We start from the raw sequence: 72089 nt of genomic DNA on the forward strand, positions 1-72089 counted from the left end.
TTCTTACCGATAGTCTTATTAACTTTAGGAGCATTTTTGTTCTTTGTATAGCTGCTCTTTGTACCAGAGGATTCACCTTTTTTAGTTGTATGAAAACCAAGTCCAGAGATATCACCCTTCATTCTCTGTGATTGAATTTGTTCTTCCAACATGGTAGAACTTTTAACGAACTTCTCCAATTTCTCATTGGCTTCAGTAATCTTTTTGACAAGATCTTAATTATGCTTAGACAGGTTCTCTTTTAGAGATGATGCCAACTCAAGATCTAGATTTAGGTTCTCCTTTTCTTCTGTTTCAGCAATCAAGTTCTCATGCATAGTGTCTTTTTCCCATTTGATCTTTATAATCTCTTGATCTATTTCCTTGATAAGATCTTCAACAACTCTTCTAGCTTCCAGTTCCTAACTCATGTGGATAGTGAGACCTTATAGCTCTCTCCTTAGATTCAGTTTCTCACCGTTCAACTTTTCAACTTCTCCTACTAAAGCTTCAATATTGGCTTTATCTGAAGAAGTATTATCAGATATTTCTAGCAGTTTTTTAGATAGCTCTCTCCTTTTGACTTGAGAAGCTTTCAGTTTGCCCCTAAGGGATTCAACTTCATTTCTGTTAGCTTCTAGCTCTCTAGCCATCTCGAAGTAGCTCCTGTCCCCCATGGTAGTTTCAAGACTCCCTTCTAAGTGGTTAGGCTTCAAAGAAGTTAGGGTCAGATACCAATTGATGGACTTGAAAAGCACTGAGAAGGGGGGGTGAATCAACGACATCAAATAAAACACTACTTCAAACACTAACCGGTAGATGAACTTAACCAAGCATTTAAACAAAATACATGCTATCCAAAAAGATATAACATCATCCACAAAAAGTAAAGCATCCACCATAACCCAAGTGTTTTATACATGGAAAACCCAAATAGGTAAAAACCATGGTGAGATGGAACTCAGAAGTTAACTATCTGCAGTGATAGATAACTAACCGGTTAAGGTCTACAAAGTGCTCTACTAGGAGCAAATCTTGTTAGAGATCCCAAAGCTTTATTAGAAGCTTATACCCTGTTAAGAGTACGACCCTGTTAGGAGTAACCTTGTTGGAGGATTTGAGAATCCAAACTAATGGATCACCTTGTTAGAGGATTTGTTCAATGAATCTTGTTAGAGCTTACCCGGTTAGGGGATTTGATTCTGTTGTAATGATTAAAAAACAATAAGAATGGTTTGATCTATTCAGAATAGAACAATACTTGCTTGATCAGATCCTTCTAAGTACATTCAACACTGCTCTTCATCTTAACACTTATCTCTCTTCAACAAAAGCTTTCACTCTTGATGCATATCAATATTCGCATAACATCCTGTTCAAATGATTCACTAAGATGTTTTTTAATAGAGAATCAAATATTATGTCGGCCTAAGGAAATCAAAACACAATTTCCTAGGTGCAGTATATCTAGACAAGTAATCAAAACTCATCACAAAAATGACCATCAACAAATCAGTGCTGGTAACTCATCACAAAATCAGATACCGGTTAGAACAGTCAATACGAGTTCGAACAAAACATGTGAACCATTGTCCTGGAATCTTTCACTTGATCTCCATCTTCATCTTTATCTTCATTTTGATGCTGGCTTAGTGTAGCCACAGGTTATCTCTTAATCACATATCGGTTGACACAAAGTATCAGTTAGAGATAAACCTTAAACATACCAGTTGACAGTGTAAACCAATTGAAGTTACATCGATAGTCAATGTAATCATATGTGTGTGTGAGAGTGTTTCATCAATGACAACAAGTAATGAATACATTACAATCATCATCAAGACAACAATGAATTCATCTTGTGATCATCTTTTTCCTAATAAGTTTGAGGTGAGCTTATTGAGTTCATTCTCCTTCTAAGTGTGATTGTTGTGAAATAGGTTTAAGTCCTAGTTTGCATGCATAAACTAGTGAATCCTATTTTTAATACATTACATTTTGATGAACCCAACTCTTCTTACAATTGCATATATTTTGATTTTAAATATAATTTTGTACAAATTCATTTCATACATTTGTTGAACATTGTTCTAGTTTGTTAATTAATATGGCATATGAGTTTCTTGTTTGATCATAAGTGCATATGGAATTGCTATCTTCTTTTGTTAGTTCAATTTAAATTTTTATTCAAGATCTTCATGATGTTCCCTTTCATGCACATGATGATAAATTAGCCTTTCCTTACATCAATAGCTATAGAAGAGATTATCAACACTTCATTCAAAGATCTCATTCCTAAAGATGAAGCTTTGAAGAATGAAATTGATCCTTCTCCTAAAATGTATCTACCCAATGAGGATCTTTTGGAAGAAGAGGATGATATCATAAACACATTCCTTAATGTCATGTTACCTTCCCTACACAATATCTCTCTCAGAGATGAAGCATTGGTAGATATAGTTAATCCCTCTCCCAAATTTTGTTCTACTCATGATGATTCCTTAGAGAAAGACCTAATGATGGTATTAAAAATTTACTTGATGCTCTCTTTTTGTCTCTTAAAAATGAATCTTTAGTGGATAAGAACCTAACCAAGATCAAGTCAATGCCATTCATATTGATGATTATTAGAAGCCTAGAATTGTTGTCCAACTTTGTCAAGATGTCCCTCAAGCTCAAAATAAACCAGTCATTATTGTTAAAGGGAGAGTGAAACATCAAACCAAATACCATATAGTAGCTCACACATATAACACTTGAAACAACAAGAAATATTCTAATGTTATTCTCCCTTCTCAACCTTTTATTCCTCCACTCCCTTGTATTTTACAACATATTGGTAAGGAATATGATCCTCTTTAATAACTTCATGCCACCCCAACTAAGATATCCCTTTGGGACTTAACTCAAACCTCACCCACATACCGGATCAGTGCAAGAAGATGAGTCCACTTTTTGGCCAAAAAGTGGAAGTGTTTTCCCTAATTTTCAAATTTTGTCTCATTTGAGCTTAAATTTTGAAACACTTAGAGATTGAATCTTGGAAAAAGTCATTAATATAAAAGATATCCCTCTGAGTGTACTTTCCAAATATGTAATTTATTTTAATACCCACATAATAAAAAATAACTTTTTGAATGGAGTTCTGAAAACTATGTTTTAAAAATGTCTGTTTCTGGACCATACCATGCATGTGTACGACCCACACTTTTTGACACAATTAAAATTATTTTCTCAAACTATTTTGGGAAATGGTTTGTAACACACTGAATATTGATGAGCATATTTTCTATATTTTTTTTCTAATATTTTTTTTTAATTAATTTTTTAATGGCCGTAATTATCTTTTTAAAAATTTGATGTGTACGACCCACATAATTTGATGTAAACTTAACATTTTTTGATTTTTTTTTTTTAAATACAAAAGAATTTTGTGTAGATTGATGACATATAATTTTTTTTCCAAAATTCTTTAAAATAAAAAAGTTATTAAATTAACAAAATTAGTTAATATTTCAAATTTATGGACTCGATTTCGTATAAATTAAATGAAAAATAGTTAAAATAATAAAATTTTAAATAAATTTACATATTTAGAATCTAGACAGTATAATTTGAAATGGGTTTTAATTTCGTATAAAAATTGTCTAATTAGAGGCACGTAAACTATTTCAGAAGTTCATATTTGTGCTTTCATTCATGGAGATTTGAATTTGCAGGTCCATGTCTCAGGTGTGGCCATCCCAGGCCTATCCCAGGCCTAATCCCGAGCCAAGTGGCAGGTTGTGGAATCAACTTCCACAAAACGGGCCCCCATTTTCAAACAAGAGCGGCTTGTGGAAAAAAAAAGGATAAATGCGATTTAGAAACGAGCCCCCGTTTTTTTTAAAAAGTGGGCCCTTGTTTTAGAAAAAAATGGGGGCCCGGTTTTTTTTGCTTCAGACCCTCGTTACCTTTCGGCTCGGGAGCTCTAAGCATAAACGGGCCCCCATTTTTTGAAAACGAGCCCCCATTTATAAGAGCACGTTTTCCAACACGCGAACTTTCACGAATTTGTGACTCATTACCTTGCACTTGCCCTACCATGGAATTCTACAAGAAGCTTTAAAGAATATATATATTCAACCTTCTACGAGATCTAATAATGTGACTTCTCTGTTGGAATGTATGCATGCAACTAAAGTTGATATTAAGTTTTCTCGACATGAGTTACCTTCTTTAGAAGTTCAAAATTAGTGTGACAATTGTCCTTATCAATGATAATGTTATAAGACTATCCTTTATGGAAAACAGGTCTAGTATTAATGTTTGTAGCATTGGCATATTGCATAAAATCAATGTGGGTACTTCTCTTATTCAAACCAATTCTCTTTCTATTTGTGGCTTTGATAATGTTGGTAAGAAGATGTTAGGTGTAATTTGTTAAGCACACCATAGGGTTGAGAGTGGGGGCGAATCAGTCTAGACCTCAAAACACTTTTTTCTAATTAATTAAACTTTAAACAACAATTAACTTATTATTTAAATTATGAAAAATGAAAGCACAAAGAACACCATACACATGAAAACTAGATTTATATAGATAACCCTAAATAGGGAAAACAACAATGAGAATCAGACTCACAAAATGAATAATTGATTACAATGTTTAGGCTGAAGGCCAAGGAGCTCACTACCCCTAAAAGGACTTGCAGGATTGAGGTCCACTACCTCAGGGAAAGATACAAATGAATCACATGTGTTGAGACTTGCTATCTCAGAGAAAGATATAAATGTGTACAAACTACCAAAAGGAACACACCTTCTTCTGGAAGGTGTAGAGGATCAAATGAACTAAAATGAACAAGATCTCTAGAGATCATGAAATTATCCTTGAACCATTGTGTCAAGTAACCAATATCATGGCAAACCCATTTGGCTTTAAACTCCAACTTAATGCTCTTCACAACTATATTTCACACTTTTTCTATACCAAATCTACTTGTGCATTATTTAAATGCACTTCACATCAATTCAAATACATCCCATGTTCAAATCATACATCTGCACTCCTATATATACAAGATATACATTGAAACCCTAAACTAGATTGACAACAAACAAAATATACAAAATTACATAAATTTGGCCACCTGGACCTATAACACCTATTCCAGTCCACTCTAGGAGATAGAGGGGACCCAGAAACATCACAACACATTCTTTCCATATAATTACAATGAACCACACACAATAATACATCCTCCAAGGTCGGCACCAAATGAAACATGTAGATAAATAGTATAGCACGCCAACTAGTCAACCCCAAAACCATCTTCCCATACATAAAACTTAATGTGTATCTACACACACCATGGTGATACCCATGTCAATATCCACACACAACCACTAAAGCATACATGGACCAAAAATACATGATCTATATAGGATACATCACCATAGTGAACCAAAAACAAAAGTAGTTGATAGCACATAACTCAAAACACCATAACTTCACTTGTCGATTAAACCATCACCAAAAAAATAAACTAGAACATTGCACAAACCATATTAACATGTCCTCAAAGCTACAACACTTGATTCCACAAATCAGAGAACCACTAAGCATTCTTCAGATCATTTTTGACAAACCACCACTATCAAAAACAACAACTATTTCCACCATCTGAGCAACAAAGGACTTGTAAACTTGATTGTATAACATAGGCCATGAACATTATATCCAGAAATGTACTCCAGAATCTTCACATACTGAAGGATTGCAAAGAATTATTCCATCGTGACATTAAAAACTCTTTCTTCAATAAGTATTGTTTCTTGCATATTGAAATTTCCACTACACCAACCTTTCAAAAATACCTCAACATTACTCAATGACACTACCAAACCACACAAAAAAATCAAAACATATACTTATGAACCATCTAAAACACATAGTGACATCAATGATAACACATGAGAGGTTTGTTGGATATTGTTGTTCATTACTACTGCTAGGATATGTTGTTGTGATTGATGTCAACATATTCCTATGATTTATTCCGGTGAGTTTGGGAAGATCATCTGATCCGGTTTTGTAGTTTGGTTTTGCTGATCACTGTTTTATAGAATGTGGTATTTCCTCCAATATATTTTGATGTGATAATATCTTGTGTTGAGGTTTTGGGATATTGTTTGGGATGATCTTGTGTATCTTCATTTCAGATGGTTTGTGATTTGGTGCCCTGCAAGTTATCTTTCTTCATGACAGTTGTTGATTGGTTGTGTTCTTGAGCTTTCTGATGTTGATCAATGAAGATTTGATAAGTGGTGTTGGTGTAGTTGTTAGTGATGATTCTAACGTGCTTGCTAGTATTTTCTAGTCATGTCCTATTTATTTTGGTGATCTGTATTGATCGTTGTGCGAGTTTTTGGTGGTTTTCATCAACCGGTGATGATTTTTGTGTTATGTGGTATTTCTGATGGTGTAGCATGTTGTGGTTGATCTTGTCATGATTTCCAGTGGATGTGATCATTTGGAAATTTGAATTAGGTCCATGCTATGTAATTTAAATCATTATATTGGTCCAGTGATTGATCTTTGTACCGTGTAATGTAATTTTGTGAGTTGAGGGTTTGACCGACCTTATTATCAAGGTTGATGAATTGTATATATAGGTGAGTTATTCACTTAGTTTTGGTGTCGATGTTGTGGCTGCATTATCAAAGGGAGATTTGTGTGAGAAAAAGTGATTTATCATTTAGTGTTGAGTTTGAGGTGAGATTGGTATTGCAGGGCAAACAATTGTGCTTAACCAGAACTGCCATAAGGTATTTGTAGATGCTATCATTGTAGTTCATTTCTTCTGGATTGTAGTCTAAATCATATTGTAAGTTAGTGAGACTTCTCTGAGGGTTGTATCCTTCCGGGAAAATATTTTTTGAGCAGTGAGCTCTAGGCTGTGTGCCTGAATGCATGTGCATTCCCCATTGTAATATTTTTCACATACTACGAAAAAGTATCATCTTACTGTGGGTAGGTTCCCACCATGGTTTTTCCCTTAACCGGGTTTTCCATGTCAAAAATCTTGGTGTTGTGTGTTGTTCTATTAATTTACTTATCTGTTTATAGTTGTTGTTTATCAATATTTGTTTTGGAGTTTAATTTTCTAGATCTAGTGAAGACTAATTCACCCCCCCCCCTCTTAGTCTTCCTTCTTGATTGCTGCTAACAATTAGTATCAAATCTAGATCCTCCGGTAGAAGCTTAATCGCTCGAGAAGATCCAAGATGGCAGCTCAAGGTATTATTTTCAAAAAGGATAGTCTGAGGTTTGATGGAAGTAACTACACTATATGGAAGAGCTAGATGGAGGTGCACTTGAAATGTCTTAGAGAGGATTACTGAAATATTACTAAGAATGTTTATGTTGTTCCTCAAAATGGACCATCTACTCTTGATGAGGTTAAGGAAGGAGAATATAACATCAGAGCGAAGGAAGCATTTCTTAGCCCCGACTAATTCTAAAATGACAAGTGCTATGGGACTTCAGACCACACATGAGATCTGGGAGAAGCTTGAGATCCTGTATGAAGGTGATAGTCAAGTGAAAGTTGCTAAGTTGTAGAGTTTAAAAGGAAAGTATCAGACATTGAAAATGGGAGATGATGAGAACATACTTTCATACATGGCTAAGGTGAATGAACTTGTCCTTGATATTCGATGTGCCAGTGGAAAGATTGAGGAAGATGAGATTTTTGCTAAAGTGCTGAGATCTTTGCCTCCTACTTATAAACATAAGGTTGCCACTATTGATGAGATCTAGAGTGCAACTACAGTAAAAAGAGATGCGTTGGTTGGAAAACTTGCTACATTCGAGCTGAGAAAATTTGGTGAATCACATGAAAAGTCTGAGACCGCATTTAGAGAATCAACATCTGTATCTGGTAAGCATAAATATGATCCTAATGAGTGCACGATATCCAAATATGAAAGAGAAAAAAGAGAGATAAAAGAGAAAGAAAGAGAGCTTGGTGAGCTTGAAGCATTGATTGCCTGAATATTTCCTAAAGGTGTCGGTAAGTATGATAGAAAGTTTCCCTTGAAATGTTTTTCTTGTAATAATATAGGAAATCCTTCTTCTAGATGCCTGAAGAGAATAACTAAGTATGACATACATGATAAATTTGATAAGCATGATAGGAATGATAGATGTGAGAAGCACGAAAAATATGATAAGCCTTATAAGTCTATGTGTGGGGGAAAAAGTGACACTAAGCAAACATGCCCTAATCTCCCTTTCAACCACACACTTGTGGAATACGAAAGAGCCTAGAGGTATCACACAATTGGCTACTTCTTCTTGTGGAAGAGAGAGCCACGGGCTACCTATTAGGATTTCTATTCCTTTGTTGCAAATGATAGATAAAATGATGCAAGTTCAACTACTAGCCCTAGAGTGCAAGTATGAACTAATAACAAGATTGCAAAATTGAACTTAAACAATGGAAAGCTATAAACACAAGGACAAGACAAGAATGTAAATGCGTACCCGGAGTTAAAATCTGACTGAAAATGTTCGGGACGGGGGCGCGGGCGCCACTGTCCTGATTCTGCCCCTGAAACTGCTCCAGAAACTGTTGTTTTGCAAAGTTGTCAAAAATGCTGAAAACTGCTATAAGAAGGACCAGGGCGCCCAGCGCCCCTGTCCTGGCAGGACCAAGGTGCCCCACGCCCCTGTCCTGGTCTTCTGCTATGAGATTTGGTGTGAAGTTCGGTCTCCGTCTGCTTCTTCCGGATCTGTAACTTGCGGCGTCGTCCGAATTTCGAAACCTGCACTTATATCTGAAAAGGTGTGGTGGGCGGCTATATAGGGTTTTGCCTTAGTCAAACCCCCGCTTCGGTGATTTCCACCTCCACGAATAGCCAAGTTGTATTGTAAAATGTATTGTGTGTGCAAACCTAGTGTGTGTGCAAGGTCCTTAAATGCAAGAAAGCAAACTAGAGCAACCTAGAAAGTAAACCCTAATTGCTTGTAAATGATAATGTAAATGCTCTAAATCAAGATGCAAAGTGATCTAAAGCATGAATAAAGGATATATTGAAGCTTATGCAAAGACATGAAAACAACATGAAATCATACCCAACCCTTAAGGGAGGAGTACAAGCCAATCTTCAGTCGGTAATCTCCTATTGTTCTTCAATGTCTCCCAAGCCCTAAATGAATGAAATTGATGAATGCTTGATGGATGGATGTTGAATGTTATTGAAGTCTTCAAAGATCTGCTCTTTCGCTGCATAGAAGGTCCTCGAAAGCCAAAATTCGGATCCTTTCAAATGAAGAAAGAGAGCTCTTATATATGAAACCCTAGGTCTTAATTCCAACTTTTGGCCGACCTAGAGATTGAATCTCCCGCCAATTTCTTGGGGTTAAGCTTTATTTTATGATTGGGTCGTGCTCCTAAAATTTCGGGAAAAATGTCCGGGACCATGTGCACGCCGGGCGCCATGGTCTCGACAACTTTTCACCAAATTTTTAGGGCCGTCGGATATGATGATTTTAGAGAGAATCCCGAAGTTACAGCTGATTTCGAGATGTTTTGACCCCCGAAATCAAGCCCCCAAGTTCAAAATAGGACCTAATTAGGGTTTTTGTTTAAATGATGTATTGGAAGAATAAAATGAAAGGGGCACACTTTAATGAAAAGGGCCCAACTTTATGATATAGGAGATGATAAAATAGAACCTTAGACCTAATTAATTTAATTAATTAAGTGCTAAAGGGGAAATGCAATGCAAAATGCAAAATGCGCCAAGGCGTGTGCTAAACTAGGTGTGAAATTGTACCACCCTAGCAAGTGCATACAATTTACGACGCTACATTTAGCCCCCACTTTAGCGGTCATATGAACACTATGTGCATATGCAAGCTAAAGTACAGAAAAGTAAACATTATTTGAAAAAGGATATATCCATAAGTCGTCGGACGAAGCCCCCAGCGGTATCTGCAGTACACAGTTAGGAACCGCACCCTGCAAAACACACGTTAGATCACAAAATCACCTAATGCTTACTAAGGAAGGTGATGAAAATTCGAGGGTAGCTATATGCCCCCCCCTATTTCGGCTTGCTAATTTTAGTGAGTTGAAACAGGGTATCATGTTTACCACTTCGAATTGTTAAAGAATATTGATGACAAATGCTCACAAGAAGATTTGATATGAGATCAAAAACTAATGGAGAATCATTTGGTAAGAAAGAGGACTAAATCTCAATTCCAACACAACAAAGAGTGTGAGGATTTGAGAGTTCTCTAACACAAGATGAAGGATGTAAATGGAAACAAAATGCAAAGAGAAGAAAAGAAAGGAAAAAAGCATGAATACACACATTGGTGATCCATGAGAAGAATAGTGATAGAGAAAAACATGGACTTCTCGCCCCTAGATCTTGTCTAGGTGATCCATGTGAAAAAGGACATGGAAAACTAGCCCCTAGAGTCTGTCTAGGTGATCCATGTAAGGGAGGAGAGTGAGAAAGTCTAGCCTTATGCCGCTAGTTCCACTCAACCTCGTGCATGTGTGTGTAAGGGAGGTTAGAAGCACCTCATAGGAGTCTATGCCCGAGTATGCTACAACCTGTATATGTATAGTACAAAAGCGTGACATCTCGCTCTAAGAGTCTGTGCTCTAGTTCCGAGAATGACCCATTGCTCAAAAAGTGTAAGTTTTATGTCATAAGAAAAGTAGAACAAGGATACCTACCTTCATCACACAAGAAGATACCCCAAAAATGCAACAATGTCATAGATCCAAGCAAGAGAGTTCTACACTCCTTAAGCAAGGATAAGATAGTTGAAAAGGGATATCTTGTAGTATGTGTAAAGGAGATCCTTAGAGGAGAAGAGATATTTGTACAAAAGACACCTATCCTTGAGAGAAATTGTCTTAGACAAATATAACATCTTCTAGAATAAGACAAAGAAGAGAATAAGAATGCAATACTTCCTTCTTTTGCGAGGTGAAAGTGATTCTTAATGAAGGATGACGCTCTTTTTAACCCAATTAGGAGAGTGAATTCGCTATGGATGTATTTTACCAAGTGCAAAAGAGGTTGTAGTCAAGGACTTACACCTCTTGTAAGAGAGAACCCTTGAACAAACAACAACAAATGCATACAAGGCATAACATCAAGTAATAAAGTCCACACCATCCACAAAATAGGAAAAAGTGGATCCTTAGATAAAAATAAGGAAAGATCATTGCCTCCCAAGGATAAGGACAATGAGAAGGACTTACACAATCTTCTAGGGAGAGATTTGGACATAAGCAAAAGAAGAGATGTATGAAATCATTCTTGTCCCCATAGGAACAAGAAAATTAGGCTATTATGTTGCTTCAAAAAATATGATTGCACTTGAAATTGTACCATCATGAATGATAATGAGCCCCCAGTAAATGAGCTACCAATGTCACATAATGATGAGCAACATAATAGCCATTAATGTTATTTAAAGACATGATAGACTAAATGAGGTATTTGAATATGACATGTTAAATGCTCAACTATAAGTGAGATCAAGAACATGTATAAAATGATAAAGATTGAAGAAGAAAAGTCACATGAAATCTTAGAAGAGGGATGAGTGTAATTTATTAGAGCCTTATCCCTAGAGGAAAGGACTTTATGATGAATAGGAGATAAAGATTCATAAGTGGATTTAGAAATTTGAGGGGATTCATAAAGAGATTTGTTCATTGCCAAGATTTCCTTATGAGGGGAATGAGAGTTGATACAAGTAGAAGATGATTTAGTTGAAGTGAGATCATCATCACTACTAAATATAGCATTCACATTGAGAGATGGTCTTTTAGATGCTTTGGTACGTTTGCAGGGATTATAGCCGAGTCCAAAGGCATAATTGTGAAAATTAGTCTCTAGAGGAACTTTTATCCCTTGTTCATGAGCGCCACAACCATTTCCATGATACCCATGCTTAGCAAAAATGCGAAAACCACGACCATAACGATCAACCATTTCAGGAAGAGAAGGTGGTTTTTCATAAGACAAAGAATCAAACTCTTCATAATTAGAGGTGTGAGGAGAAGAAGTTTGAGAAGCGACCACAAAATTATTGCTCATAGGTTCAGGTAAGATTGATTGATTTTTAGTTTCTTCCTTCTTTTTAACTTTAAACTCTCTAGGAGGAACCCTATACTCACCTACAAAGGTGGGATTAAAGTCAAGAGATCCCCAATCGTCATCTGCGAGAACCTTCTCAGGATCAAAAGCCTTTTTATGAGTATATTCAAGTCGAGAAGGATCTTCTTCAGGAGCTTTAGACTCATCCAAAGAATTTTGATTATCAGAGGGTAAGGATTCATCCATAGGTATCTTGTTCAAAGAGTCATTACTAGAAGAGGAAGGCTTAGATGTTTGCAAACAAGCTTGAAAATTAGTATCACCTATCAAGGTATATGTCTTATTGTTATAAATGAATTTAACTTGTCTATGCAATGTAGAGGGGACAGCTTGCATACCGTGAATCCAAGGTCTCCCTAATAACAAGTTGTATGTTAGATTTCCTGACATAACATGGATAGGAGTAGGCAAAGTAACGGGTCCCACTGTGATGGGTAAGGTGATAATACCTAATGAAGACTTAGCCACATTATCAAAGCCTCGAATGGGATGAGAGTCAGGCTCAATAAGGGATGTATCCACATTCATCTTATGCAATAGATTAATGCTACACACATTAAGGCCAGAGCCATTATCTACCAGTGTTCATCTTATAGTAGTGTCATTTATGATAACCACAATCATCAAGGGATCATATTGATGTTGAATTTCACTAGTAGGCAACTCATCTTGAGTAAACACAATTTGAGCTTTAAGATTCATCATAGAGTTAACCAAAGACACTATATTACTAGATGTATTAGGTGGAGGAACATTCAAATCTTTCAAGGCATCTTGTAACATTCCATGATGAGCGGAAGAAGTTTGGATCAAATCCCAAAGGGATATCTTAGTAGGGGTAGCTTTAAGTTGTTCTATGAGATCATATTCCTTACCAAGAAGTTGTGAAATACGTGGAGCTTGGGGAAGAATAGGTTGGGAAGGAGGAAGTGAAGTTGGGATAACTGGAGGAGGATTAGGTTGCCTATTGTTTCTAGTATTATAAGTATGGGCAACCGCATGATAACTCTCTCTAGTCAATTGCTTAGCATACTCATAAGGGCTCTTAGAGGAATAACCTCCTTGCACAGTAATAACCGGTTTCTTAGGAGTGCAAAAAGAATCATTAGCATAACCACCTTGAACCACTAAGATAGGCTTATTTAAAGGTTGAGAATTTTGAGAAGGACAAGCACCTTGGACAGTGAAGAGAGGTTTGTTAGGTGTTTCATTCACATGTATCAAATTAATTGAGGATGGTTTAGAGGAATGAACAAAAGTGTTGGAAGAATTATTGATAGTCTTCTCTTGCACTAAAATCTTATCACAGATTAAATCAATTTTAGGAGAGAGACAAGGGGTAGGCATTGATGTTCTAGTAGGAAGAGTAATACTAGGAAAGGTCATATCATCCTCTATCATCAAAGGATCAACATTACTCTCTAAAGTTTCACTTTTGAGAGGGAGATCTTTGAAAGAGATGTTAACCATCTTGCTTTGAACTAGGGTTTCCTTATGAGTAGAACCAAGTTGAGGAGAGGGAGATGCTTTATTTTTAGAGGGAGAATAATTGAGATTCAAGGAAGGGGAGAAACTATCAAGGGAGTTTCCAATCTTGATTTCATCCCCTTTGGCTAGGGGTAGAGAATAATCTATACCTTCTTCTAATGGTTCATCCCAAATAGTGAGGTTGTTGAAAGGAATGTTTGAAGTGTTATCAATTTCGGGAGAGGAGATAACATTGTTTATTAATTCTGCATCCTTAGGAGGGAGAGCATCAATAGATGTGTTAAACTCATCCTCTTTCCTCAAAATATGTTCAATAGGGGAGAGAGAATTAAGGAAATTGCTTATTATTTCATCTTCTTTCTCTAAGGGATGCTAATGGGTAAGACCAACTTTAGGAGAAGGGTAAGCATTTACCATTAATTCATCATCTCTAGTGGGAATTTTGTTGGAAAAGGAAAGGCCATCACTAGGAAATGTAGGGATAATGTCATCTTCTTGCACAAAAGGATCCTCATGAAGGGAGTGTTTTTCAGGGGACACAAAGGCATCAAGGGCATCATTCAACAAAGCATGATCATATCTATTAAAAGGTTTATCTTTTGATTCAAAAGGAGATATCTCTTCATAGAGGGGATCATTGAAAACAACCATGTTACTAGATTTAGTGGAAGAGCTGATAGGAATGTACCCTTGAGAAGAATCATTCGACTCATCTTTCTCATCACAACGAAATGGCATAGTAACAATGTTTATGAGTTTTTGGTAAAATGAAGGTTTGGTATATTTAGGTTTCAAAAATTCATCTAAAGCTTCATCTAACTCATAATCATCACAAACATGAACATCTTGCAAATAAAAATCTGACATTTTGAAATTGCATAAAATTTTAAACACACAATGCAAAGAAACACACTTTTTTTTTTCTTTTTTTCTTTTTAATGAAAATGAAATGAAAACACACTAAATCTAGATCTAGATCTAACAAATGCAATGCAAGAGGTAGCAATGATAGATTCACGTCGGGTTCACCAAAATGTTTGGGGGAAAAAGTGACACTAAGCAAACATGCCCTAATCTCCCTTTCAACCACACACTTGTGGAATATGAAAGAGCCTAGAGGTATCACACAATTGGCTACTTCTTCTTGTGGAAGAGAGAGCCACGGGCTACCTATTAGGATTTCTATTCCTTTGTTGCAAATGATAGATAAAATGATGCAAGTTCAACTACTAGCCCTAGAGTGCAAGTATGAACTAATAACAAGATTGCAGAATTGAACTTAAACAATGGAAAGCTATAAACACAAGGACAAGACAAGAATGTAAATGCATACCCAGAGTTAAAATCTGACTGAAAATGTTCGGGATGGGGGCGCGGGCGCCACTGTCCTGATTCTGCCCCTGAAACTGCTCCAGAACCTGCTATTTTGTAAAGTTGTCAAAAATGCTGAAAACTGCTGTCAAAAGGACCAGGGCGCCCAGCGCCCCTGTCCTGGCAGGACCAGGGCACCCCACGCCCCTGTCCTAGTCTTTTTCTCTGAGATTTGGTGTGAAGTTCGGTCTCCATCTGCTTCTTCTAGATCTGTAACTTGCGGCGTCGTCCGAATTCCGAAACCTGCACTTATATCTGAAAAGGTGTGGTGGGCGGCTATATAGGGTTTTGCCTTAGTCAAACCCCCACTTTGGTGATTTCCACCTCCACGAATAGCCAAGTTGTATTGTAAAATGTATTGTGTGTGCAAACCTAGTGTGTGTGCAAGGTCCTTAAATGCAAGAAAGCAAACTAGAGCAACCTAGAAAGTAAACCCTAATTGCTTGTAAATGATAATGTAAATGCTCTAAATCAAGATGCAAAGTGATCTAAAGCATGAATAAAGGATATATTGAAGCTTATGCAAAGACATGAAAACAACATGAAATCATACCCAACCCTTAAGGGAGGAGTACAAGCCAATCTTCAGTCGGTAATCTCCTATTGTTCTTCAATGTCTCCCAAGCCCTAAATGAATGAAATTGATGAATGCTTGATGGATGGATGTTGAATGTTATTGAAGTCTTCAAAGATCTGCTCTTTCGCTGCATAGAAGGTCCTCGAAAGCCAAAATTCGGATCCTTTCAAATGAAGAAAGAGAGCTCTTATATATGAAACCCTAGGTCTTAATTCCAACTTTTGGCCGACCTAGAGATTGAATCTCCCGCCAATTTCTTGGGGTTAAGCTTTATTTTATGATTGGGTCGTGCTCCTAAAATTTCGGGAAAAATGTCCGGGACCATGTGCACGCCGGGCGCCATGGTCCCGACAACTTTTCACCAAATTTTCAGGGCCATCGGACATGATGATTTTAGAGAGAATCCCGAAGTTACAGTTGATTTCGAGATGTTTTGATCCCCGAAATCAAGCCCCTAAGTTCAAAATAGGACCTAATTAGGGTTTTTGTTTAAATGATGTATTGGAAGAATAAAATGAAAGGGGCACACTTTAATGAAAAGGGCCCAACTTTATGATATAGGAGATGATAGAATAGAACCTTAGACCTAATTAATTTAATTAATTAAGTGCTAAAGGGGAAATGCAATGCAAAATGCAAAATGCGCCAAGGCGGGTGCTAAACTAGGTGTGAAATTGTACCACCCTAGCAAGTGCGTACAATTTACGACGCTACAGTCTAATTGGAAGTTTAGGAACCAGAAGAACTATTATTATGTTATAGATGAAGGTGTTATAGATGATGAATCAGAAGGAGATAAAGTTGTGTTTATTGCCATTAAAGAAGATAGACCTGTACCTATTTATTCCACTAGTTATTTTGTTGAGGAGAAAAGTTTGGCTGCTAAGGTAGAAGAGAAAGGTGAATGGGTGATTGACAGCAGTTGTTCACATCATATGACCAACGATAAAAGAAAATTTGTGAGCATGGAAAGGTATGATGGTGGAATAGTTAGATTTGGAGATGACAAAGCCTGTGTGATCCGTGGGAGAGCTTCTATTTTCTTCTGATGGTAACCACAATACTGATGATGTCTTGTATGTTGAAAGTTTGAAGCATAATCTTTTAAGTGTTGGACAGATGGTTGATAAGGGTTATGATCTACAATTCAAGGTTGGTAAATGCAAGATCTCAAATGCCTCTAGTATAGAGATTGCATCCGGGACTAAGACTGAAGGTAACATTTTTCATTTGAATTCTGGTGAGAAAATTTGTTTGATTGCTAAGATATATGAGTGTTGGTTGTGGCATAGAAGAATGTGTCATGTAAATTTTGATTCAATGATTAAGATCAATTCTACACAAGCTGTTAGAGATCTGACTAAGATTGTTAAACCTGTTAATCTGATATGTAAGGATTGTTAGTTGGGTAAGCTAACAAGGATTTATTTCAAGAGTAAATAATATACATCTGATGGAATACTAGATCTTGTGCATACTAACCTATGTGGACCTAATAATGTTAGAAGTGTGTAGGCTGATAGATACTTTATGCTGCTAATTGACGATTATTCCAGGATGATGTGGGTTATCTTTTTGAAGGAAAAATTGGAATCATTTGACAAATTTAAAATATTCAAAGCTAAAGTTGAAACTGAGTCTGGATTGAAGCTGAAGTGTCTGAGATTTGATAGAGGTGGAGAATTCTATTCCGATGAGTTCAATTCATTATGTGAGATGCATGGAATCATAAGACAACTATCTGCTCATACAATCTCATATTGAAATGGAGTTGTTGAGAGAAAGAACCATATTGTCTTGGATGCTGCAAGAACTATGTTGATTGAAGGAAATGTTTCGAAGGTCTACTGAAGAGAAGCTATTAGCACTATTGTTTACACGTTCAATAGAGTTCATATCAAAGGTGATACCAGTAAGACCCCTTATGAGCTCTAGTTTGTTCATGTTTCTACTATGAAATATTTCAAAGTTTTTGGTAGAAAATGTTATATCAAGAGAGATGCGGATATTGGAAAGTTTGCTGCTAGAAGTGATGAAGGTATCTTTTTGGGATATTCTACAAAGAGCAAAGCCTACCAGTGCTATAATAAGAGACTTAGAAAGATAGTTGAGAGTGCAAATGTGAAAGTAGATGAGAACATTGGGAAGGAGATCAAAGCTTATGATGATGGTCAACATATTGTTTTAGCTCCTATTCATCTTGAAGAGCCTAAGCAAAATGATTTGGTAGAGACTATTAATCAGGATGTTGTTGTTGGTGAAGATGTTTAGGAACCTGATGATCAGAACAAATAGAAGACTCTGAGGTATGTTAAATTGAATCATTCAGAGAATCAAATGATTGGTGATAAGTATAAAGGTGTGATGACTAGAAGAAGGTTAGCTGCAGAAGAAGTATGTTTGATTTTTAAAGTTGAACCTAAAGATGTTGTTGATGCCTATAAAGATGATAATTGGATAAGAGCCATGAAAGAAGAGTTAGATCAAATTGAAAAGAATAACACTTGGGAACTTGTGCCTAGACCTAAGGATAAAAATGTTATTGGTACTAAGTGGGTTTTTAGGAACAAACTGAATGAAGCCGGTTAAGTAGTCAGAAATAAAGCTAGATTCGCCTACAAAGGATATTCACAGCAAGAAGGAATTGATTATGAAGAAACTTTTTCTCTGGTTGCCAGAATTGAAGTTGTTAGAGTGTTACTTGCTTATGTTGCTTATAAATATTTCAAGGTATATCATATGGATGTCAAATTGGTATTTTTGAATGGTGATCTAGAGGAAGAAGTTCACATTGAGTAGCCTAATGGATTTTTATTGTCAGATGATGGAGACATGGTATGTAAGTTGAAGAAAGCAGTTAATGGATTATAACAAGATCCGAGAGCCTGGTATGCTAGATTAGACAAATACTTGTTGAAATTAGGATTTACTAAAGGTGTTGCTGACAATAATTTCTACTTTAAGATTGAAAATGATAACATTCTGATTGTTGAAGTCTTTGTTGATGAAATTATTTTTGGTGGTGATGATGATATGAGTATGAAGTTTGCGGATGATATGTAGAAAGAATTTGAGATATCTATGATAGGTGAGATGAAGTTTTTCTTAGGTTTGCAGATTGCACAGACATGAAAAGGCATCTTTATATCTCAAACTAAGTATGTGAAGGAGCTATTGAAGAAGTTTGGATTAGATGATTCAAAACTGGTTGGAACTCCCATGGTGACTGGTTGTAAATTGTCAAAAAATGATGAATCTCCAAAAGCTAATCAGAGTTTGTACATATCTATGGTTGGTGGACTGCTATATCTTACTCAGAACAGACCTGACATTATGCATGTTGTGTGTATGGTTGCTAGATATCAAGTTGATCCAAAGGAGATTCATGTCACTGCTATTAAGAGGATATTCAGATATTTAAAGGAAACTATGGATTATGGTTTATGGTATCCAAAGAATGATGATTTCATGTTGTGTGCCTACACTGATGCAGATTGGGTTGGTGATGTTGATGATTAGAAGAGTACTACCAATGGAGCATTCTTTTTAGGTAATAAGTTGGTTTCATGGGCTAGCAAGAAACAAGATTCAATATCCTTATCTACTGTTGAAGCTGAGTACATTGTTGCTACTAGTAATTGCACTCAGATAGTTTGGATGAAGCAAATGTTGAAAGATATCAAAGTTATTCATGATGAGCCTACTGTTATATACTATGATAATTCCAGTACTATAAACATGTCCAAGAATCAAGTGCAACATTCAAAGACTAAGCATATATCAATCAAATATAATTACTTAAGAGAGCAAGTCAGTGTAGAGAAGGTGAAGCTAGAATATGTATCTACAAAGGAGAAAATTATTGATATTTTTACTATGACTTTTTCTGCAGATGCATTTATTTACTTGAGAGACAAGTTAGGGGTATCCACCCCTCCTGATGAGAACTAGATGCATTGAGTTGCATCGATCCAATAGATTTTAGAACCTTATTCTTTTATCCGGATTGATGAATTGGTGCTCCTCCTCTACTGGAGTAGTCTGTTTTTTAAGGGGAGAGAGTTTAGTTTTCTATTTTGGAGATCTTTGGCATTATTGTCAAAGGGGCGGAGAGATCCTATGAAAAATTGCATTATCTATCTTGATCTTAGGGGGAGTTTGTTGGTGATATCTTCTTTCTTTGCATTGACTATTTTTCACACTAATATGTTGCCATCAATGCCAAAGGGGAAGATTTTTGGATATGATTTTTCATTTCTGCTGCTAGGATATGTTGTCATTGATGTCAACATATTCCCATGATTTATTCTGGTGGGTTTGGGAAGATCTTCTGATCCGGTTTTGTATATTGGTTTTGTTGATCACTGTTTTGCAGAATCCAGTATTTCCTTCGATATATTTCGATTTGATCAAATCTTGTGTTGAGGTTTTGGGATATTTTTTGGGATGATCTTGTGTATCTTCATTTCATATGGTTTGTGATATGGTGCCCCGCAAGTTATCTTTCTTCGTGATAGTTGCTGATTGGTTGTGTTCTTGAGCTTTTTGATGTTGATCGATAAAGATTTGATAAGTGGTGTTGGTGCAACTATTCGTGATGATTCTAATGTTCTTGTTGGTGTTTCCTAGTTGTTTCCTATTTGTTTTGGTGATCTTCAGTGATTGTTGTGTGAGTTTTTGGTGGTTTTCATCAACCAGTGATGATTTTCGTGTTATGTGGTATTTCTGATGGTGTAGCATGTTGCGGCTGATCTTGGTGTGATTTCTGGTGGATGTGATCATTTGGAAATTTGAATCAGGTCCATGCTATGTAATACAAATCATTATATTGGTCCAGTGATTGATCTTTGTATCGTGTAATGTAATTTTGTGAGTTGAGGGTTGAGGGTTTATTTGACCTTATTATCAAGGTTGATGAATTGTATATATTGGTGAGTTATTCACTTAGTTTTGTGTTGATGTTATGTCTACATTATCAAAGAGATATTTGTGTGCGAACAAGTGATTTATCATTCAGTGTTGATTTTGAGGTGAGATTGGTGTTGCAGGGCAGATAATTGTGCTTAACCAGAACTATCATTAGGCATTTGTAGATACTATCATTGTAGTTCATTTATTCCGAATTGTAGTTTGAATCATATTGTAAGTTGGTGAGACTTCCCTAAAGGGGTTAGCCTTCCGGGAAAATATCTTTTGCACAGTGAGCTCTAGGTAGTGTGCATGAATGCATGTGCATTCCCCATTGTAATATTTTTTACATACTACAACAGAGTATCATCTTACTATGGGTAGGTTCCCACTATGGTTTTTCTCTTAACCGGGTTTTCCACGTCAAAATTCTTGGTGTTGTGTGTTGCGCTGTTAATTTGCTTATCTGTTTATAGCTACAGTTTATCGGTTTTTATTTGGAGTTTAATTTTTTATATCCGATGAAGAATGATTCACCCCCCCTCTCAGTCTTCCTTCTTGATTGTTGCTAACAAGGTTGACATCAATGAAAACACAACACAAGTTGACATCAATGACAACACAACAAAACAACTCAAGTTTACAATATCATCCCCCTTTGTGATTGATATCAAAACCTAAGTACCATGAACAAAAAATAAAAATGAACTCACAACTGATCTATCTCCCATTTTGTATATCTCTCCCCCTTTGACATCAAGGAAAACCGATGCAAACTTGAATAAATCTTCCTTCTATTGAAATTATTTTCTCCCAAGGAGCACACCATTGCAAACTATAACCTTACTCTAATTCTATTTTACCCTTTATGGAATAACACAAATAACTTTAATACTCCCCCTAATAGGGATACCATCCTTCAATAACCATTTTCCTGCAATCAGAAAACCTCAACTAGTGCAGGAGCACCTAGTTTTGAGTGCAATTTATTCATTTTGGTGTGTTTGTTCATATATTGGTTTTGGATGGTTAATAAGAGTCTTCTCATAGGTCCTCATATGTTTTTGATATGCTTTTATAGGTTAGATGTCCATAGGACCATGCATTTGCTAAATTTTGGCTTGTAAGCCCTTGTAAGCCTAAAATGGCATAATCAAGTATTTTGATGTAAAATGTCTTGAAAATCCTTGTTTGGCATTGGGAAATATTAATATAGTAGTTTTTATTCATCCTAGATGGTTTGGAAAAGGAAACAAAGCATGTAATGCAAAAATACACTTACTCGCAAAAGTTGTCAAAGTTGCTTGACAACTTTTTGCAACATTGAGCAACTTTTTGCAATTTTGAGAAAAAGGGTTAGTTAGGAAGCTGATGGAGAGTTAGTTAGAACAAAAATGGAATATAAATGCCTTGAGCATGAATGTAAGAAGGTTGGTGAACACCTGGAGTATTTTGGAATACAATTTGGAGACCATTTTGAGGTTTTTACCTTATGTTTTTTAAGAATTAGAGCAACAGTCCGTACTTCATGGATTGATTGCATTGATGTTTTTTAATAATTGTTTTTTACATGTACTTTTAGTAGTCAGGAAGCATTTTGGTTAGTTTTATTGCAGGTTTGAATTGGGTTCTTAATTTTGAAAGCTCTCGGCCTGAGTAAAGGTTTGAGAGGCCCAAACATGGTTACAGATTGAAGTCCTTTGAAATTCTCAATAAACCTTGGGACTCGATCCATGGAACCTTTGTATAGTTTACATAGTCTTTTTTTTTCATTTGGAGGTCATTGAAAGTCCAATTTGCATCATTTCCTAAGCGAGCTCAATCATAGCCTAGTTAGAAAATGAATGAAATTATGCAAGTTCTTGCAAGGATGAGTAGGGTTGGAGTTGCAAAGTGTTTGGAATGAGAAAGTGAGGTGTGGAAGAGAATAAGTTAGAGTTTGGAGGTGTGGCATATCAGGGAAGACACCAAACCCTTGAAAGAAGACCAAAAAGAGCCAAAAATCCCTTAAAATAAGCCATTCTTGGGTTCCGTACCTGTACGGTCCAGAATGAGATTTCTCAATTCATAAATCTTGAAATACTTTCAAAAGGGTACTCAAATCACCAAATATTTTGTTGGTGTCTTTGGGGAATGTTTGAACAAATTCACAAAAACCGGTTAGGTAGGGCTAATTGGGGCTCTAGGGCTACTAGGCCTAGAAAATAGAGAAAGGAAGGAGTGATGGGGAAATGGATCAAACCCAAACTCAAAGCTAGTTGATTAGCTGTGGAAAACCTCATAAACACCTACTACAACCTCTGCAAGTATTTGTTAGGATTTTGATAGTGTAAGGTTGGATTTACCCTCATGAATCTCAACCATGCCTGAGCAACCAGTGAGCACATCCTGATTGGGAGCACTCTTAGAGATTTTGGATGCCTAATTTGATTGATAGGCTAGAGAATAATGAAATGATCCCACTAAGACAACACTTGACTACCCTTTGATAAAGGATTGACTCTCTTTGAGTATACCTCCCCATCATAGTGGTATCAGAGCAACCAAGATTTGGGAAGAAGCCAGCTCATGACAGACACTGAATCAATAAAAGAGAATAGTCTAAGGATGGTGACCAATGCAGAGTTAGCCAAGAAGGTAGAAGATCAAGAGGAAGAAAATAGGCTCCTTAGAAAAAGATTATTACATTTGGAGAGAAAACTAGACGAAGTTGAAGAAAAAACTGAGAAAGTGACAATTAAGGTCAATGAAGGGAAGGGTAAAGAAGTTGTAGAAGATGATAGAAAACCTGAACTAGACCCTATTCTACCTGAAGAACCTTCCCTTAAAGAAATCAAAGCCTTAGGAGGAAAATCCCTGGAATGAGTGCCACTTTTTTGTGGAAAAATGGAGCCTGAGGTAGTCCTAGAATGGATAGAGGGATTGGATAATCACTTTGAATGTGATGGAATCAGCGAGGCACAAAAGGTGAAGGTGGCCAAGTCTAGATTGAGAGGAGTAGCCTTGACTTGGTGGAAATTTATCCAAGAAGAGAGGAAAAAAGAGGATAAGAATCCAATAGCTACTTGGAAGGGCATGTTGGCCAAGCTGAAAGCAGCATACATCCCTGAAGATTATGAGATCCAGTTGCACAAGAGGAGATAAAATTTGACACAAAGAGACTTGGATGTGAGCAACTACATTGAGGAATTTCAGAAGTTGTGTTTGAGATCCAAGGTGGTAGAGGATGAGAGCATCAAGGTAGCCAGATAATTGAATGGATTGAGATGGAATATTCAAGAGGAATTAAGTTTGTTATGCCCTAATACTGTGCATAAGTGCTATCAATTGGCACTGAAAGTGGAGGAAAAGAGCAAGAAGAAACATGAGCAAAGAAACAAAGATAGAGGTAGGGGAAGAGATGGTAGAGGTCAGAGAGGTATCTTTGGTGGAAGAAATGTAGACCAAATATCCCAAGGGGAATCAAAGTTGGTTGAGCAAAGTGGGGATTCCAATAGCAAGAGAATCTATAGAGGAAGGGGATCTAGCAAATCTAGTAGAGGAAGGTCTAGTGGATCAGGAAGAGGGTCCTATTTGCCACCATGAAGTGCTAAAATTGCCATCAATTTAGACACCCGGCCTATAGATACCTGAGAAGGCTTCTTCATCCCAAGGAGGTGAGAAAAAATTATTTTCAAGAGGATGCAACAAACATGAAAGCATCAAAAGTGAGTTTGGATTTAGAGGTTGGAGAGAACCTTATGATAAGAAGAGTCTTGATTAAAGAACCGGTTAAGGAGGAACCTAGCCAAAGGAGATCCTTGTTTAGAATAAAATGCAATATCATGGGAAAGGTATGTAGAGTGGTGGTGGATTCAGGATCCATAGACAACATAGTGTCAGAGGAAGCGGTGAGTAAGATCAATTTGCCAAGAATACCACATAGTGATCCCTATAGAGTTACATAGCTCAACAAGGGGCAGCACGTTCTTGTAAATGAACAAACTTGGGTGGAGTTCACTATAGGAGGCTACAAGGACAAAATCTTGTGTGATATCTTTCCCATGGATGCTTGTCACCTACTCCTAGGTAGGCCATGGCAGTTTGACAAAAAAGCAATACACCATGGAGAGAAGAATGCTTATACCTTCCAAAAGGATGGAACCACCTACAAAATCCAGTCCATAGGAGACCAAGTAGAGGGAATAACAAAAGGTTCTAATGTGCTTCTAGTTGGTGAGAAAGAGTTAATCAACACACTCAAGGAAGGAGGAGTGGGGTTCGCCATTGTTGTAAAGCCAAAAGAAGACAACAAAGAGAAGAAGGTGTGCATTCCTAAAGAAGTGCAACAGGTCCTAAATTAGTATAAGGACATCATTAGTGATGGAACACCAGCTACATTGCCTCCTCAGCATGCCATAAGTCACCAAATTGATTTTATACCCGGAGATTCATTTCCCAATAAGGCAGCTTATAAAATAACACCGGATAAAAACAAGGAGATAGCAAAGCAAATACAAGAACTCCTAGACAATGGACTAATCAGAAAGAGCATAAGCCCATGTGCAGTACCCATTGTTTTGGCTCCAAAGAAGGGAGGTACTTGGAGACTTTGCATTGATTCTAGAGCCATAAACTGGATTGCTATCAGATGTAGATTTCCCATCCCAAGAATTGAAGACTTGATGGATTGTTTGGGAGGTGCTGAATACTTCACCAAGATAGATCTCAAGAGTGGTTACCACCAAATCAGAATAAAGGAGGGTGATGAATGGAAGACAACCTTCAAGACCACAGAAGGACTCTATGAATGGCTTGTTATGCCATTTGGACTCACAAATGCTCCTAGCACATTCATGAGACTCATGAGTACTCAAGGACTAAATTGGTAAATTTGTTGTTGTTTACTTAGATGACATCTTAATTTTTAGCAAGTTTAAAGATGAGCATCTTAAGAATATATAAATTGTATTGAGTAAACTATATTATGAACAACTAAACATCAATCTAGAGAAATGTGAGTTTATGAAATAGGAGCTGGTGTATCTTGGGTCTGTAGTCTCAAGAAGTGATTTGAAGATGGATACCTCTAAGGTGGAAGCCACAATCAGTTGGCCTACACCTAAGACAAGAAGTGAAGTAAGAAGTTTTCATGGCTTGGCTCATTTTTATAGAAAGTTCACCAGAGGGTTTAGTGAAATATGTCCACCCATGCTTGAGACAATCAAGGGAGGTATGAGAACCAAGTTTGTATGGAAAAAGGAAGCACAAAGATGATTTTATCTCTTGAAGACAAAGGTGGCTACTCAATCGGTACTCATCCTACCAAGCTTTGACAAGCTATTCACTATTGAATGTGATGCAAGCAACATAGCAGTTGGAACAGTTTTAAGCCAAGACAATAGATCGGTTGCCTTTTTCAGTGAGAAGATCAATGATGCAAAGAAAAAGAATTCCTCCTATGATTTGGAATTTTATGCACTTGTCCAATCTCTTAGGAAATGGAGGCATTATTTTCTGCCTAAGGAATTTGTGGTTTACACTGATAATCAAGCTCTTAGCTTTCTTAATTCTCAAGAAAAGTTAAACCATAGGCATATTAAATGGGTAGAGTATTTGTAGTCATATACCTTTACCATTAAACACAATTAAGGTAGCTGATGCATTGAGTAGGAGGTTACTAATAGTGCAAGAAGTGCAGCTCAAAAGCATTGGCGTGGATAGTTTCAAGAACTTGTATGAAGAAGATGAAGACTTTGCTGCTGCCTACAAGGTTTGCCAAGGATTTGGAAACCATTTTCACAGTAAATATGCAGATTAGACCTTGCAAGATGGCCTTATGCTCAAAGGAGGACAACTATGTGTGCCTAAAGGGTCTATGAGAGAAAACCTGATGTAAGAGAAGCACAATGGATGCTTGAGTGGATATTTTGATTTGAACAAGACATTGGAACTTGTCTGGTGCAAGAGCACCTAACAAAAAGGCACAAAAGGAGTCTATAAGAGGATAAAAATCAATTAATAAGTATATTCAATTACATATTCATTTCTAATTCATTTTGAGTCAATATGAATCAATATGTAAGGCTAAAAGAGCCCATTGTAATGAGTTGTCCAAGTTGTCCTAATAAGGTCTTGAATTAGTCAGTTTGTAAAATTTGTATAAAATAACCTTTGAGGGGTAAAATGGTGACAAAAATACATTATTATTCCATCCTAATATGTTTTGAAGGTTCTTTTGAAGGATTAAAGTCATTTGAGTCAAAATTTGTAAAAGTTATAAAATACAACTTTTCAAAAGTTGTAAAAAGACCAAAATGGGAAGTTGTATGGTCATAAGAGGAAGTTGGGTAGTTGTAACTTCCATGTGAAGATGAAAAGGATATAAAACCTTTATAATGGTCATTCATAAGAGTATGTAAAAATTGGAGAAGGAATTGAAAAGCATTGGAAACATTTTGGTATCATACTTTCATTGTTTTTCAATCTCTTGTTTTGTGGTCTTGAAAGTTTGTCCTCTTGTTTCTAGGACTTGTATGGCCATGTACAGCCTGGAAACAAATATATTTCTATAATTATAGTGTATTATATTGAATCATATTTCCATTTATTTTGGTTTTAGTTGATTTCATGCTTATGAGAGTTTTGGTGAAAACCGTTTGGAACTACCCAAAACCCTGATTCACGGTGACCAGTTTTGGAATAATCATCATAACTTTGGATTTAACCATTGGATATTTCTATAACTTGGAGAAAAGTTCTATAACTAGAATTTATAGAATATGACTGGAGAGTTTGTCTCAATGATTAATATTTTAAGAATTATTAATGACTGTTCATGACTGTAATTTCATGACCAGAATAGAGTAAATTTCATAGTTTGGAAAAATTCTTGGTTTTCATTTGCAAGAAATGAATAGATGAAGGGTTTAAATGATTCATATTTAATGCATAATATATGGATATACAATCATGATGTATTTATATCCATGGAGAATATTTGATAATGGTTATTTGATTGATGATTTTGTTGGGAAATATATGACAATGCCTCTAACATGTTGGAAGATTTGTGTTGATAATTGAACTTCACGAATGATTCGAGGTTCTTGGTTGGATTTTCATGATGATCTGCATCATTGTCCAAATATTCTACTATTGGCCTAAAATTCAAAGGGATGTTAGGAGATATGTGGAGAAATGTGTGGTTTGCCAAAGATCTAAGGGTACATCTTCCAATGTTGGTCTTTATCAGCTTTTACCTATTCCCAACTAGTCATGGGAGTGTGTAAGTATGGACTTTGTGGTTGGTTTGCCTAAAACAAAATTAGGTTTTGATAGCATCTATGTTGTGGTAGATAGGTTTAGTAAGATGGCTCATTTTATTCCATGTAAGGTCACTCATGATGCTAGTCACATTGCTCACTTGTTTTTCAAGGAGGTTATTAGAATCCATGGTTTACCTATTAGAATTGTGTCAGATAGAGATGCAAAGTCCATCGGTCATTTTTGGAAGACTTTGTGGCAAAGATTAGGTACTAATTTGTCTTTCAGTTCAGCCTATCATCCCAAATGGATGGCCAAACTAAGGTGGTCAATAGAATACTTTGAAACCTTCTTAGATGCCTGACAAAAGAGTATGGGCAAGCTTGGGATTAGATCATCCATCAAGCTAAGTTTGCTTATAATGACAGTGTGAATAGGTCCATCGGTAAAAGCCCTTTTGAGATTGTGTATGGAATTCATCCTAGAGGTGTTTTGGAGCTTAGATATGTGGGAAAGATGGGACAGCAGAGTGGAAATGCCTTAGACATGGCTCAATCAATGCAAGAGGTTGATGAGCAGGTTAGGACATCCCTATTGGACACTACTCACAGGATCAAGGAAAGAGTAGATGAGAAAAGAAAGGATATCCAATTTAATGTTGGTGACAAGGTGATGGTTCATTTGAGCAAGGAAAGACTTTAGAAAGGTGTCCCTAGTAAGCTTCAGATGAGGAGGATAGGTCCTTGCAAAGTTTTGGCCAAATATGGCAACAATGCCTACAAGATAGACCTACCCGGTGATATGGCTTTATCACCCATTTTCAATGCGGCAGATTCAATGTAGTATAAGGGAACACTTCCAAAAGAAGATAGTAGAGTTCAGAGGTATCTCAAGCACTTTCAGACCCGCCCTTACCAGCTGCACCCATTCCCCAAGCCGAGAAGGTGTTAGATTCTAGAGTTTTGAAGAAAACAAGGCATACTGCCTATATGGAGCACTTGATCAAATGGAAGCACCTTCCAGCATCTGAGGCTACTTGGATACCTGAGGCATACTTTTCTAGGCATGGAGTTACCCTTTCTTTGTTGCCTAAAGGAGTCACTTGACTTCTTTTTCATTGGGGGAGTATGGTGCAAGAGCACCTAGTTTTGAGTGCAATTTCTTCATTTTGGTGTGTTTGCTCATAGATTGGTTTTAGATGGTGAATAAGAGTCTTCTCATAGGTCCTCATATGTTTTTGATATGCTTTGATAGGTTGGACATCCATAGGACCATGCATTTGCTAAATTTTGGCTTATAAGCCCTTGTAAGCCTAAAATGGGATAATCATGCATTTTGATGTAAACTGTCTTCAAAATAATTGTTTGGCATTGGGACATTTTAAGATAGTGGTTTTTAGTCATCCTAGATGGTTTGGAAAAGGAAACAAAGCATGTAATGCAAAAATGCACTTTTTGGCAAAAGTTGTCAAAGTTGCTTGACAACTTTTTGCAACGTTGAGCAACTTTTTGCAATTACAAAGGGTTGGTTAGGAAGCCGATGGAGAGTTATTTAGACCAAAAATGATATATAAATTACCTGAGAATTAATTTAAGAAGATTGGTGAACGTCTGGAGCATTTTGGAATACAATTTGGAGACCATTTTGAAGTTTTTACCTTGTGTTTTCTAAGAATTAGAGCAGCAGTCCGTACTTCATGGATTTATTGCATTGTTATTATTTGATCCTTGTTTTGTACATGTTCTTTTAGTACTCAGGAAGAATTTTGGTTAGTTTTGTTGAAGGTTTGAATTTAGTTCTTAATTTTGAAAGCTCTCGGCCTGAGTAAGGGTTTGAGAGGCCCAAACATGGTTCCAGCTTGAAGTCCTTTGAGCTCTTCTCAATAACCCTTGGAACTTGATCCATGGAACCTTTGTACAGTGTAAATAGTCTTTGTTTTCATTTAGAGGTCATTGAAAGGCCAATGAGCAGCCTTTCCTAGGCAAGCTCAGTCATATCCCGGTTAGGAAATGAATGAAATTATGCAAGTGCTTGTAGGGATGAGCAGGGTTGGAGTTTTAGGGTATTTGGAATGAGAAAGTGAGGTGTGGAAGAGAATATGTGAGAGTTTGGAGGTGTGGTAGATCAGGGAAGACACCAAACCCTTGAAAGAAGACCAAAAAGAGCCAAAAACCCCTTAAAACAAGCCATTCTTGGGTTCTGTACCTGTACGGTCAAACTGAGATTTCTCAATTCACAAATCTTGAAATACTTCCAAAAGGGTACTTAGATCACCAAAGATTGTGTTGGGGTCTTTGGGGAATTTGTGAACAAATCCATAAAAACCGGTTAGGTAGTGCTAATTGGGGCTTTGGGGCTACTAGGCCTAGAAAATAGGGAAAGGAAGGAGCGATGGGGAAATGGATCAAACCCAAATTCAAAGCCAGTTGATTGGTCATGGAAAAACTCATAAACACCTACTACAACCTATGCAAGCATTTTTTAGGAGTTTGATAGTGTAAGGTTGGATTTACCCTTGTGAATCTCAACCATGCCTGAGCAACCAATGAGCACATCCTGATTGGGAGAACTCTTAGAGAGTTTGGATGCCTAATTTGATTGATAGACTAAAGAATAATGAAGTGAGCCCACTAAGACAAGAGTTGGACAAATGCACCACTACTTATACTTCTTTTGCATTTTTGTCTTCTCCTATCTCTTGTCAGAATCCATATCCAAATAGGTTTACATACCACAATCTTCGCCAATATCCTTGTTATCCTTCTTATTATATCTCATCTACATCATTAAAATTTAATTTTGGACCCACTCTAACATAGTTGCTTCCAAAAGTACCTATATCTAGACCACCTCTTTTGTCATTTTAACCGTTTCTTCATCTAAATGTTTTATCAATCCACTGTAGTCTTCTAGATCCTCACCTATGATGAGGTTGACTCTTTTATTTAATACAGAACGTGTATTTGAGAGCACAAACTATCTCTGTCATTTCTAGCCAACATACATCTTTTACTAGCTATTCAAGTTTTAATCCAAAAGTTACTATATTGTTCCTCCAAACATCACAAACAACGTAGGCCAACAAAACCATTTGGCAACCTTTAAAAACACCTTCAAAACCTCTACCATGCTAAAAGAAACTTAGCCTCCAAATCACAAGGGGGTCGTAAGATGTTCATTTTGCCCCCCCCCAGATAATGCATACTATTTAGTTGCTAGAAGAGGAATCAACACCACCAAAGGGTGTAGACTCATTCACAAACATATTTTCATCATTCCTATCTAATTTATTCATCCATGTCATCTTCATCTTCTTATTTTCTTGATTAACATCATTCTTCCTTATCAAACCAATATACTTCTCATTCCTTCCTCTACAAAATCTAACAACGTGTCCAATTTTATTACAGTTATAACAAACTGGACCTTGTTCTAGACCATATCCACTCCTTCTGATATTTATATTTATTTTAAAACTTTCACTCCAGCTATTAATTCTACACTCAACAACCTAAATGCCCAAATTATTTGTAAGTATAACAATATCCATTGAAAGACTAAACATTCCTACTATTGATATTCTACATCATCCTACTTCTGCACAAATTAGCCTTATGACCAACCTTATTTCAGGCATAACATTGTTCGTTAAATGAATGAGATCTCTTCTTAATTCTACACTAACTTTCTCTATGTCTAAATTTGTTGTGTGAAAAACAATTACTATTGAAAAATGAAGAATACCTAATTTGAGTAGGAGTAGGAGACCTCGTGAAAGCCTTCCTATTTCAGACCCGAGGGAAAGTATTTTAATTAGAATTCTTTTCTTTATCCTTGACCTTTTATTTTCCTTTATCATATGTATTCAACTTGTTCATGAATGCCCATTTTTCTTTTTCCACTCTCTTGTCTATTGAACTAGGTATTGGTTCCACTGTCCAACTTTCCTTTGTCATATTCAACTCCTCCTCCACCATCTTTGTCTAGTTTTTACCTTTTGAAGAATCTTTCTCTTTTGTATCAATAGGGATAACCTCAGACTGATTCTATTCCACACAAACTTGTGCCAACATACAATATCCTCCATTGTTATCCTTCACATAGTGGACATTCTCATCAATTCTTGCACCTTCTGTAACTAATCTTTTGGAACTACCTTTTTTATTTTACATCCAAAACCATGTAATATGACCTTATAACCTTTTCTGCACATCTAACTCACACTTAAGAGATTATGTCTCAAGACCTTAACATAATAAACATCATTAGTCTTAAGCTTACCATCAATTAAAAGAATACCTTTACCACAAATAGGTGCAACTTTCTCTCCTGCAAATTTTATAGATCCACCATCATAATTATGAACACCAATGAACTTTTCTTTATCTCCTGTCATATGATTTGAACAACTGAAATCAATTATCCATGCCTTAGGCTCAACTTTCACTTGTAGTGTAGTTTTCACATTCACTGGTTTTTCAATATTCTCCACTCTTTCCAGATTACTTGACCTTCCATCATTTTTCTCTTCTATAGATAGAAACAATGATTCTTCATTTGATTCATTTCCATCTTCTCTTCAAATGAATCAATCTCCATTCAACAAGAATTCTTCTTAGACTTGTCTTTGTCATCTATTCTCCCATTTCTATTATTTCATCTATGATTATCTCTTCCCTTATTATTATCATAAGATCTTCTATCCCAGTCTTCCTTATAAGTACATCTAGAAGCATAATGACCAATTCTTCCACAATTGAAACACTTGAAGGGTAACTTACCTTTTCACTTTTTGGATCCTTTCTTTATGATAGTCCTGAAAATGACTATGCAAAAATGTGGTGTTCTTGACATGATTTTGGTAATTCTAAATCACTGTTGCTCTCTATTTTGGCCCTCAAGGTTTAGGGTTTTTCAGGTTTTTATATTCCCGGGTGTGCTTTTTGTTTTAAAAACCCAAGCCTTTTATAAACTCGCGTTACCTTTTTTATTTTAAGCATGAGGGTCTGTTCCATCGTCAAAAGGGGACCACATTCTTTTCCTAGGTGTTATCTTCTACCAACCTTTATATGCCTTTTGTATTATGGTCGGGCCACACTTTTATGTTTCTGTGGGTTTTCATTTTCCCTAAGTCTGACTTTGATATTTCGGCTTATATTTCCATTATTAAATATCGAGAAACTAAAGGTCCCATTAATTTGTACGTGTTTCGAATAGATGAAGATGTTATGACCCAAGCGGAAAAGATGCTCGAAGGATAACGACAAGTATTGGGTAGAGTTTGTAAGCTGCACATAATGAAGGAGGAGATCTGACGGCCCTCACAGTCCCGTGATGAAATATGCAATGAGATTAAGGACCATGACATCATGAGATGATGTCATGTGTCCCAAGTGGGTCGAACAAGTCCGATAGCAGGGCAGTTGACAGAGCAGATACTCAAGGATGATTTGGCAGGACTTCGTCAAGTTTTAATGAGCCCACTTGCTACGTTGGAAGGTCAATATCAGTATTGATCGATGGTGATCATGCGATATGCCGTGCTGGAAAAATCATGGTGGAAAATTTTTTTTTTTTCAAAAGGAGTGATTTAGACTGTTTCATTGTTGTTAACGTGGGAAAGCAAAGGCAGAAGGAAATAGGCTTGTTGACATGGAATAAATAGAGACAAGTCTAGACAAGTGGATACTAACTGACTCTCAAAATGTCGATTTGAGAGGTGTTTTCTTGGGTCGAGTTTTTTTAGCAAGACAAAGCTGGTAGTACTTGAGGTGGAAACATCTGCAAGTTTTCATTGCCATCACGGAAAGAAATCAAGATCCTCAGAGAAATGAAAGGGATAAGGATGATTTATGAGTTGGAAGCGAGATGATCAAGGACCTGTCAACAAAATCATAGGATGCATATTGTCAAATATTCTCACAGCAAGGCAAAAAATAAAGAAATCAAGAATAAAATCGTTCACGTAAGGTGAACTTGGTCAGAAGGTAGTGAATTGGTAGTTTGAGTCTGACAATGTTCTTGATTCGATGAATATGATTTAATGAATCCATTTTTTGGCAGGATGAGTAGAAAAGAATTAGAATGGTGATTTTCTCCATGCATGAACACCGACAAGAGAGGTATTTTCATTATAAATATAGTCGTGTGGTGTCTTCAATTGGTAGAAAGAACAAAAAAATTATTATCTTCTCAGAAGTTTTTGAACAAGATGAAAATTATCTTTGATCAGTATCGTGCCAAAATTTACACTGAGCTCTATGATACTGGGTGGATTTCCTATGGGAATGAGTATGCTTATAGTCGATGGAGTCTTGGAAATGGGGAGGATAGTCGATGGAGGCTTGGAACCAATTTCTTATTAGAACAAGCCCTGCAGGACTCATCCTCCATCTCTCCTCTGTCACCCATTGGTAGAGGGTTAAACAAGGAGCCATACAGAGGAAAATGAGCAAAACAAGGTTGGGATTGGGACAACAACCAATCATCTCAACATGGGCATGGAAGTTGCAACACCTTCCCTTCACTTTATATTCCTTTGTGAGCTCCTCTTTCCATTTTCTCTGATCCTGGGCATGAAGGTTGAAGCTCTTCCTGTAGTTTAGGGGTGACTTTACTTCTTGTTAGGATCTAATTCCCCTTCCCAAAGGGGAATGCTCTGCAGTAAAAAGATGATGCATCTCATGATCCATTTGGAAGCATCTCTAGTCTTAATGGCACGACTCAAAGGTTTTTGTTTCTACCAAAATACAATTGGGAATTTTGGTTCTTCTTCATCATGACCGCCAACATGGATAGTCTTTTCAGCGACTATGAGGAATATTTTATAACAAAGTAACAATAAATCTTATAAGCTTGTGAGAGGTGTCTCGTCTGGCCTAAATCTTGTTGCTCCCTTGTTTATATAAAAGGGAAATCAGGGCCATGAGATAGGGGTCAAGAAATTTGGTCCAAAAGCTTGGATTCAAATCCTCAGTCATGTATAGTAGGTTTAGGTGAAATGAGTAGGCTGTAATAGGAATTTGCAGAGCAAATAAAATGGGTTTTGCGTCTTAGTTTGTTCCAGGTTCTTGAAGGAGTTATATGAATGTAATTTGTAATAAAAAATAGCTTGTGAAAAGATTGAAAGTATTATCCGATTTCATTTTCTCCAGTGTATGACTCTGTTATGTTTTTGAACGAGTAATATCAAGGGTGTTTTTCGTTGTTTGAATTATTGTGATTCATGTTTCTTCTATCTTACACTCTGACCTAAGGGGTCAGTTAAACTGCTTAGATAGGATTTGTAGACTTATAGGGCTTATACAGGGATCTCGATAAGTATTTTTGGGTGGGATAGACATATGAGATACATTGTAAGGCGGCGTTATCTTGAGATCTTTAGCTATTAGATTAAGGTTTCTATTGTATTTTTATCTTAGATTCTACAATTTCAGTTGCCCAATGGATAAGACACTGATCGCTTCTTACAGTAATTTTTCTATGACATTTCTTTACTCATAACTCATCGACAACTTGTAATAGCTTTGATAATATCAGAATATCTTTTCATTTTCTGTATATGATGTTGCTTGTCAAAAAGTCATCTCACGCTCCAAAGCAGGTTGAGGATCACTGAGAGCTAGCAACTTTGTAGCATTGTCCCTCTTTGTATGAGCCCCCTTTTAGGAGTGAGACCATCTTCTTTGTTTTAATGTCGCTTACAAGTGTGGTGCGGAGATTGTAGAAGCATTAAGGGAACACCCTCCTGGGTTTTGCAGATCCCGAAGTGTAGAAGGATAATCAGAAAATCCTTGTTATATTGTTGGTCCAAGTCCCTGAGTTTTCTAAATGATCTAGAGGTTGGCCTCTTCATGCATGATTCAAGGGACCAACTTGGTTTCTATCCCTGGCTGGGAGCAGTGCAAAAAATCCCGCCAAATGTGTTTTGGGGAACCAACAAAAAATGGCAACTTTGCTGGGGATAGTTGTCTAGAATCTCTAGTTAGTAAAAGGTGAAGTGGTCATAGTGGTTGAGATTACCCTACCCGATCCACCAACAAAAGATATCCCCTATCCACTAAGGAATGTCTGCACAAAATTCATGAGCATATAATATTCCAGATCTTGGTCAGTTGAGTCAATTCTCATAAATGTTTCCTGAGAATCTGTTATAATTCATCTTTCAATATGTGTTCTGTCAAGCTTTGTCCATATTACAAGAAAATATCTCATAGATTTTGGGTGGCAACTCTGAGATCTCTACACCACTATGCATTATTTGAAGAAGAACTAAGAAGAACTAAGGAGTTTGCAGTAGAGGTGAAGCAGGTTTGAGCTATTATGATGAAGTACCCCAACAAGCTGAGGAAAGAATTCACATGACGAAGAGGAAGCAGTTGTAGTACTAGATCAAATTTGACTTGAGAACCTTGAAAGGATACATAAATGATTTTAGATACTACAGTGAACCAGTAAAGCTGATTTCTAGCCATTACACTACTTCTAGGTATTTTGGATTTTCATGAGTCAAAATTATTTTCGTGAAAGTCATTTGTAGAAAATATTTCTCTATCAAGTGAGATAAGCACTAAGGAAGGGAATGATAGTGATCTTCTTACATACTTCTAAAAATTAATTTTTAAATTCTGTAATAGGTTGAGTGAAGTATGTTTCTGAGTCATACATTGTAATATTGTAAGATTGTTGAATAAATGCATTGTTGCTTGTATATCCCTAAGAAATATTCAGTGTAAACATGCAACATATGCAATCATTGTCAAGCCATAACCGAATGTTTTCTGTTGAAAGATATAGACCATTAATTTTTAATGGTATCCAAGGTTTCCCAAACCGTGTTCCTGCTAAAATTAGGGAGGATTTACCAAGTTTTAATGGGAAAGGATCAGAATCAACATGTCAACACCTGCTGAGGTTTTTTGATTTGATAGGAGATTTTGAGATAAGTCAGGAAGATGTTTGCATGAAGCTTTTTGTTTAATATTTAAAAGAAAATGCTAGAGACTACTTTTCATATTTGCCAAGAAGTTTTATCTCTTCATGGGATGAGTTGCATGCATCGTTTTTGGAAAAATTTGGTGAAAGGGTTAATCCCAATTCAACTATAAAGATATTCATTGCTATTAAAAGAACAGAGGATGAATTGCTCCATGTTTTCAATCTCGGATTTGCAAGAACATTGAATGATATACCTAGAAGTTATAGGCCAAATGATGCAGTATGTTTGGTTGTTTACTTAGCTTCATTTGATGAAGAAATCAGTTACTTAATAAGGGATAAGGATCCTCAAACCCTATACCAGGGTTGTAGGATAGAAATGGATATTGAGAACAATTTGAAATATGGAATCCCTAAGGGTTATTTCACTATAAGAGCTTGCTATCCAAAGATACAAGATATTGAAGAGATGTGTGAGTCAAGAGTTAAAGATCAACATCAAAGCACCTACACTTTTGTTGACCATAGAAGACATGCTAAAATCTATGATTCAGATCAAAATGTGAGTGAAGAGAACTTGTCTCAAACAGTGGTTATTCATCATATTAGTGAAGGCAAGGTTAATCAAAATTTATATGATACAAATGGTACATAAATGGAAGTAATTTTAGTGGCTACACCAAGTGATAGAATTACTACTCCTTTCAGTAAGGACGCCACACAAAGGGTCTATCTTCAATCTTATGGTTCAAATGGATCTGATAGCCTGTATCAAGAAGAATTAGAAGGTTGTACATTTGATGAAGTTAATGATAAGATGCAAGGTTTTGGTGAGATAAATTCATTTTCTCAGGGATTAATTGTGTGTTATGATGAAACCTTGAACATTATTACACCATTCTTTATTAATAAACCAGAGAATTCCATGGTAAGTTCTAATGAAGAAAATATGCTTCATCCCGTGCTTATGCCATTTTAATATATTCATAGTGATGAATGTGAAGAGCTAGTCCGGGTAGATATGCTTGAAACAAGCATTATAAGTAAAGATATACTACCCATCCCATTACAAGAAAAACTTTATGCAGTGGATCAAATTGTTCCCGAATTCTCAAATCATTAAAACACATATGAACCAACAGGTGTGGTTGAAGAGGATAAAGGAAATGGCTAGGGTAGTCATGATGATTTTGTTAAAGCCTATGAGAGTTACAACATTGAATATTACAATGCTAAAAGTTGTTACAACTCAAGTTATGATTACCTTATGCCTAATAAGGGTGAGTGTGAATTTGAGGTGGGCAATAGGTTGAGTGAAGTTTTTAATGCACTATTTGATGAGGATGCAGATGTACATTAGCTTGTTCTCTACCTAAATATTTATGAGAAAGGTTTTCATATGATTTCCAATCCTTTGTATGAAGAGGAGGTTGAAAACCTAGAAATGGTGAAGATTGACCAAAATGTGAATGCTGAATTAATTTCCTGCGATGAAGGTCAATTTCCTTCGATGACTGGTTATGATGGTAATGTTGAAGGCATCTCTGACGCCTATGGGGATGGTATTTATAATAAGGAAGGGGTCATCCAAGCTGATCAAAGAATTTTATTTGTCCCTACTGATAGCAATGTGCAAGAATATGAGTCAGAGTTCTTAATTACTTACCAGTTGAATGTTTCCTTAATCAGAAGGGATTTGGATGATATCAAATGCAGGATGGGTCTATAATTTGCAAATGTTTTTGAAGGTGGTCAACATGTATATGCTAATATTTTCAACTCATTGATTACATGTGTGGATGAGAATCAAATTTTTGATAAAGGAAAATACTCGTGCTTCATTTTTTATGGCCTGGGGCCATCAATCAGAGTTTGATTTTCTCAAACTACAGCATAGGGTGTAGCAAAAGGAGGTTAACTCTGCAACCCAATGGACATGTTCAAGTGTTTTCATACTTGTTATAGTAACATGAAAAATAAATAAAATTGAGGGTTGAAGCTTTGATGAGCTAGAATGGAACTAGAAAATAAGCTAATACCAAAATGATGAATTATAGATGCAGGTCATGAAACTTGTACAAAGAGAAACTATATTCAGTTTTCAGATAAAGGTTTTGATCAAGATATGGATTGATAGGAAGGAAGCCAAAGGAAGGTATGGTAAGTTGATGTCATATTCTCAGGCCCATATCTGATTCAAAGCAAGTAAGGAGAGGATTTTCATTTCATATCTTCTCCAAGAAATGACAGATGTAGTCTTTGAATTTCCTATTCATGGACAGTTCTTGGACTTTTACTTCTCTTGAAGTATTTATTTTCCATGAACAGTAAATTAGGTCTTCTACATAGTAGGGTAGATTTCTTTTCTGCTTTGGGAATCCTTGTCCAGGTAGTTCTCTTTTTGCTCTTCTTTGTAGCTGGTCTGCTCCACTTGAGATTATGGATCCTCGTATCATCCCTGAGTGATGATCGCCCCCAACTATAGCCACTAATAGTCCTGAAAATGAATATGAAAAAAGGTGGTGTTCTTGACATGATTTTGGTCATTCAGAATCACTATTGCTCTCTATTTTATCCCTTAGGGTTTAGGATTTTCAGGTTTTTATATTCCTGGGTGTGCTTTTTGTTTTAAAAAACCCAAACCTGTTATAAAATCGCGTTACTTTTTTTATTTTAAGTATGAGGGTATGTTCCATCATCAAAAGGGGACCACATTCTTTTCCTAGGTGTTATCTTCTATCGGCCTTTCTATGCCTTTTGTATTATGGTCGACCCCCCCCCTTTTATGTTTTTGCGGGTTTTCATTTTCCCTAAGTTTGACTTTGATATTTTGGCTTATATTTCCATGATTAAATACCGAGAAACTTAAGGTCCCATGAATTTGCACGTGTTTCGAATAGATGAAGATGTTATGACCCAAATGGAAAATATGCTCGAAGGATAACAACAAGTATTGGGTAGACTTTTTAAGCTGCAAATAATGAACGAGCAGATCCGATGACCCTCACAATCCCATGATGAAAGATGCAGGGAGATTAAGGACCACAACATTACAAGATGATGCCATGTGTCCTAGGTGGGTCGAACAAGCCCGCTAGCAGGGTAGCTCATAGAGCGGATACTCAAGGATGATTTGGTAGTACTTTGTCAAGTTTTAACGGGCCCACTTGCTACATTGGAAGGCCAATATTAATATTGACCGATGGTGATCATGCGGTATATCATGTTGGACAAATCAATGGTGGAAACAAAAAAAGTTTTCAAAAGGAGTGATTTGGACTATTGCATTATTGTTCACACAGGAAACCAAAGGCAGAAGGAAATAGGCATGTTGACATGCAATAAATAGAGACAAGTCAAGACAAGTGGATACCGATCGACTCTCAAAATATCGATTTGAGAGGTGTTTTGTTGGGTCGAGTTTTATTAGCAAGACAAAGCAGGCAGTACTTGAGGTGGCAACATCTGTAAGTTTTCATTGCCATCACAAAAAGAAATGAAAGGGATAACGATGATTTATGAGTTGGAAGCGAGATGATCAAGGACCTATCAACAAAATCATAAGATGCGTATTGTCAGAGATTCTCATAGTAAGGTAGAAAATCAAGAAATCGGGAACAAAATCATTCATGTAAGGTGAACTTGGTTAGAAGGCAGTGAATTGGCAGTTTGAGTCTGACGATGTTCTTGATTTGATGAATATGATTTTCTGAATCCATTTGTTGGCAGGATGAGTAGAAAAGAATTGGACTGATGATTTTTCCCATGCATGAACACCCCCAATAGAGGTATTTTCACTATAAATAGGGTCATGTGGTGTCTTCAATTGGTAGAAAGAACAAAGAATTCATTATCTTCTTAGAAGGTTTTGAACAAGATGAAAATGATCTTTAAGCAGTATCATGCCAGAAGTTACACTGAGATCTATGATACCGGCTGGATTTCCTATGGGAATGAGTATGCTTATAGTCGGTGGAGTCGTGGAAATGGGGAGGATAGTCTGTTGGAATAAATAATTCATATATTAATTATCACTTAATTGCATTAATTCACTAAATAATCGATGCCTTAGTTAGTAATTAATTATTGGTATTTAATAGTTAGTTAATTAATTAATATATATCTGCATGCATAATGCAAACTAGGAAAAGCAAACTATATTTAGATTTTTGAGAGTTTCATGCATTAATTAGTTTATTATACTTTTTGTGCATACATGACTAATTCATGCATTGTGTTTCAACTCTCAGTCTATCTTGTAGATGTTAGGATTCCCAAAGATGTTGAGAGGGGGGGTGAATTAGTATTGTAATACCCTAAAATTGGTCATCTAAACCATGGGCCCCTAATCTCGACAACATCACCAAGGTCCTAACCAAAAGGCAATTAAATCAATCTTGAGCACACAATTAATTCTTTAATTATCAAATATCACATGGCAAAATCAATTACCCAATATTAATTAAATATTTATTTAATTAATTGAATCATTTCCAAGAATATCATTTTTTGATCAATTATCCCATTTTAATTTATTAAATATCCTTGCATTTTTAATTAAATTAATAAATTTGCCATTCAAATCATGCAAAAAAAAAGAATTAATTTATTACAAAGAGTTGAATTGAAACAAAAATCAAAGAAAAGAATTGAATTGAGAGAGAAATCAAACTTGAGATATTATTTCTTTTTCTAAATTGAGAATTTGAAATCAGAAAAGCAATTAATTGAATTATTAATTATTCTCTTAAATTGGAACTCAAAGCTTTTCAGAAAAAAGAAGTTCAGTTGCATTAAAAAGACTCTTTTCTTGATTAAATTGAAGAATTATCTATTTTTATCACAAATGCATGGAATTGATTTATTATTGTTTTCCAATGCAACTTGGACTTCTAATTTGAATGCATTTCAAATTAAACTATAATTGGAATCTATCTCAAGGTTAACTCAACCTGATTTATCAATTATTTTCAATTAATCCTAAATTGAGCTTTTTCATCATCTCTCTGTAATTCTCTATAAATTTAGTCATCAACTCTCATTCCAATTCACCCCAGAGATTTTTGAGAATACATTATTATTATACTGATTTTGCTTTGGAGTCATTGATTGATTATTATTGCTTTTTTTAATCTTACATCCATTTTACATTCATTATTGCTCGCATCCATTGTTGCTTGAAGTGATTTTTTGCTTGAATTATTCATTTATCTTGCATCCATATAGATTAATATCATATAGATTAAATCCTTCGTCTTGGTGTAGTCTAGTCGCTGGTATTGCTTATAACTAATTGAGAGCAATCTTATACTCGCATCACTTAGAAGGTAATGGGTCGCTTTGCTATGGTTTATTTTTATTGATTATTGATTACTAACCATGCATATAATGACTTAATTGAAGTGTTGTGCTTGCAGCTACAGGTTCACTTTTTCACACACACATTTCTGGTGCCCACTGTGGGGCCGAAGACTACTTCTTTTTTTGGCCTCCAAGACTGATTTTTTTAATTTTTTGTTATTTTTCAGGTTTTTCTATTTTTCGGTTTTTCGTCCATACATCTCGTACGACAATTCCCACAAGCTCGACCGATAAACATCAGGTGTCGCACAAATTTCCATATCCTATCATACTAGCACATATTCTGTTGTACGAGCACAATCCTCTATCGTACGAGAAGACATCATCATCAGTAATCTGGTCTCGTACTATACTGCATCCTGTCTCGTACGAGTCGAGACTATGTCGTACTATTCTGTATTTTTTGGTAAAGGAGACAAATTTCATATTTTTCATTTCTGATTGATTATTCTGACGACTAACCCTAACTGTTTATCTGTCTGTCTTAGAATTTTTCACAGCCTAACTAGTTTCTGTAGAATGCTTGTCGAAGAATATTGCTTGTCGCACAAAGACAATATGACTACTGATTCGTTGTCTTTGTAGGTTGCCTAAGGAGAATCGACTAAACATTGTGTATTCTTTAAATTCATTTTTAGGCACCTAACTTGCTATCTGGTTAATGAACAAAATCTATCTTTCATGTTTTAGAAAAATCTGAGAGGTAGGAGAGTATGCTCTTGTCTTCTTTTAGACAATCAGAAATCCAAACCCTTGAAGTGCTTTCTTAAGATTGATTGCATCATCTTTAGCAGGCCTACCCTCCCGAGGAGCTAATAACTCTATAGCCTTTAGGGTCAGTGAGAGGGGAATGACCTAAGTGGGAACGACTAGATGCCAAGTGCTCCAACCCACTATAAAATAAACATGATTTGATGAAAATCAAGTCAACGACAGTGCTCGGGAATAGCTCTCCTCTATACCTTTGGGTATATTAAACCTTGGTTTTCAAGGCTGGGAGACCTCTTAATTGAGTTTATACCTCAACGCACCGAATGGACCCCTAACTAAATCCAATTAAAATTAGAAGCTACCTGGTTCACCTCCGAAAGGGAGATAATCTTTGTGCAAGAGAGATAGTAACTCTCCCAAGATACTTGTCATTTCGTGCCCTTATTAGCATTTGGAGTCGGATAATATGGCATTGAGAATCCATTGCATGAGACTTAGCGGCCGTATTCTGATTAGCTATTGGGTGTGTACCTGAGTCTGCAAGCCAAGGTTTTCTTTCCTCACCAAATTCCTTAGGGTTTGCATGTTGTGATTGGAGTCACTATAAATACTATTTGTTTTCTGTGTTTTTCATCCCTGAAACAAAACTTGGAATACCAAAATTGGAGAAGACAAGAAACAAACTCAGTGAGTCAAAACTCTGTCCGTGTGAGAAACTAGTCCATCCTGAGTCAAAACTCTGTCCGTGTCAGAAACTAGTCCATCCGAAGTCGAAACTCTGTCTGTGTCAGAAACTAGTCCATCCGAAGTCGAAACTTTGTCTGTGTCAGAAACTAGTCCATCCTAAGTTGAAACTGTGTTTGTGTCAGAAACTAGTATATCCTGGTCAAAAATCAGTCCATCTCAGAATTTGTCATACTCAGTCATTGATACTCAGTAGTCAGAAAACTCAGAATTTTAGTCTCTTCCCTGTGAATAGTCGTACGAGTCTGCTAATTTATCATGCTGCACCAGTTCTGTGTCATACAAATCTACTAAATTGTCGTCCTATAGCGGATTCTCTGTCGTATGAGTCTAAATCATTCATCATCCTGCATTGTATTCCGTCTCGTACGAGGCTGAATCGACCTCAGTATTTTGTCATCCTACACATGCCGATCAGTCGTACGGTACAAGGCAGCAATGCATACGAAATAGAACTTCTGTCATCCTATAACTCTACATTGTCGTCCGGTTCAGAAAACCTAGTTGTACGAGTCTTTGGTTTTGTCAGACAGAATAGTCAAACTTGCCCAAAACACAGTCTACCATGAACATAATACTGGTTATCAAATTTTCCTGAGCATAAAACAGATCAAGATAGTATACCTCTGCCATTTTTTGTTGCACAATTTGGTCAATCACCCTTCAGCTAGTTCAATCAAACTACCTATCAAACTCAAGTCACTTAAGATAGTGTCTTACATAGGATATATCATTCCTAAATCAAACTGAATCTTATTTACTATTTTAGAATCAACCCAGGTGAACGTCTTATATAGGATAGATCTTTCCTAAAACTAGACTAAATCTCAGTTGTTTCTCTCAAACAATACTTAAACCGAACAAACTAGTACTGAAATTGATCTTGACCTCTGCATCAAAAACAACTCTAGGTCACACTAATCCATAAAAATGCCTATTCAAACCAAGAGTTCTCATAAGAAACAAGCCAAAGGAAAAGGACAAACCTTCACTTATCAAGATAATCCATTCTATGTGAGGATCCCCTCACTGACATACCATCATCATCGGGCGGACCAATTTTTGATGAACCAAAATCTCCCACTACACATGAGACAGAATACAATGTTGGAAATAAAAACAACCGTAATATTCCTTAAAATCATAATGATTCATCATCATCAAGTGAGATTGACGAAGCTACTGAACCTCCAGAAAAAGCAATCCGTGACTGTCAGAAAGACAAAGACTTTAGAAAAATGATGAAAACTATCATGACCCAAGAAAAGGAAGACTATTTCTTAGAACTAGCAAATCAAGTTGCCAAACTTCCCATTGGATATGATGTTCAGACACTTGTTACTAAAAGGGAAGACTCACCTATAATCATGGTACACAAACAACTAATAGCTTTGCGGATAGAGCTCATAGAGCTAAAGAATAAGGACAAGTCCCCGAAACAATATTCTCTAGAAGCAATATGTCCCTTCCCATTTGACAAGAATTTACACATGCCTCCATTCCATTCATGAGTGGAAATCCCAAAATTTGACAAATATGACGGTACCTCAGATCCTCAAGATCATGTGAGGGAATTTAGTGCTGCTTGTATGGAATTCATGCACGGTCAAATGTACCTCATGTGTCTCTTCCCAAGGAGTTTAGGGGGTCAAGCAATGGAATGGTTCTCAAGTCTACCCAAAGGAATAAAAACATTCGAAGAACTAATCCAACTATTTTTACAACAATACTCATACAACATTCGACATCCTGTGACTATGATCGATCTTTGTAATACTCAACAGAAAACAAGGGAACCTTTTCTTACTTTTCTCCAATGCTGGAGAAGGATGTTCTCTAGGTACCCATGACCTATTCCAGACTCTGAGAAAATGGATATATTTGTCAATAACTTGGTCCCCGAACTGAAATATAGCATACAAATGCAAGTACACCCATTATTTAACAAAATGGTAGATAATGCCATTCGAATGGAAGATGTGCTCATAAAGAAGGGGGATATCACACCTTGGAAAGAAACACAAACAGGATCTAGCTCTAAAGAGAAGAACAAGTATTGGAAATTTGCCAAAGACAACAACAAGAATGTTGTTAATGATGGAGTAGTAGACACTATCAAAACCAACTCAAAATCCACAATATTCAACTTGGCTAGTGGTACACAAGCACTTAAAGCCGCTGAGATTGCAGTAGAGAATCCGCCAAAGAAAACAAAGGAATGGTTCAAAGACAAGCCTTGGCTTTCCAAACCTAAGCGTGATTTTACTCATCTTGAATAATCATATGAGTCTACTTTCAAAACTTTGTTGGCAAACAACTTCATAACACTACCAGATAACTCCAGACCATATGATCCAGAAGTCAAACCAAGATGGTGGAGAGAAAATGAATACTGTAACTTCCATCGGAATAAGTGTCATAACATAAACAATTGCATGAAGCTAAAACATGAGATTCAGGATCTCATAGACGCTGGTAAAGGTGTTGTTGGGAATCATCCAACCAATGCTGATCATGAAGCATTTAATGACCCTTTGCCTGCTTATGAACAAGGTGATTTCTCAAAGACCAAAGGAGGTGCCAAGGTGAATTATGCTTATGCCAGCTAGGACAACGTTATCAACATGATTGAACCTTCACACTCAGAATATTGCAATGTGATTATAGTTCAAGATAAACCAAATGAATCATGATATGCAAAAGATCTAACCAGATCTCAAAAGAAAGTTACCCTCCAAGGAGCTAGTTCTTCCAAATCGGCTTAGGAAACATCAAATCCAACAGCCTTGCCAAATAAACAAAAGGAATCAACCTTGGACAAATTTAAAAGATTAACCTCATCATCATCCTCTGGATACAGTGTGGTTGAACAGTTGAAAAGGACAAATGCTCAAATTTCAATTTTTGAATTGCTATAGCTTTCATCTGCTCACAAGGAAATCCTAGACAAAGCATTGCTCACTACCAACGTTCCAAAAGATTTAGACATTGATCGGTTTCAGTCTATGGTGGGTCATCTGACTTCACCTCACTATTTGACCTTCTCTAAGGAAGATGACAATTCATTAAACCATCCACATAACCAACCATTGCATATTGAAGCCATGATCCACAAACACAGAGTTAAACATGTTTTGATAGATGGAGGCGTGAGGTTGAATATCTGTAGTTATCATCTACTTACACAACTAGGATTCTCTGAAAATGTCATTGATCTAGGCAAGAAAATAACAATTAAAGCCTATGATGAAGAAGAAAGGACCTCCAAACATTTGGTATCATTACCAATCAGAGTGGGAGCGGTAGAGAGAGATGTCCTTTTCCAGGTTCTCGATATTCCATTGTCATACAATATATTACTGGGCAGGCCATGGATTCATGAAATGAAGGCAATACCGTCAACATATCACCAATGCTTAAAGTTTCCTTATAATGGAGCTGAAGTCAATATTCCTGCTGATACAAATGTCATCTGTAATGCATTGACAAAAGGCACAAATACTTTTGTGCCTCATAATAGGGCAGCCTCTCCAAATGAAGATCCAGAAACATTGATGAAAGACTTAGAAAAGAGATTGAAGATTACAGATACCGACATGGATGGCTACAAGATAGAACTGATACTATCATTAGTTTCTCTCCCTCCATCGCCAAAACAGTTGGGCAAGCCATCAAAGGCTATGAGAACACAAACTTCAGCTCAGAATATTATATATGATGGTCTCTTCATATAGTCTTCTACCTCCTTGGTGGATGAAATAGAAGAGGATGTTGTGCTTAATTGGCTCTTTAAGGAAGATAGTCCAAATGAGGAGGTATGACATTGTGAGATTTCCTCAAACTAATATGGTCGTGGTTACAAAATGATTCAGCACATGGGGTAATCAGGTACTGGTCCTTTGGGCAAACAAAAAGAAGGTATTACTGAACTAATTCAACTACAAACCAAATCCACAAATGATAAGGCTAGACTGGGATACAATTCTAAAAAGACATCAGAACAAAAACATGTCTCTAAGTCTAAAGGCTTGAAAAAGATATCGCCTTTAACATTACATGAAGCAAACACTAAACAAACAAAAGAAGAGTGTAGCAAAGAGAAAGAGGAATCAACAGTCAAGAAAGAAGAAATAGTCAGTGCTCAAGCTTCGACGGTATCAGCTACATTAATACAAGAAGTCGAGGTTCCTGAGGATATGAGAGATGAATTTGTGAGAATCAGAGAATTTTTTACACCATTAAAAGTTCTAGTCACATATACTGGCAGGCAACAAGTAGATGATTCGGAGACCGATTCAAACGAGTATGAATGGGGTCCTGACTATCTTTCAGACACATCCACTACAGAAACTCCAGAAGAATCTAGTGGTGCCATAGATGATACTCAAGAGCTGATGCGCATAAAACTAGAGAGGGAAATACAAGAAATTAGACAAAAGAGGCAAGCAAATTATGAACAAGCATTGAAAGAAGGAACAATACCAGAAAGATTCTCATCTATGTATCTTTATCCTAAAACAGAACAAATCAGTTATAGCACTACACAAGAAGAGTTAGAAGCTGCAGAACAAGAACCAGTTATCAGTCCAGAAGAAGCTGAATGGAGTAGACGACAAAAAGTCATAGAAACAATGAGATCATGTCAACAGGTGTGTCAAATACAAATGACAATTGAACTACAATATGAAGGAATTTGTAGCATTAAATATGTTAGTATTGATACCATACATATGCTTACTAAATCACCTGACAGACACTTGGAAACTTCATTCGATAACTCTGATGATTCTGATGACTCTGATGACAGTCTTGTTTATGAGGATACCCACTCATCCTTAAATTTTAAATCATCTGATACAAACAATGAAAAGTTGTCTACTAGTCTTATTGTTGTTAAACCACGACATGACGTCCAGTCCGACTTAGTAAATGACTTTACAAGTATGTCTATTGGATTAGATCGATTAAATATTAACGTGAACTTTAATAATCATGATCTAACTCTTCCTGCTCTCGAGACACTTATGCAAGGTATCATTCTGGAACTCGACTTCTCGATCCACAGCTATGATAACAATACCGTGAATGCTCTTGAAACTATCCAAAATTTGTCCTTAATACATCCCGAATTGATTGACTGTACTTTACAGAATCAACCTATGGATATACCTACTTTTGCCAATGACTATACATTATCCTATTATCTCAATGCAGTTGAACCTATTAACTCTTCCACCAGTGAATGGAGTGAAAATATGACTGAAGAGGATATCAAGTATCTTAGTCACAAAAACAAGAAAAATAAAAATAAAAGATCTGATGGCGAAAACCATATAGTGGCGATGTCAGAATCTAAAAAAGAGAAAATAAAGGATGTACCTAAAGGTGAAAACCTCTCTGAGGTGCCTGAAGGTGAGATACTTGGATACTGCCCAGTCATTTTCAAGAGCGGTCTTCCATATTGATCGGGCCAACTCAGCCAGTGAATATCGGGAATCAAGAGACACCAGAAATTATTCACATAGCTCAATCACTATCGGCAGAGGAATTGAAGGATTTCACTCAGCTATTCTTAGAGAAGAAAATAAATTTTGCATGGACGTACTTTGATATGCCAGGCTTAGATCTTGATCTCATTATGCACCATCTCTCAATCACACCAAGAGTAAAACCAGTTAAACAAAAACTCCGTAAGATGCACCCGCATGTCGCACTATTGGTCAAAGTTGAACTAGAGAAACTACTTAAAGCTGGATTTATCAGAGCAATAGATTATGCTGAATGGATTTCCAACATAGTACCTGTGTCGAAGGCAGATAAATCTATCAAAGTTTGTATAGATTTTAGAGATCTTAACAAAACATGTCTGAAGGATGACTTTCCATTGCCAAATATTGATATGATAGTTGACATGACCACGGGATATGAAATGTACTCACTAATGGACGGATTCTCCAGATACAAATAAATCAAAATTGCTCCTAGAGATCAAGAAAAGACAGCTTTCACCTGTGCATGGGGAACCTTTTGCTAGAATCTTATGCCATTTGGGTTAAAGAACGCAGGAGCGACCTATCAAAGAGCAGTTACAACTATCTTTCATGACATGATGCATAAGAATATGGAAGATTATGTTGATGACACCTTAGTGAAGACTATGAAAAGATCAACGCATATTCAAGAGTTAGGTCCTATCCTTGACAAAATGGAAAACTTTAAGCTCCGATTAAATCCAAAGAAGTGTGCATTCAGAGTGACATCTGGTAAACTACTTGGCTACATCATTTCAAAGAAGGGCATTGAGGTTGATCCTGAGAAGGTCCAAGCTATAATGGAAATGCCACCTCCAAAGAAGATCAGTCAAATGAGAAGTCTACAAGGACGTCTCTAATCCATTAGAAGATCCATTTCTCAACTAGAAGACAAGGCTCAACCTTTTACAAAAGTATTGAGAAAAGGAATAATATACAACTGGGATCAGCAGTGTGAACATCATCTTCAGCAGATAAAAGTGTACCTGTCAAATCCACCGATCTTAATGCCACCTATTCAAGGTAAACCATTAATCTTATATATATCAGCGACTGATTCATCACTAGGGGCACTTCTAGCACAACAAGATGACAACAAAAAGGAAAGAGCTATTTATTACATCAGTAGGACATTGGTGTCTTATGAAATGAGCTATAGTATAATAGAAAAAGCATGCTTGGCATTAGTCTTCACATCACAGAAACTGAGGCACTATATGCTAGCACATTCAGTCAAGTTGGTGGCCAAAATTGATCCACTCAAGTATCTTCTTAATAAACCAACACTCACTAGATGATTGGCAAATTGGGTAATGATCCTTACAGAGTTTGACATTGAATATGTAGAACGCAATGCCATAAAAGGACAGGTAATTGCTGATCAACTTGCTGAAGCTCCACTTGAAGATACTCAACCACTACATATTGAGTTCCCAGATGAATCAATAATGCATCTTACTCAACAACCCTGGAAGATGTTCTTTGATGGGTCCTTTACTCAAAATGGTTCAGGTGCTGGCATATTATTCATTACTCCTCATAAGTACTCCATCCCAAAATCTTACAAGATTTGATTCCCCTGCACAAACAATATTGCAGAATATGAAGCTTTGGTGAATGGAATAAAACTAGCCATTGAATGGAAGGTTGTTGAATTACATATTTATGGAGATTCTCAGTTGGTCATCAATCAAATCAATGATACATATCAGACTTAGGATGAGAAATTGATGCCTTACAAGAGGATGGTAGATGATTTCAAGAAGTATTTTTCTTTTGTATCATTCCAACAAATTCCTAGATCAGCGAATAGAGTAGCAGATGCTATGGCTACCTTGGCATCTATACCTGAGCTACAGGAGTCCAATTTTCACTTTGATTTCCTGGTGGAAGAGTTATATTACCCTACTTATGATTCCCCTAAAACCCAAATAGTCTGTTCTATTATTGGACACGGCTCATCCAAATATAGCCACATCTACTCCTATCTACATGACCAAGTTATCCCTGAAAACCTTACTCGTAATGAGAAAAGAAACCTAACTCGAAATGCTTCGCAGTATGTTATCATAGCTAACAATTTATTTAGATGAGGTTTGGACGGTACTTTGCTTAGATGTCTAGAAACCGAAGAGTCTAAATGTGCATTATTGGAAGTCCATGAAGGTATTTGTGGATCTCATTCAAATGGTTTTACTTTAGCTCGGAAACTATTACGGGTTGGATACTATTGGCCAGATATGGAAAAAGATGCCATAAAATTTGCTAAGACTTGTGAGAAATGTCAGCTTCATGGAAATCTCATACACGCCCCGGTGAGGGATCTCATACCATTCATTACACACTGGCCTTTTCAGCAATGGGCCTTTGATCTCATTGGTCAGATATATCCTGCATCATCCAACGGACATAAATTCATCATAACTGCCACTGAGTATTTCACCAAGTGGGTAGAGGCGGTTCCGCTCATCAAAGCAACTGGTAAACAAGTTGCCTTATTCATCCTAAACTATATAATTTACAGGTATGGGATACCTTTGTCCATCGTGACTGATAATGGAGGACAGTTCAAGAATAAAGACCTGTATGAACTTTGTGATAAATTCAAAATGAAGCAACACTGGTCATCAGTATATTACCCTCAAGGTAATGGACAAGCCGAGGCGTCTAACAAAAACCTACTAACTATCTTGCACATAACAGTGAACAAATCTGGGAAGGATTGGCATCTGCAACTCAATCCTGCACTATGGGCTTACAGAACAAGTATCAAAACACCTACTGGGGCTACACCTTTCTCTTTGGTGTATGGGTATGAAGCAGTATTATCTATTGAAGTAGAAATACCATCTCTAAGAGTTTCGTTGCAAGGTCTTGTTGCTAATGAAGATCACAGAATATCTAGATTGCAAGAACTCGAATTGCTGGATGAACATTGGCAAGTGGTGTTTGATCATCTTAGAGTGTACCAAAAGAGAATGTCTAGAGGATATAACAAGAAGGTTAGACAAAGAGAATTTCAGGTTGGAGACCTAGTACTAAGAGAAAATCCAAAAAATCAACAGTTTCGAGACAACAAAGGGAAGTTTGAACCCAACTGGCTGGGTCCCTATATCGTTACTGCAGTCTTCGGCTCTGGTGCCTATCAGCTCTCAACATCGGAAGGAGAACAACTCTAAGAATCGATTAACACCATCCACCTGAAAAGATTCTTTACTTAGCATTCTCTGCTCCAGCAAACTATACAGCTGAAAAAGTCCTAAAAAAAATCCTAAAAATTGGAAAAGTCTTGAAAAAAAATAAAAATGGAAAAATCATAAAATACAAAAAAAAAATGTAAAAGAGAAAATGCCCTGGTAAACAGGCACCTTGGTAAAAAAAAAAATTTTGATTCTCTGCCAGGTAGGTGAAAACCTGGTAAACAGGCGCCTCTTGTACTCAAGCGCTCCATCTATCAACGCAACATTGGCATTTCCTGCTTTCATGCATCTTTGCTTTCGCTTGTACATATTTTGTAGTTACTTTCATGACACCCTGGTTCGTTGGAACCCACATGACTTGAAATTGATCAATGCTCTAGTCTTAGGAAAATCAACAGAGCACATCCCATGTCCCAAGCAGTGTCAACCAAGTCATTATTCCATCAGTGAAACCTGGTTGTCCACTCCAAGTCAGTCATCTGTCTCCTGACTACTACCGAGTTTTTATCACTGAGTTAACAAGCAAAACAACATAACAGAAAACAATCACTAAACAGTTTGAGCTATGCATGAAAATTTTCTTTGTATGTTGTCTTTTATATTGGTTTTCGATTATTATCCCCCTAAGTAACTCGAGGAAGTCTATTGTGACTAAGAGGAGCAAGGATTGGGGGCATAATATTTTCTTTGTTTTTTGCTTGTAGGAATGATCCCGATGATCTGGAAACATATAAATTAGCTGGGTGTCTGTGATAAGAGCCTTCACATTAAGGTGAAATTGCCTCACATACCTCGACTCCGCTTATTTGTATGCTACAGGGAGGTCCATATCATTTCTTTGTCTTTTTTGAGGGAATTTCTTTATGATGTAATTCGGGTCCCTGGGAAATCTATCCAAGGATATGAACAAAAAAAGAGTCATTGCGGACAAGATAATTAATATTGCACATTGAAAAAGAAAGGAACTCTAACCTGCCTGTTGTGTTCATTATGCTCAATGATGAATCTTAAGCATTTTAAATCCAGTGACTAGGTTTAGGTTGCATTTCGCATTTCATTTTGCATTTCATTTTGCATTTTGTGACTTTAGAGTGATTTTGGTGTAATAATAATGATCTCTTTATTTGTTGAATAAGAGCTAGAAGCTTCATCATTTTTTCGCTAAGTGGTCTCTTCTTCATCATTTCTTTGATTGAGTACTTATGTTTTGAGATGTTAGCTGCATACATAAACATCTTATATAGATTCATTCATTTCATTACTGCTCATTTTCATTCATTTATTTGCATCTGAAAGGAATAAAAAACATAGACATCCATAATCATTTGCAATACATACATTCATGCTAAAACAGAAATGCATACATATAGAATAAAGCATATAGAAACATCTCATAACCAATTGACACAAGTACAATGAAGTCAAATCGGATCTCATATATATATATATCATCTCAAGTCTAAGAGTACAAAATGATGTCCAATGACATGTACAAACTCCCATCAGAGCCAGAATCGTATAGGCTACAAAAATATGGGTGTGTCTACAAAAAATATCCCAGCTACAAAAAGAATCATCTAGCTGGTACCCTCTCCCTCATCGCCTGGTGGAGTAGGGGGAGCCTGATGCCCAGGATCCTGTCAAGGTGCTCATGCTCCCTCTGATCTGGCCATATACTGTGAATAAGGTTGCACCTACTGTGCAACAGGAACTACAACACTATACGCTGCTACGTAATAAGATGCACTACTACTCTGGAGGAGGACCTCCTGTCATAGAGACTCTATCTCTACTCTGGACTCTACTCTCAAAGCCACAATCTAGCAATCAGGCTCAGTCCTCAACTCAGCCAGCTATCGGTCTCGCTCCGCCAGCTGAGTCTGTGCCACTATCAACTGTGACTGCAGCTCTACAAGGCGTGCTCTCATCGATCGACCCATGTCAGCCCCCTGCTCTCTCGCAGGCTCTCTACCGCCATCTCCACCACCATCTCCACCTGTGGCTCCACCCTACTCCTCTCACCGCTAACGGACCTGCCTCGGAGCTGCTCGCTCCTCCTCTCCCCCACCCACCCTCACGCCTACTCTCCCAAGGGATCCACCCTCACCCCTCTGTTGTCCAATGTCGGCTCGCACTCCACTGCTGCTGGCACCAGGATCACCACCAGTCCGTCATGGAGCATCTAGTCTCTGGCCCTGTCCCTGCCTCTGGCCCTATCTCTGGCCCTGTCATCAGCTCTCATTCCAATTCACCTCGGAGATTTTTGAGAATACATCATTATTATACTGATTTTGCTCTGGAGTCATTGATTGATTATTATTGCTTTTTTTAATCTTGCATCCATTTTACATTCATTATTGCTTGGATCCATTGTTGCTTGAAGTGATTTTTTGCTTGAATTATTCATTTATCTTGCATCCATATAGATTAATATCATATAGATTAAATCCTTCATCTTGGTGTAGTCTAGTCACTGGTATTGCTTATAACTAACTGAGAGCAATCTTATACTCGCATCATTTAGAAGGCAATGGGTCACTTTGCTATGGTTTATTTTTATTGATTATTGATTACTAACCATGCATATAATGACTTAATTGAAGTGTTGTGCTTGCAGCTATAGGTTCACTTTTTCACACACACAAGTATCTGACCGATTAATGAATTTTCTAAACTTATTATATGAAAAGCTTTCCAAAACTGTGTACTGGTAAACCAAAATTAATACAGTAAATAAGAAAAATAAGCACAACATGAAAGACACACCATAACACAATATTTTAACGAGGAAACCCAATGTGGGAAAAACCTCGGTGGGATTTGTGACCCATAATATTCACTTACTGGACAATAAGAGAATATTACTATTACAATAGGGGCCTGCACATGCCGGAAGGCCAAGTGCCTAGAGCTCACTGCTCAATTATAAAATAAGTCTCATTGACTTACAAAAATGGATTATGAAAATCCAATGTCATGTATTTCTCTAGATCAGCATCTTCTATGCCAGGTTCAATACTGGTTTAAGCTCCGTAATAATCATAAACCCTTATCCAAGATTTGCCTTATAATTCGCACATTAGGTCTGCAATAATCTAACCATATCCTTATTCACTTCTACTAAATGATCTACAAGATCTCATACTTATATGAGTCTTATTACAATCTATGATGTCAGCTTACAAAAAGATTTTACAATTAAATACCAAATATAATTAAACAAAATTCTTATCGGCCATGGTGCTAGTAATCAATCTTTTCGGTGTCAGTGAATTGTATGCCGGTGTAGAGTCTGTCAGTTCTGATGCCTGTCGATAACATATGATTGTAAGGTTGCCATCAATGACAATACCTTCAATCACCTACAATTTCCCATTGGAGTGTGCATTTGCCAACAATAGACTCCACCATTTAGGATTTCTATTTTTAGAGTTAGATTTCTTTATAAGGATTTAATATCCTTCATTGTAATTAAGCAATATAAGCAATTTCAAAGCAATATATTCAATTATTGTTAATTGTCTTCAATTCTATTTGTTGTTCGATTTTCTCTTTATTGTGTGACAGGTACTCTTGCAGAAGATATATGGGCTTGTGGGATTCACATTTCACAAATTCTAACATGGTATCAGAGCTCCAGATCTGAAGATTCTTGTTCGCTTTTTGGAGATTATTTGCATTTACACAACAAATTGTTCACCTTGGGTTAATTTGGAGCTCACCATCAGTTCTAGAAGGCTTGAGAAAGTCAAGAACACCTTTTGTTTCATTGAAATCTGATATACAAAGTCCATTTCGCAAGGGTTCAAAGTTTGAGGGTTTTCTCTATTCCAGAGGGTACCTAAAAATTTGGAGCTTTTTGGTCCTAAAAAGACCTCATGGTTGGATTCAAAAGGTCGATTTCATGAATTTTAATATATAATTTGCCTATTTTCAGCACCAGGGGCATCTGGGGCATGATTTTTTCATTGGCATGCTTTTCGAGGTAGGAAATCCATACAACCATACTTGTACCTATTTTTTTAAAGGGATTTTGATTTTCATCTGCTGACATTAACAGTACAGTCAGCCTGCATGTCCCTTCTTTGACCCTCTTTGTGCCCTAAAAGAGGGGTTTTTTTTTGTTTTGGCCATAACTTGGTCATGCGGAGTTGAAATTGGGAAAACCATATACCATTGGAAATCTCTTTCCAAGCCCGATCCAGAGATGGAGATATATTTTTCTGATTTTTTCATTTTGCAAGTTTTTTTGCCAGTTAAAGTCAGAAGTTGTAGTTTGCACTCCCAGGGGCATATCTTGTGCATCCGAACTCCATTTTTAGCAAACGAGATATCATCAGAAAGGTGATTCAGCTCTCTATCCAGATATTAGGTCCATTTTAACAGATATCTTTCCATCCCACTACCTCTTCTTTCCAAATTAATCAGTGACTTCCTAGCCCTATTATGTCCTCTTGTGATCAAAGCTCCATCTTTTTGGCACACATCTCTATTTTTTTTTACATCATGGAGAATAGCATTCCGATTAAGTGTATGTGTCTTTCTCTCCCTTGTCAATATTATGAGGGGGTTTCTACTATTTTTTCTAATGCTTCCTTGGTTTTGCATTGGAGTGTTCTTTGTATTCAGTACTTGTTTCTATGTACTAGGAGATGCAGGGCCATTTACCCAAGCATTATCTGTGAGATGGATCACTTACGTATTTATTCCTATGTACTATGAGATGCATCACGACCATTTACCCATACATTGTCAATGAGATGGAATATTTACCACATCGACACTCTAGCATTCCTATTTTTAGAGGTTCTTTTTTCAACATCATAGCAGTCATTCTATGACAGTGTTTGGATCTTCTTCATGCTTCAATGTTTCTTCATGCTTGTTTTTTTGTTTCTCTTTTGGAGAGGAGTTTTGTTCACATTCAGGGTTTTCTCCTTTGCTCTATTTCTAAGAAACTTGCATGTTTGTTCATGGGTACCTCATTAGGCTTTAGGCTGGGACCCATCATGCATTCATCTTTGCATGTTTTTTTCCTATATCTTTGCCTCTCTCCCAGTTGTGCATTCAGGGGGGGTGTTGGAATAAATAATTCATATATTAATTATTCACTTAATTGCATTAATTCACTAAATATCGATGCCTTAGTTAGTAATTAATTATTGGCATTTATTAGTTAGTTAATTAATTAATATTTATCTCTATGCATAAGGAAAACTAGGAAAAGCAAACTATATTTAGATTTTTGAGAGTTTCATGCATTAATTAGTTTATTATGCTTTTTGTGCATACATGATTGATTCATGCATTGTGTTTCAACTCTCAATCTATCTTGTAGACTCCACCATTTAGGATTTCTATCTTTAGAGTTAGATTTCTGTATAAGGATTTCATATCCTTCATTGTGATTAAGCAATTCCAAAGCAATACAAGCAATTTCAAAGAAATACATTAAATTATTGTTAATTGTCTCCAATTCTATTTGTTGTTCAATTTTCTCTTTATTGCGTGACAGGTATTCTTGCAGAAGATAACTAGGCTTGTGGGATTTGCATTTCATGAATTCTAACATAGTCGATGGAGGCTTGGAACTAGTTTCTTTTCAGAACAAGCCCTACACGACTTATCCTCTGTCTCTCCTTTGTCACCCATTGACAAAGGGTTAAAGAAGGAGCCATATAGAGGAAAATGAGAAGAACAAGGTTGGGATTGGGATGGAAACTGATCATCTCATCATGGGCATGGAAGATGCAATGCCTTCTCTTCACTTTATATTCCTTTGTGAGCTCCTCTTTCCATTTTATCTGATCTTGGGCATGAAGGTTGAAGCTCTTCCTCTAGTTTAGGGGTGAATTCACTTCTTGTCAGGATCTAATTCCCCTTCTAGAAGGAGAATGCTCTGTATAACAAAGATGATGCATCTCATGATCCATTTGGAAGCATCTACAGTGATAATGCCATGACTCAAAGGTTTTTATTTCTACCAAAATACAGATGTGAATTTTGGTTCTACTTCATCGTGACTGCTAGCATGGACAGTCTTTTGGAAGACTATGAGGAATATTTTGTAACAAAGTAACAAGTGATCTTATAAGCTTGTGACAGGTGTCTCCTTTGGCCTGAAGCTTGTTTCTCCCTTGTTTCTATAAAAGGGAAATCAGGGCCATGAGACAGGGGTCAAGAAATTTGGTCCAGAAGCTTGGATTCAAATCCTTGGTCATGTATAGTAGGTTTAGGTGAAATGAGTAGGCTATAATAGGAATTTGCAAAGAAAATAAAATGGGTTTTGCATCTTAGTTTTTTGCAGATTCTTGAAGGAGTTATATAAAATATAATTTGTAATAGAAAATAGCTTATGAAAAAGAATGAAAGTATTATCCGAATTCATTTTCTCCAGTGTATGACTCTGTTATGTTTTTGAATGAGTAATATCAAGGGTTTTTCTTGTTCCTTGCATTGTTGTGATACATATTTCTTCTATCTTATGCTATGACCTAAGGGGTTAGTTAAACTGCTTAGACAAGATTTTCAAACTAATAGGGCTTATGCAGGGATTCCGATAAGTATTTTGGGTTGGGATAGATAGATGAGATACATTGTAAGGCAATGTTATCTTGATATCTTTAGCTATTAGATTAAGGTTTCTGTTGCATTTTTATCTTGCATTCTGCAATTTCAGTTGCCCAATGGATAAGACATTGATCATTGCTTACAGTCATTTTTATATGACATTTCTTTACTCATAACTTATCGACAACTTGCTATAGCTTTGATAATATCAGAATATCTTTTCATTTTTTGTATATGATGTTGCTTGTCGAAAAGTCATCTCACGCTCCAAAGCAGGTTGAGGATCACTGAGAGCTAGCCACTCTGTATTATTCTCCCACTTTGTTTGAGCCCCCTTTTAGGAGTGAGACCATATGTTTTGTTTTAATGTCACCTGCAAGTGTAGTGCAGAGATTGTAGAAGCATTAAGGAAACACCTTCCTAGGTTTTGCAGAGCCTGAAGTGTAGAAGGATAATCAAAAAATCCTTGTTATATTGTTAGTCCAAGTCCTTGATTTTTCTAAATGATCTAGAGATTGGCCTCTCCATGCATGATTCGAGGGCCCAACTTGTTTTATGTCCCTGGGGGCAGTACAAAAACCCCGCCAAGTGCGTTTTGGGGAACAAACACTTTACTCTGCTTACAATGTTTTCTTCTATCTAATATATGTCGTTGCTTGATTCAAGCTCATCTTCAATCTTACTACTAGCTTTGAATGCAACAAATTTATTCTCTTTATATAACTCATCTAGCTCAACAATCTCAAAAGCAAGGAGTGAGCCATATAGCTTATCCAAAGTGTATTTGTCTATATCATGGATTTCTTTAATAACATACTTAGGTTTGTAGCATTTAGTAAATGTCAACATTACCTTTCTTACAACTTCACTTTCTTCTAATTTATCACCAATACCTCTAATCACAATTCACAATCTCATTTACCTGGTGTACATAGCTTTTAATGTTCTCATCATTAGACATTCTTAGGTTCTCAAACTTGTTCTTCAACTTTGTCAACTTGGCTTGGTTTGTCTTCTCATCATCTTCATATACACTACTTAGGTTCTCCTAGACCTCTTTATCAAATTTCAACCCAACAATTATAGAAAACACATCACTTAGATAACTGATAATTGCAACTTTAGCCTTCTCATTTTTCACATGTACCTTAACCTCATATAGAGTTTGAGGACCATTTGTTAGAGCACTATACCCATTCTTAATGGTCTCTCATATTCCAATCGACATAGATTCTAAATGACATTCCATTATTTCCTTCCGATGAGAGTAACTTGTACCATAAAATCTTAGTGCTTTGAAATTAACTTTTGGCACTTTCCTGGATCTTCCTCAAGAAATTAAGCTTCTCTAAGAGGAACCAAGCTCTAATACCAATTTTTAAACACACCATAGGACTAGGAGGGGGGATGTGAATCATTCTGAACCTCCAAACACTTTTCTTCTAATTAATCAAACTTCAAACCACAATTAAATTATTATTGTAATTATAAAACATGAAAGCACATAGCACAACATACACATGAACACCAGATTTACATGGGAAAACCTAAATAGGGAAAAACTATGGTGAGAATCACACTCACATTATAAAAAAATTAATTTCAATGTTTACGCTCAAGGCCAAGGAGCTCACTATCCTTGAAAGGACTTGCAAGGAGCACACTAACTCAAGGCAAGATACAAAGGACTTGCAGTACTGAGACCAACTATCTCAGGGAAAGATATAGATGTATACAAACTGCCAAAAAGAACACACCTTCTTCTAGTAGGTGCAGAGGATCAAATAACCTAAAATGAACAAGATCTCTTGATCATGAAATTGTCCTTTAACCACTGTGTCAAGCAGCTAATATCATGACAAACATATCTAACTTCAAACTCTGACTTAATGCTATTCACAACTGTCTTTTGCACTTCTACTATATCAAATATGCTTGTGCATCATTCAAATCCACTTCAATTTAATTCACATAAATCCCATGCTCAATTCATACATCTACACTCCTATATATACAAAGTAAGTTATTGAAATGCTAAACTAGGTCAGCCACAAATAGAATATACAAAATTACATAAATTCAGCCACTTGAATCTATAATATCCATTCTGATCCACTCTAGGAGATATTGGGGACCCAAACACATCACAAAATATCCTTCCCAAATAATTCCAATGAACCTCACATGATAACACGTCCTCCCAGGTCGACACCAAATGCAATGTGTAGATAAACAATGTAGCACACCAACTACTTGGCCTAAAAACCATCTTTCCATACACAAAACTTAGTGTGGATCTACACACGCCATGGTAATACCCATATCAAAATCCACACACAACCACTAAATCATATCCAAGCCAAAAAGGCATGATTCAGATAGGATACATCACCACAGTCAACTAAAAAAAAAATCGGCCGACAACACAAAACTCAATACACCAAAACTTCACTTGCTATTTAAACCATCACCAAAATGCTAAACTATAACACTACACAAACCATATAAATATGTTCTCAAATCCACAACACTTGACTCCACAAATCAAAGAACTGCCAAGAATTCTCCATACTAGTTCTAACAGAGCACCACTATCAGAAACAATAACAACTATCTCCACCATCTGAGCAGTGGAGGACCTGTAAACTTGATAGTACAACATACACATGTCATGAATATTATATCTAGAATTTCACTCCATAATCTTCACATACTAGAGGAAGGAAAAGAATTCTTCTACTAAGACATTAAAAAATCTTTCCTACATAGATACTATTTCTTGCATATTGAAACCTCCACTATACCAACCTTCTAAAAATACATCAACCTTACTCAATATCACTACCATACCACACAACAACATCAAAACATATATATTTCTAGATCATCAAAACACATAATTACATCAATTACCACAAAAGATAGGTTAACATTAATAATAACAACACAAGTTAGGTTGACATCAATGACAACACAAGACAAGTTGGCATCAATGACAACACAATGAAACAATGAAAGTTTCTAAAAGAATTACGATGCCTATTAAGGTAGTTTCTGCTATTTTACATACAATTGTCTATGTCATGCTCGATACACTCACACATAACCTTCTTATAGGAAGACCTTGGAATCATGCTATGCAATAAGTCCCTTCTAATATTTATCAAAAACTCAAGTTTATCTATGACAATGACATGTATACTTTATAGGGTGATAATAACTTATAGAGTTGTTTGCAAATGGAAACACAATCTCAATCTTCTTCAATTTCTTTAATTTTTTCTCCAATAAACAAATGCACCATCTCCTACTAAAGATACTCCTTCACTTGAAGACATACTCTTGGAGGATGATTGGGGATCATTAGACTTTACACCCTCCTTTTTTGGAGAATACGAAATTTCCAATCTTGATACTCAAGCCTTAAAGGAGCCTATTGTGTCATTTGTTCAAGATTATTATAAATCTAAGTTCAAAGGGATTACATAATAAATAATGTTACCACATCGAGAGAGAATGCATAATCGTTGCAAGCTCAAGGTCATGGGGTGCATAATTCTGCTCATAAATTTTCAAATTCTTTGAATAATAGGCAATTACTCACTCCTCTTGCATAAGGATCCCTCCTAAGTTTTCCCATGAGGTTTTTGTGATCACTACCAAGTGACCCTATGGATCTGACACCTTTAGAATGGGTGTTGATGTCAATTTCTCTTTCAAATAACTGAAGGCCTTCAAACACTACTCAATCCATCCAAACCTCTTCCATTTCTCTGGAGAGTGGTGGGATTGGATATCCATGAGAAATTCATAATTATTATTTTTGTAATATCCTACCAACCCCATGAAACTTCACACTTCCTAAACATTCTTGGGGGTTGTCCATTCTAGTATAGCCTTAATCTTAGCCGAGTCTACTACAATGCCTTTTATAGATATGATGTACTCTAGATACTAGACTTAATTCTAAAAGAAGGTACACTTGGACAATTTACCAAATAGTTTATGTTCTCACAACCATTGAAGAAATGTCTCTAAGTGTCGGTAATGCTCTTCCTCATTCTTGGAATAAATTAGGATATCATCTAAGAATACCAACATGAACTTGTCTAGATAGTCTATAAATACACTATTCACAATGTTCATAAATGTCATTGGGGTGTTGATAAGACCAAAATTTAGGATGACAAACTCATAATGTCCATACCTAGTTTTGAAAGTTTCCTTATGGATACCTTCATCCTTAAGCTATAATTGGTGGTATCTTGACCATAAGTCAATCTTGGAAAATACTATATCTCCACACTCTAATCAAATAGATATTTGATACATTGTAGGGGGTACTTATTCCTTATTGTAGCCTTGTTGAGCATACAATAGTCTATACGCAGCTGCACGGTTCCATCTTTCTTTTTCACAAAAATTACTGGTGCTCCCCATAGTAACACACTTGGTTGTACTGATCCATTGCTTAACAACTCTTGAAGTTGTTCTTTCAATTCCATAAGATATGTTGTCCTCATGTGGTAAGGAGCCTTAGATGCTAGTTTGGCTCCTAGTACTAAGTCGATTGAGAAGTCAAATACCCTTTTAGGGGGTTAACCCTAGTAACTCCTCAGGGAAAACATCTTGGTAATCCCAAAGGTAAGGATATTTCTCTACAAATGTTTCCTCTTATTCACTAGCTTCTTTTGACCCTAAGCCATAGATTTCTGATGATTCATACATCATCACATCATCTTGGAAGATAATTTCCTCTCGTTCATCTATATTTTCCATCTTAACCACAAACAATTAACATCCCTTTCTCTTAACTCGTTTCATCTACATGACATAAATATGCCAAACCCTGACTTCTCACTGGGTGCCTTATAGGAACACTTTGTTCCCAAGGTCATCAAGATATTTAATAGTTATAGGATCCTAAGGGAGCTACATACAATTTGACCTTTGTTGTAAATTTAAGAAGCTTAATCCTAGCCTCAAACAAGCATTTCTCTACCTAAGCTCTAGATTGATTATCATACTCTACAATATAATAATTTGTCATAATACTAGCCCTCTTAGGAAATCTACTTAACAATTTGGGTGCAATGAATATTTCAATTGTACCAATATTAATAAGAACAAAAATAGGGTATTTGTAAATCATACCTATAGTCTCTATCAAAGTGATCTAGTATTCTGGTTGTCTATTATCTAGTACTGCATGGATGTGTTGTTGAAATAGTACTTACTAAGATGATAGAGGATTCCTCTTATAAGATGCCCCTTGATTCTTGTTAGGGCACTAATTGGCATAATGTTCTCCACCACAAGTGAAACATCCCCCCGCTGGTCCCCTTTTCTTAGGAGCTCTATTGGAAGTATCCCTTCCTTCTTTGAATTGTTGCAACTTTTTCTATCCCCCTTCAACTCCTGGATATTTCCTTTGTACCCTTTGTTATTACTTTCCCTCAAGTTGTATTTATCTCCTTTCTTCTTAAAAGGATGTGAGGACTAAGACCACTTAATTTTCTTGCGACTCTTATCCTTAATTGTAGCATTTGTTTTGAGTCTTTGCTCTTGTTTAATGGCATTTTCATATGCTTCATCGATGATACTTGACCCAATTATATCTACTATGCCACCTATGTGGTTGTTTAATCCCATTATACATTTTTTGATCTTAAACCTCTTGTCAGCCTGATCTTGAGGTACATATTTGAGTAGCCAAATAAACTTTGCCTAGTACTCATTAACTATGAGGTCTCCTTGTCTCAAATTCTAGAAATCCATTAATTTTTAGTCAAACAATAATTGAGGTAACCACCTTTGTCTAAAAATCCAAACAAACTGCACACAAGTTATGCATGTAGTCTTTAGGCCTAGCTCGTCCTTCTTGTTCTCCCACCAAGTTGTACCTTCCTCAGAGAGCTAGAAATCTCCCCACACTACCTTAGTGTTCTTAGAGTAGTGTCTTATCTCAAATTACTTTTCCATCTCAATTAACCAGGCCTTAATGGCATATCCCAACATAAACCCTTGAATTTTTTTTTTTTTTTGCGGGGGGGGGGGGGGGGGGTGGGGGGGAGTAACTTTCTTCATATCATGAGAAAGGTCCTTTTTCATTTTTTATTGAGCTCAAGCTTTTGACTGTTTCTCTTGGTGCTCACTCTGCATGCTATGTTCTTGCCTCTTGTAGCCCCCCTATTTTGAGTTTCTTGGTCATCCCCCCCTTATGTTAAGGTGACTCAAAACTTGATGTTGTAGGTTTCTAAGCCTAGCCTGGGTATCATTCATCATTGCTAACAACTGGTCTAATTTGGCCATTGGGGTGTCGATGGATTCAGACCCTCCAAAGTAATCTCTTGTATTTTCCATGTTGTTAAGTTACCAGTTCTTGATAATATATTGAAGTATTTACTAATTAAATTAGAACCATTATGCATCTCATTTTTAATCTAAAATTTAAACAATAAAAGGTGCTTACACAAAACAATATTTTATTTTTCATTAATTACTCCAAAGAGTATTTATATCATGTTTTAATATTTAAAATTTCACAAGCTCAAAAATATATGAGCTATTGTCTCTCCTAGTACAGAACATCTCAATGGGCTCTCCCTTCTTATCAAAATTTGAAGGCATAAGCCTATATCTAGGATGAGGGACATGATGGTCCTCTTGACCCTCAATAATTCTCTCCCCAAATTGTGTCTCTTGTGTTTTAATAGGGTTCATTTTTGTCTTAGAAGAAGATGGGGGTTTAGATTTATTCTTGCTTGTTAAAGGCCATTTCCTTGTCTCTTTCTAGAGTCGTTTAAGTGCCTTAGCCATTGTTTCACTGTTAGAAAGTAAAGTGAAACATGAGTAGACAAACTTGGTTTTTTTTTTCAAATGCGAGTTCAATTGTGGAATTTAGATCTTTTCCCTAGGTGTATGACTGATCCACATCCTATAATACTAACATTTCTATGTTTCAGATTACTACACTAGATTTCAAGTGGCGAGCTCCCTAGTCTAGTGCTAAACCTGGTAGCTCTAGTACCATATGTAACAATAATTTTCTAATAACATATAAAGTAAAATAATTTCATTCAAGGAAAGAAAAACTAATACCATATTGAAGAATTTATCTTCAAGGAAAGACAAACTAATAACATTTTTCAATAACGAAAAAGATAGCATAGATGTAACTAAATCTATGAAACACTTTAAATCTTTCAATTTTAACTTGTAATGTAACATATGGAAGATAAGATATGGTTTAGATTCTATATAGATTTGCTTGATGTTATTGAATTTCAAGTTTTTCTATATTATACATGAGAGAGAGCATCATGGCACTTTTCCTCCAATCATAGAACTGATAGTCCCTCACACACCTCCCTTTTGTGAGTGGCCCTACCCTTGAAAAGTGTGTAGCCACAGGTTTAGGTTTAGTTGCCATCTGAGCCTGGTGTTTAGATGCCTACACAACTTTAGTCAGCCATCTTTCTTCGGGAAGATCAATTTTGTCAGAAAATGTATCACTGGATTTGCAGAGATAGTCAAGCCATTGAATGAAATGATTAAAAAGGATGCTAAGATTGAATGGACTGCTGAAGCAAGAGAGGCCTTTTCCCAAATTAAGAAGTCCATTATTGAAGCTCCTGTATTAACTAGTCCTGACTATACTTTGTTAATTAATATATATTCTTTTGCCTTGTTGCATTCAGGTGTCACTCTTCTGACACAATGACAAGCAGGGGATGAGAAACCCATTGCATTCATGAGATCCCCTTTTAAGAACGTTGAGGTGAGATATTCTGCTATTGAGAAACAGGCTTTTGCTTTGGTAAGAGCAGTCAAGAAATTTAGACACTATATCTTGAGGAGCAAGATTTACGCAATTGTGTCAGATCAAGAAATAAAGTCACTACTTATGCAATCAAAGCTGGGAGGATGTCGAGGGAAATAGATGACTATATTACAAGAGTTTTATCTAGAAATGTATCTAATGAGGTTAGTTAGAGGCTAGGTTCTATCTCAAGCTATGGTGATTGATATCCCTCAAATCCAGTGCCAACAATATATATTGCAGTCATTCACTTAGGACCCATGGTATACTGATTTGGTTTTCATCTTACTGAATAACAAGTATCCTGAGGGGTTGACAACCACACAAAGATGAGCTTTGAGGCTCAAAAGTGCCAATTATATGATCAAGGATTCAACACTTTATAGGAAGAACTACAAAGGTATTTACCTTTGATGTCTTGATTGTCAGGAAGCCCGTAAAATGATCGAGGAATTCCATGGGAAATATGGTACAAGCCATGGGTCAGCAGATGCTACTGCACATCAGATTTTGAAGGCTGGATACTAATGGCCTAGTATTTTTAAAGATACTCATGAACATGTTCTTCCTTGCCATACATGCCAAACTGCAACTTGCCATACATGCCAAACTGCACCTTACCATACATGCCTCTCCAACCATTTTTTGAGGTGAGACCATTTGCCCAGTGGGCATTAGATTTCATAGGTGTCATTAATCCTAATTCATCTGCAAGACACAAGTTCATTCTCATAGTAACAGATTATTACACCCAATGGATGGAGGCCATAGCATGTAGGGATGCTACTGCAAAGGTTGTTCTGAAATGCATTGATGAATACATCATCACTAGGTTTGGTATGCCATTATCTCTAGTATGTGACAATGACCCTGCCTTTACTTCAACTCAATATATGAAGATAAAAAAAAAGAACAAATATTGTAGTACTTTGAATCTAGTTTCCAAACTACTAAACTTTTTAAAAATTGGATAATATTAAGGGGGTCAAATCCTTCATGCACGAAACACAAACCCTGATTTTTTCTGAAAAATATAATACAGTGTCTGACGTGCACATCAAAAAAGTCATAGTTAGATTTAGTATTCTGACAAATCCTTTGGCTGAAAGATAGTTAAGAGTGAGCACTAGAAGATGTGTATTTTTTTGTAATTTTTTGGTTAGTATGTTTTTCTTTATGATTTTTCCAATCGAGCACATCCTGAAAATTAGGTACTTGTTCATGTGCAAAGCATAATTTGCACTAAAAAAATCAAAAATTCAATTTTTTTTTAAAATTGTAAAGAATCAATTGCCCTATAATAATATATAAAGTTTTTTTAAATTTGGATAAGTAGATCAAAAGTTATTAAAAAAATGGTACACGTATGTCTATGAGAATTATGGAGACACTGGTAAAATAAATTCAATAATAATATGTTATTGTTGTTCAATTTTTTTAAAAATTATATGGTTAGAAAGCTCAGAAGGTGGGTGAAAATATGGTGGAAATTTTAGAAATACCCACTTGATGAAGTGAAAACCTGATGATGACAAAGTTGAGAAAGCAAGTTGATAAAATAAAACATGTCAAAAAAGAGGGAAATGGAGGGAAATCAAACTTCCAAAACTTAGCTTTGTCATCCAGGCCTATTTCCAAGCCTAAATAGTCAAAAGAACATACGGGGTACCTATGATATAAAAACTGTGTACGGGGTACTTATGGTGTAAGAAGTGCTTATGCTTTATTTTTTACTATAAACAGCGCGTACATGCTACTTTTGTTTAAAATTTGGGATTGTGTATAATATGATATTATATATATAATATGTGTATATACATATAATATATAAATATATAATATATAATATATATATATGTATATAATAATTTATAATATATTTTATATAATATATAATATATTAAGTATATATACACATGTGTATGTATGTGTATTCTCTCTCTCTCTCTCTCTCTCTCTCTCTCTCTCTCTCTCTCTCTCTCTCTCCCTCTCTCCCCCTCTCTCCTTCTCCCTGCCTCCATACCCCATCCCTCTCTCTCTTCTTCTCTCCCTCGCTCCCCTCCCTCTCTCTCTCTCTCTCTCTCTCGCTCTCTCTCTCTCTTTCTCTCTCTCCCTCCCTTTTCCTCTCTCTCTCTCTCTCCCTCCCTCCCTCTCCCTCTCTCCCTCCCTCCCTTTTCCTTCACATTTTCTTTACTACAAATAGCGCGTACGGGGTACTTATGAGTTCTAACATAACATTTTTCAGGCATAGGAGCGCATACGTGGTAATTATGAGTTCTAAGCACATACAAGGTGAAAAAAAATACCATTGGGCTTGCCAACATTTTAGGGACTAACAACGCACACACGGTTATTTATATTCCGCGTACGAGGTACTTAGACATAGTTTTATTTTCCCAAGAGCCTCAACGACCTCAAAAGAACTTTTTGAGGTCGTTGAAGGCCCAATTACAACTATATCTACACTTTTATCACTGTTTTATACATAGAAGTAAGTGAATTTTTTATTTTTGCATGATTTCAAATGATTGAATTATTGTTCTTATTAGTTTTGATTCAAAAAATTAATGATAAGATGCATATTTATGGTTATTTGTTTGTTTATGAAATTTTGTTTATATATATATAGATATATAATATGATTCTATTTAGGACAACCGATATCAACCATGGGAAAGAACAAGCGAGGAACGATGAAATAACGAGGGGCTGAAAAGGAAAGACAAAGGCAGCGTACGAAGAAATTACGTGACATAAGAACAATGGGAGAAGAAGGTATGTCATCCTCAACATCTCAATTTGATTAACTAGATGAACATATTGCACCTAATCCAATTGAAGAAGAGACATTTTATTTACTGTATGAATCTAATGCAATTGAAGAAGATACCGCATTGAATAATTAATTAAGTGATGAACATACACCTGCTCTATTTAGATGCCAAATTTTGTATCTTAAAATGGTGATGAGCTGAATCGCACATATTCTAATGCCAAATTTTGTATAAAAGCCCATGAGATGATTTGTAAGAATTTTTTTTGTATATTCAAATAGTCAAGAGTTAATATGACCATATTTAAAGGCAATTTTTTCGATAATATGTGACAATATTTTGTGACTATTTTTTGTGTCTATGTTTTGTGACTATGTTTTGAGTTTATGTGATGTGATAAGGTCAATCATGACCATTATTGATAAGGTCAATCATGAGAATTCTTGATTCTTGTTTAATCATGGATAATTATTTGAGTCATTATCAGGTCATAAGAGTCATAGATTGAGTCTAGATACAATTTGAGAAAAAAATGTCATCATTGTCAAAAAAGTTGTCAAGAAACTTGTACATCGCGCTGGTAGGGTATGACTCTCGACATTCTGATGCTTTGGTATGCATGAGAGGAGAATGCCTAGTGTAAACCTTCCCACCCAAACACGCTTGTGACGTTGGTTTGTGCACATGACGAACCGAATCAATTCTAGCCTATCTTGCAACTTTGCATTGCATGCAATTGACAGTTTTTACACTAGGCAAAAAAATGCTACCAATTGAAAGTGGCTCCGAGTCATAAAAAACTGAGATAGTCCATTGTAGAGGAGCTTCATGTGACCCCACAAGTTCAAACAAATTGATCATATGTGTCCTGGATTGGAAGAAATAGTCCGTCAAAGTTTGACAAGTTTTTGGACTTAGGGCACTTGAGAGATTGCGTCAATAGGGTATGACTCACAATGTTCCAACGCTTTGGGATGCACAAGAGGAGCATGCCTAGCATAAAATTGCTGACCCAGACATGCTCGTGATGTTGGTTTGTGCACATGACGAACCAAATCAGTTCTAGCCTATCTTGCAACTTTGCATTGCACGCAACTGATAGTTTTTGCAGCAGGTAAAAAATGCTACCAATTGAAAATGGCTCTGAGTCATCAAACCCTGAGATAGGCCATTATAGAGGAGCCTCACATGAGCCCACTAGTTCAACTGGATCGATCATATGTGTTCTGAATTGGAAGAAACAGTCCGTCAAAGTTTGACATTTTTTTGGCCTCAGGGCACTTGAGAGATCACGTCGGTAGGGTACGACTCTCGACGTTCCAGTTCTTTGGGATGCATGAGAGGAGCATGCCTAGCCCAAAACTATCCACCCAGACGCGCTCGTGATGTTGGTTTATGCACATGACAAACTGAATCAATTCTATCCTATCTTGCAACTTTGCATTGCACGTAATTGACGATTTTTGCAGTAGGCGAAAAAATGCTAGCAATTAAAAATGGCTCCGATTAATTAAAAAACTGAGATAGGCTATTGTAGATGATCCTCATGCAACCCCACAGGTTCAAATGAATCGATCATATGTGTCCTGGATTGGAAGAAATACTCCGTCAAAGTTTGAAAAAATTTTAGACTCAAGGCACTTGAGAGATCGCACCTGTAGGGTATGACTCTCGACGTTCCAATTCTTTGGGATGTATGAGAGGAGAATGCCTAGCATAAAATTGCCCACCTAGATGTTCTCATGACGTCAGTTTGTGCACACGATGAACTGAATCAATTCTAGCCTATCTTGTAACTTTGCATTGCAGCAGGCGAAAAAATGCTACCAATTCAAAATGGCTCTGATTCATAAAAATAGAGATAGTCCATTGTAGAGGAGCCTCACACGATCCCATAGGTTCAAACAGATCGGTCATATATGGCCTAGATTGGAAGAAACAATCCATCAAAGCTTGACAATTTTTTGGACTCAGGGCACTTGAGAGATCGCATCGGTAAGGTAGGACTCTTGATGTTTTGACACTTTGGGATGCATAAGTGGAGCATTCCTAGTGTAAACCTGCCCACTTGGACACGCTCGTGATGTTGGTATGTTCACACAAGAACCAAAATTTGACCATTGCGAGCGTGAGGGTGCTCTCACACCACACACATGTTGTTTATATTCATATTGTTGATTACATAGGCAAATATTCATTTAAATTTATAAAAGGGCAGCCACCAAATACAGTGAATACACAATAACGAATTGAATAAAAGGAGTTTTGTAGGGTTAATTCAACATTTTAGAAATTTTATCAAATCATATTCCACGATTGCAATGTTTTATATCATAGATTTTGTTGTTTATATTCATATTATTGATTACATAGGTAAATGATCAATTAACTTTATAAAAGGATAGCCATGAAATACAACGAATACAAAATAATGAACTTAGTACAAATTTATTGTATTGAATATCAACATTTATATATATATCAAAAAAAGGCATGTCTGCCAAGTCAATACAAGTATTACAAAAATGTGGCATATGCCATTTCCAAATCGATATACAATAAAAATGTAGAATATATCTACATGTATTGGTCATTCTATGACCACAACTAACACTATATGATCCTAAACTTGTGGTGGATCATCAAAATCGAGCCTCTTCGATGCAGTACATGGCTCTGTAGATGGCTGCA

This window comes from Cryptomeria japonica, chromosome 11 (genome assembly GCF_030272615.1).
Source record: "Cryptomeria japonica chromosome 11, Sugi_1.0, whole genome shotgun sequence".
NCBI classification, from domain to species: Eukaryota; Viridiplantae; Streptophyta; class Pinopsida; order Cupressales; family Cupressaceae; genus Cryptomeria; species Cryptomeria japonica.